Here is a 69,651-nt window from a genome sequence, read left to right on the forward strand (position 1 = left end):
TTATTTTTCACAATCTCGGCGGATGGCGAATTTTTCCTAATACTAACACGAAGTGTCAAGCATTTAGGCTCAGACGATCCTACTTACTTAAATTATAAAGGGACACTGGTGGTGGTGGTGGCTTGTAGTAGATTAGTGAGAAAATCCGTCGAGAATTCCCCGCAACATCGAAAACGTATGAAGAATGGTGTATTTGTGGCGCGGTAGGATTCGCAGCATTCGAAATTTATTTCGAATGTTGCGAGTGCGAGCGAATAGATGGCGCGGATCTATCCACTTTGCGTAGCACGCCACGGGAGTGGAAGATCGCAGAAAAGTGTGCCATGAGTTGTTGTCTAAAACGTAGTAGACACACAAAAAATTAATCTAATGCAGTAATTATGTTTTTCGTAAATGTCTTTGATTTGTAATATTAAGTTCGAATATATGAATAAATACTGAAGTCCTTTGAATTAAAAATAGGAAAACGGAAGTTGAGTCCGCCGACTAAGATTAGGTCAAATAACATGTATAACTAATTTAATAATAAATGTTAACTTAAATATTATAATAAATATAAGTAATGATAAATACTTAATTGGTGACCCCGTTATTTAAAAAACGACAAATTATCCGACATCGCCGCCATTGGTGAAGCTCTATTGACGACAAAATTCGTCCAAGCAACACGGCAGAAATAGAACTTCCAAACACCGAGAAATCTATCAAAAACATCAGTAGACCGTACGGCAAGTGATTTTCACGCGTTCGCATCTACAGTTGAGTGTGGAGTGCCGTTGTAAACATCACGAAAACGTGTCGCATCTCCACATCCCGAGTCGGAGCAGAGGCAAGAAAAAAACGCGAGAAAACCTTCTCTACACAGTGTACTGCGCGACACACGTCGGACCCTCTCCAGAAGTAGATTTTCACGCGACTTCCCGTACGCACGCCCTCCTGCACAACACCTTTCACGCACCGGACTAGTCATCATTGTCACAACGATCAACAACAGCAGCAAACGGCTGTCCCCGTCGCCGCCACCGCTGCCGTCCACAGTCGCCGCAACCACCACCGCTGCCATCACAGACGCAGCAGCTGTCACCGGTGCTGCCACAGACGCAGCAGCTGCCACCGCTGTCGCTACAGACGCCATCAACGCAGCCCCAGCCACCATCATTGCCGCAGCCACTTCCGCCGCCGGAATCGTCTCCACCATCGCCGCAGAGGTCGAAGCCGCCGCCGTCACTGCAGCCCTCGCCGTCAAGATCAGCGCAGCTGACCGACACCAGCATCACCGCTATCAGGCAGACACCGAAGACCCCGCCACCATCGCTGCAGCAGAAGCCGCCACCACCGCCGCCGCCTTCACATCAACGCCGTCTTCACCAAAGAGGCCGCAGCAGCGAAGCATTATTGTAATTTATTATTGTTCAATACATTAGAAGTTTTAAAAAAAATAGTAATAAAAGATTGAAATCGCTGCAAGAGACGGCGAAGAGGTGTTTAGCATCGCGAGTTCACCATTTTCATTGGTGGTGTTTTCGGTCTGCGCTGGAGAGCGTCCGCTTCGCTCATCATTTTTTTTTCTCGTTTCGTGCGTGCATTTGTGGGTGCGGCCTGCCGTGTCGGTGTAAAGTTCAACGCGTTTCAGTATAAACTCACCGCGTTTACATCTCAATCTCGTACTTCTCTGTAAGAAAAATGTCTTTTGACAATAAAGACGCGGCAGGCCCATCGGACCCGCAAGTGACCGCCCTCGCCGTACGCGTTCCTCCGTTTTGGCGGCGGAACCCCGAGCTGTGGTTCGTGCATTTGGAAGCACAATTCCAAATGTCCGGCATCACATCGGACGCGACCCGCTTCAACTACGCGGTGGTCGGCCTGGACGAAGAATCCATACTTCTGGTGTCCGACGTGGTGAAGTCGACATCGTACGTGCAGCTCAAGAGCGAGTTGATCAGGCGCCTGTCGGCAAGCGAGTCGGCAAAATTAGACCACTTGCTGGCGGGTTTAACGTTGGGTGATCGAACTCCCAGCCAATTGCTTCGTGAAATGAGGCAATTGGGTGGGAGCAAGATCGGCGACGACCTCATCAAGTCGCTCTGGCTGCGTCGGCTCCCGGAGGGCACCCAGGCGATCCTCGCTTGCGTCTCCGGTTCCTTGGAGGAACTGGCAGCGACGGCCGACCAGGTCCAGGAGGTGTACGTACGCCCAACCTTGGCGGCCGTTCAACCACCGTCGGATGAGGTGGGTGAATTGAGGCGCGAGATTGCTGCTTTAACAGCCAGTATGGCCGAGATGCGGGCGACGTTGGACGCTCAGCGTTCGGGCGCCAGATCGCGAGCACGCTCACGGTCTGCCACCCGAAAAGGGCGATCAGGTAGCAGGTCGTCAAGACAGTCCACGGACCAAGGGATTTGCTGGTACCACCGCAGATTCGGGGATAAAGCGACAAGATGTACGCTACCGTGTAGATTCTCTCCTACCGCAAAAAACTAGGTCCGCGGGGGGTCTTGGCGGCGGCCACCCAGAACGCAGCGCCACGTCGCCTAACTATTTTCGACCCCCTCAGCGGGCGCAGCTACCTCATCGATACTGGTGCGGAGGTTTCGGTTCTTCCCGTACCTCGGCAACATCAACTTTTCCCTCAACCGCTCAAACTTGCGGCAGCAAATTCCTCCCGCATAAACACGTACGGGTATAGGCAAGTGGACGTGAGTCTTGGCTTGCGTAGGACGTTTTCGTGGCGTTTCATCCTGGCGGATGTCAGCTTCCCCATACTAGGCGCAGACTTCCTGTGTCACTATGGATTGCTGGTGGACTTGCAAAACAAGTCTCTTATAGATTCCACGACCAACCTTAATTCGTCGGGACATATTGTATCTCACCCAGGCAATAATCTTTCCGTTCTTTTAGAAGACATTACCGACTCTCGTGTTCGGGCACTTCTCCAAAAGTTCAGCCAGATTACTACCAACTGTGGTCTCTCCAAACCAGTGAAGCACAATGTGCAGCACCACATTATCACTACTGGTTCCCCGATCTTCTCGAAGGTGCGTCCTCTACCATCTCAGAAACTGGCAATTGCACGGAAAGAGTTTGGACAACTCGTTCAACAGGGTATCTGCAGGCCCTCAAACAGCTGTTGGTCTTCCCCACTGCATATGGTCCCTAAGCCAAACGGCGAATGGCGCCCATGTGGGGATTACAGAAGGCTAAATGCACAGACTGTTCCTGACCGATATCCAATTCCACTCATCCACGACTTTGCGCATCACCTCGCGAATTGCCGCATCTTTTCGACCTTGGACTTAACCAAGGCTTATCACCAAATCCCAGTAGCTCCTGAAGACATTCCAAAGACGGCAATATGCACACCCTTTGGACTCTTCGAGTTCACCCGGATGACTTTCGGATTGTGCAATGCGGCGCAAACCTTTCAAAGGTTCATTCACTCAGTCCTGCGAAACCTCGAATTCTGTTTCGTATATTTGGATGATGTTTTGGTCGCTTCTTCCACTGAGTCTGAGCACTTAGCCCATCTCGAGTGCATTTTTCAACGTCTCCTTGAGGCCGGTTTAGTCCTAAACGTTGAGAAATGCAAATTCCTTCAACAACAGGTGAGATTCCTCGGCCATTTCATTTCCCCTGAAGGAATACAGCCCGACCCAGACAAGGTGCAAGCGATAACAAGCTTCCCGCGTCCAAAGACAGTGAGGGAGTTGAGGAGGTTCTTGGGCATGCTAAACTTCTACCGTCGTTTCCTGCCCAAGGCCGCCCATCTCCAGTCCATTTTGAACGCGTACTTGTCTGGCCCCAAAACTAAGGACACACGAGAGATCGTGTGGTCTGAAGAGGCTATCTGCGCGTTTGACAAATCCCGTCAACAACTGGCTGACGCTACACTCTTGGCATTCCCTCTGCAAGATGCACCCCTAGCCGTTTTTGTTGATGCCTCTGACATCGCAGTAGGTGCTGCCCTTCACCAAAAGGTGGACCAAGTTTGGCAGCCGTTGAGCTTCTTCTCGAAGCAGTTGAATCCCGCTCAACGGAACTACAGCACCTACGATCGCGAACTGCTCGCCGCATACCTGTCCATCAAATACTTCCGTTTCTCCCTAGAAGGCCGGCCGTTCACAGTGTTCACGGACCATAAGCCTCTCACGTTCGCTTTGAAACAGAAGCCCGACAAAGCGTCCCCTCGTCAGCTTCGACACCTGAGCTTCATAAGCCAGTTCACGTCAGACATCCAGCACGTGTCCGGGAAGGACAACATTGTTGCTGACGCTTTGTCTCGTGTCTCCGAAGTTAACATCCCCGCCTCACTCGATTTCTCGGCTATTGCCAAGGCGCAAGTGGATGACTCAGCACTTCAGAGCCTCAAGTCCAACCCCAAATACAAATTTCGGGAGTTGCCCATCTTCGGCTCAAACCTCTCGCTCTGCTGCGAAGACTCGGAAAAGGGACCTCGGCCATACATTCCGGCCACATTTCGCAAGGAAGTGTTCCACGCAGTTCACGACTTGGCGCACCCCGGCATCAGGACAACAAACCGGTTAGTCACCGGAAAATACTTCTGGCCCTCCATGAACAAGGATATCAATTCCTGGGCCAGAGAGTGCATCGCATGCCAAAAGTGTAAAGTCTCCAGACATGTAAGGAAAGAAGTGGGCTCATTCCCCCCCACTACCAAGCGTTTCCACACCATACACCTCGACATAATAGGGCCTTTGCGAGACTCGCACGGTTATAAGTATTGCCTCACAATCATCGACAGGTTCACGCGGTGGCCTGAGGCAATACCTCTGAAAGACATTACGGCGCAATCATGTGCTGAAGCCCTCTGTCGAGAGTGGATACCTCGCTTTGGCGTCCCTGCAGTGGTCATCACTGACCAGGGAATGCAATTTGAGTCCACCCTTTTCTCCGAGTTAGGCAAACTCCTTGGTTTTAAACGCCAGCGGACTACGGCATACCACCCACAATCCAATGGGATGCTGGAACGTTGGCACCGGACGCTGAAAGCCGCCATTATGGCACGCGACGACCCGTCCTGGACGCAAGTCTTGCCTCTCGTCCTACTCGGCCTTCGTACAACCCGCCGAGAGGAATTTGCTGCCAGCCCCGCGGAGCTGGTTTACGGGGAGAACCCAAGACTCCCAAGCGATCCGGTCTTCGACAAGAGATCGGGTCTCACGGAGTCGGGGTTGGTGCGTCTGCTGAGGGACAATCTCCGACGCATCAAGGCGCCACCACCCACTCGACACTCGTCCATACCTGCCAGTTCGCCCAAGGAGCTGGACACTTGCACGCACGTGCTGATCAGGACAGATGCCGTCCGGAAGCCGCTGCAGCCTCCATATGAGGGCCCGTACCGCGTTCTCGAGCGGGGAGAACATTTCTTCCAGCTCGAGATCGGTGGTCACAAAAAGGCGGTCTCTTTGTCCAGGCTGAAACCCGCGTGCGCCCCCAAGCAACGTCGTGTCCGCTTTGTGGATTAACGGCGAACGAAGTTCGAGGATCAGTCGCCGAAACCCCTAGGTTTCATCTGGGGGCGGAGTGATGTGGCGCGGTAGGATTCGCAGCATTCGAAATTTATTTCGAATGTTGCGAGTGCGAGCGAATAGATGGCGCGGATCTATCCACTTTGCGTAGCACGCCACGGGAGTGGAAGATCGCAGAAAAGTGTGCCATGAGTTGTTGTCTAAAACGTAGTAGACACACAAAAAATTAATCTAATGCAGTAATTATGTTTTTCGTAAATGTCTTTGATTTGTAATATTAAGTTCGAATATATGAATAAATACTGAAGTCCTTTGAATTAAAAATAGGAAAACGGAAGTTGAGTCCGCCGACTAAGATTAGGTCAAATAACATGTATAACTAATTTAATAATAAATGTTAACTTAAATATTATAATAAATATAAGTAATGATAAATACTTAATATTTCTGCATGATTTGAACTAAATTGTGTGAGAGTCCCAGGATATCAAGGCAAGCCGTGAGAGATTTAGGTAGAATACCTGTAACTGACAATATTGTGGGAAGTACAACCACCCTCTCGAGGCGTCAAATTCCTTTGATTTCCCCAGTGGCTCATACAGTTCACCTTGTTCTCCATGTAATTCCGTTCAATATTACGGGGGATAGCAACATCAATAACATACGCGGATCGACTCGTCTGGATAACTAACAGCACGTCAGGTATGTTGCCTGGAATATGGGGATCAGTTAATTGCCGGTCCCAATACATGCTGTAAGCAGAACTATCAAGTACTGCTCGCGACTCATATCGGTAAACCGGGCATGTTCCCGTACTCAGCTCATGCTTGTACGCAGGGTTTTGATTAATAACCTTACATACAGCATTATGCCTGCTGGTGTATTGCGCCGGTGCCATTACAGTGCAACCAGAAATGGCAGGGTCCAACTTCTCTAACGCTGAACTACACATTCGGCACTGGTCGCTCTCCACCCGCTCTTTCATGAAGAGTTTTTTATAAACTCGGGTGGCCACCACGCCATCGTGAATGGCACACATAAAGCCCTAGGTCTTAGCAACGAGCTCCCCAGCACACAGCCATCTTATCGACAAATGGCTGCCTTACTTTCGACTTCCATTCACCGGTAAGCTCTTTGTTTATCTCAACCCCATTCAGAGGATTGAAAGATCGATACTTCGAAAGTTGCATGCAAGGCACTCGCCTGCTCTTTGCTGTAAATTTAGACTTTGGAATTTGGAATTTTGACATAGTAGTCCATATCCGCCGCTGGATGTTTCCCAGATCAGTCTTCATCCACACGTTGCTGGAGTTCGGGAAGCAGAACATCTGAAGGATTACCAATTCGAAGAAAAGGACTTTGCAGAATTCCTGAGTATTTGTAGAAGTCTGTCTCGCTCATAGCTTGGGTGAGGAGGTCTATGGCCCGGCATGCGGTTCATGATGACCTTTGCGGGTGGATTGTACACTTGTCTAATCCAAATTCCATACGAATATCACGGCTGAACATGTCAAGTACATGGGTAGGCTCTGAGGTATTGGTACCCTCAGATGAGCGCACTTATGAAGTGGTATGCCATCCTTCCCTGACTATCGCCAAAACCTTATCAGCTTTGAATCAAGGCGATACACATGTAGGATATCGATTAGCCAGGTGTGCGGGACGCTATCGAAAGCCTTGGCATAATCGGGGTACAACTACAGAAGCTTCTTTGGTCTCTAGTTTCTTGTCCTAAAACTGCCGACTCGGTAGCCCTTCTGCTTCTCGGACGGAACGTTATTGGTCTTGTGCAATACACCACGAACGAATTGCACCGTGTCCTTTTTAGGAACATTTCCAAATTCACTCCTTGGTTACACTATTGCAACGTGCGTGTAGAATTAAATACTACGTCAAAAGTTACTGTTTGGTGCAGTGTATGTTCGGTTAGAGTCATTCCGCCATACCTTTTCGAAGATGATAATAGAGCCATCTAAGCTGGAAAACGACATGGATGATTAATAATTTCCCAGGATGGCAAAACATGCCTTACAGCTCGTGAAACAATGGATTTATTGAAGGGAATGTTCCCTAGTCGATTCATTTCGGAATAAGGCGACATTATCTAGGTTCCCCGCTCAAGGTTTATTTCAACAAACCAGAGGCTCTCGAACAGCTTCAAAACGTCGAAAAAAATACTGATATTTACTTGGCTGCAGGTTGTGCAGATTCACTAGATGTAATTATTGTAAAATGATCAAACAAACTGTAAAGTTCCTAATTTAAATAAAATAAACAATAAAAAAATTATGGTGCCTTATTTTATTTTATTAAATTTAAACTCCGTGCCCTACAAAAGAAAAACCCTGTAAAACAAGTAGCGAAACTTGCGGCCAAGAAACGATTGGTAGTTCAAGGAAACACGCACACCTTTTTCCTCATATGTTCCGCAGTCTTGCACTTCTGGCATGCCTGAATTTCTGGTCTAAAAATTAATGTCGTTGTTCATGGACGGCCAGAAATACTTTGCAGTGACTTACCGATTCAGTGTCCGGATGCCTGGGTGTGCTAGATGATAAATGACTTGAAATACTTCATTACGGAAATTGGCCGGAATATTCGTCGTTGGTCTCTTGTCTGAAGTTTCGCGGTATCCACTGGACATTGACTCTCATGAAAACTTCCAAAGTCTTTATTTGGAGTTGATCCTGAGGCTCTGAAGAACTGCTTTGTCCTTCTACGCTTCTGTAATTCCCAGAAACTCAAAGGTGACGGGAATCTGATCTGAGTTCTGCAATACATGATAAAGCCTCGGCAACTGCGTTATCTTTTCCAAACATTTGTTAAATGTCATAAGCTGGTAAAGTTCAAGTGCTGGGCTTCTACTTCAAAGCAAACGTTAGTGACTTATAGTCCGTGAACACTGAACAGCCTCCCTTGAAGTGAACACCAAAAGTATTTAATTGTGGGGTAATAGGCTAATAACTCACGATCGTAACTGTTGTAATTCCGTATAACGAGGTTCAGCTACTTGGAAAAGGTTGCCAGATTTTGGTGAAAAACAGCATCCTCATCGATGTCCGAGGCATCGACGAATACGGAGAGGGATGCATCTTGCCAAGGAAACGCCAGAAGTGTAGCTTCCACCAGCTGTTACATGGAGACTTCAAACACCTAGACAGCCTCTGGGGACCAGGAAATCAGGCAGGACTCTCTTATTTTCAGCCCAGATAAGAAGGCGTTAAGGATCGATTGATGGTTGGCGGTCATAGGCAATAAAAGAGGGTAGAAGTTTAATAGACCTTAACTGTTTTCGGAAGCGGGAAGCTCGAAATCGCTTGCACCGGACTCGGTCCGGTTGGATTCCTTCGGGGCTTATCAGATGGTCGAGGAACCTCAACCGCGTTTGTATGAATTTCCATTTCTCAATGTTGAGTACTAAACTAGTCACAAAGAGACGTTGAAAATTGTGCTCGAGGTGCTCTATATGCTTGGACTCAGAGAAACAGGAAACTAGAACATCATACAAATAAACAAAAAAAGGAAAGGTTGAAAGTTGTGCATATTGCCGTTTTCGGTAGTTCTTGGGAAGCTCCAGGGATTTAGAGCTTGACATGACTTGACTAAGTCCAAGATTCTGAAAATATGGCAGTTTGCCATAGGGATTAGGAACCATGCGAAGAGGCGAAGATCTCTCTGAAGTTCTATAAATACCCTGCATAATGACTCTTTCCGCGAAACTGCGAGAATCTTCGTTTGCAGTCGACGCACCAGAGAAAAGATATGTGAGCCAGTAGTGTTGATGTGCTTCTTTCAAATGACCTAAGGGAGGTTGTAGGGTTGTGTAGATCAACTAGTTCGCCTAAGACGAGAGTGCTGATATCCGTGATAATGAAGCGCCAAGTAAACGCTCGTCGAAGTCCTAGACTGTATATTTGCCTGTAGCAATACGTGCGGATCGAGGAATTTGCTGCCGCGAGTTTTATCGACTCCGGTGGTATTTTTTATGATTCGAGAAAGCGGCTAGAATTAAAACATTTGAGTGCCTGTATCGACAAGGTAGTGTCACTGGCTCAAGGTGCCATAAATTGTTAGGCGACGTGGTTCTGAATTTCTCCCAGGAAGTATACTTCTTTGTCGAGAATATCCTGGGGTTTGTGGATTTTTTGGCCGGGGAGTTCTCTCCAAATAACCTAGTCAAAGGAATGTAGTGCAATGCAGGCAGATGGAGTCGTGTGGGGCTTTACGTTACGAAACAGATGGTAAGAGGTTTTCTATACTAACAGCTCCCTTCGTTGCCTCTTTTCTCATTCGTGGAAGTAATTCTCTGACTTGAAGATTCCTAATCCGGGAGAGTGAAAGAGCAAGCCCAAAATAATGTACCAAATGTCAATGCGGGAGTTCAACACTATGTGTGTAAATGCATTCATATGAAATTATTTCGGCCAACAAATCCCTCTAACGGAGTAAAAGCTGAACGTTTGTCGAACGAAATAAAAGCTGAACGTTTTTTCCGCAGAGCTATAATACGTATCGCTACTCCTGCAGTTTCTGCAAAGCAACTACTTCAAGGTCTGCAAATGGAACTATTTCAACACAAACATCAAGTCGAGACTGCTATGTGCTATGAAGTAGAATATGGAAAGCGGCCGTCACCGTTATTAGAAAATTCGAAGGCTTTGTCAATACCTGTCTACGTCGTGTCATTGAAGTACTTTCGCCTCAAACTTGACGAACAAAGAATTCTGGAACACTGTGGGAGGTAGAAGGGGGGGGAAGAAAATTTACAGAGAACAGCCATTCAGTAGAGAAACAATTGAAGTTTCCACAACGGCACATCAAAATTTCCTTCGCTAGAGAACCCGGAGAAACAAGGAAAATAAACACAGGAATTAATTAGCAGGGCCCAACAGGAACATTCAGTTTCCTAGCAACTAGAACCTTTCCACCTATGTTTACCCAAAATCCACGCATTGTGATCGCAATGAAGGATTATATACCCAACCATAAACTCTAAATTAAAAACGTTACTGTCAAGCCACGTATCAGTGAGGCAAATTATATAATGCGTTGTGGATGCCCGTCTTTCAAATTTGGTACACTCATATAATGTAAACCGAATTAAGTGCGTTGAGAGTGGAGATCTCTTCTTTGTGACATTTAAAATTTGGCAGCAAACTGGGGTCCTTTTTCTAAATGACACTATAACTCGGCCCGGATTGTTCGTCTTAATAAGTTTGTTGCAAACAAGGGGAGACGGTAAGTATCCCAGTCTATGATATATCCTTCGAAATATCCACATTCGATGTAGTTATCTCAAATTTCGACAGAAAAAACGTTTGAGTGCCATGACAACGCATAAATTTGTGATAGCTGAGGGATTAGCTGAACTAACACCTCTTTGGAGGTATGATACCATCGCGAAGAATCTGATGGAGCTACCTTACTGTCAGTGAGAAACCTAATATTTCTGTTCAATGCTGCGAGCAATGATCTATGAGTGGATCTATTCATAGGCAACTCTCTACGTGGTAACCTACGAGGTCGGTACACCAGCAGAAGTTATATTATTTGATGTAAAAGGGTTGAAGATTCAGAAAGTTTAAAGAACAGGCGCATGTTGTTTTTAATAGGTTTCTAATGAAGTGGAAGTTTCTAGTGGAAAATGGTTCCAAGTTCAACCACAAAAAAATAGATGTGCACACCATTCTACACAGAAGGGTAGCGAATACTTGAAAAAAGGAGTCTGAAATGACCCTTTCGATTGGATGAATAAATACTTTGTTCTGAAAAATGCTTTCATTCGTGGTGCAGTCATAGTTCTTGCCTAAAATTAAGGCGGACACTAATGGTGGAGCTCTAAAAGGACTAGATTGCGAGCTCTGCTTATTAAGACAACGGAAAGTAAGACTTTGCGGAAGTCCTCAGTGAGGTCCGTCATAACATCAAGCCCGAAGGCAATGGAACAGAAGTGTATTTCATTCGAAAAACGAATTATGGTGGAGTCTTTGTCAAATTAGGCCGAAGGGCACAAACAACGGTACGCTCTGTGAAGTACTTAAGGAGCGATTCGGAGAGAAGCTTTGATTTCTACGCTAGAGGCCACATGCTCTTTCGAAATCCGAGATCTTGACTGCCTCACCGAAAAGGGAGAGTAAAAGAGGTCATCAAATACGAATGTCCGGAAGTAGGCAATGCTCGGACTGGTATTGTTGTTGCGAACGCCCGAGGCAAAAACACGGTGTGGTGACACTTGCCGTGCACTATACGAAGATACTTCTTAACAGCTGGAAAATCAGGTTTGGTTGGGTAATATATAGGATTCGAATACGAACACCCATCAAGTGTTACACGCACACGTTTAAATCCTGCCGGGGGACTAACAGTTTTGTCTAAGGCAGAGGCAACTTATCAGATGCTACCTCACCTCCGCCCTGGGAGAAGCGTGTGGCAACAGGTGGAAATCGATAATTAACATAAACGCAAAAATACGACAAGGGTGTTCCAACTTCAAACCGCCAATATTTTGAGCTCAAGCTTGGCTAATGCTAGATTTTTGTTTGGCATATAAAGGATCCTAAGTCTACATCCACTTGATGTGGGAGCGGAGCGTTTTCCACCTGTTTCCACTTTCGATCACGCTGCTCCCAGGGCAAAGGTGGGGGAGCGTCTGATGAGTTGCCTCTATCCTGGGCGAAATCGTTAGTCTTTCTCCTTTTTGTATACTTGCGGGCTATGCCCTAAACGAGGGATCCGTGCCTAAAAAAGTGGGAGAATTTTTGGCCCCTTGCATGAGGATGGACGATTCCGTAGCCTACATAACAACGAAATCTATGAGCGATACCATGACCGTCCAGTTGTGAATAAAATCCGGCTCAATAGGTTACGTTAGGCGGGTCAGTTAATCCGTATATCAATGGTAGAAAAAGAAAACGAGGCAGACCCTGCCTGAGATGGAGCGATGACGTAGGTCAGGACGCCAAACAGCTTTGAGGCATTCGAATTGGTGGACCTCGACGCAAAACCGAGATGTCTGCAGTTCCTCATTAAGGCAGGCCTAGACCGGATACCGGTTGTTGCGCCGTTGATGATGATGAAGTTGCTCATCATTTGATCCATTCCAACAATAAGTGCATGTGAACTTCAGATCCCTCATATCCCAAACAAAATCCTCCCTTGAGTTCACTTTGGAATGATAAAATTTTGCTATACTTCTAGTGTGATACTACTAAGTTTGGTGAAAATCGCAATATTGCTAACAAAATTATAATACAGGGTGCAGCGGCATAACTTCCTTTTTTCAAAACTCAATAAAAACTATTGTATGCATCGGAAAATATTTATTTATTTTTTATAATGTAGGTACATGTCTAAAGTTTTTATTTACATTGTTTTGAAAATCAAATCTGTTAGGTCCGTCCCCCATTCTCCATACATTGCGTAAACCGATTTCTAGCGTTTTTTCATGACTCTTGTTAGCATAGCAGGTGTTATGTTGACAATTTCTTCTTGGATGTTGGTCTTCAAATCTTGTAGGGTTCTTGGACGGTTCACATAAACACGGGATTTCAAAAAAGCCCATAGAAAAAAATCACAAGGGGACAGATCGGGAGAGCGTGCCGGCCATTGCAAATCGCCTCTAATTGAGATAAGGCGCTCTGGAAAGTGTTCCCTCAAAACAGCCATCGATGCTCTTGAAGTGTGTGCTGTTGCACCGTCTTGTTGGAACCAAGTGTCCCCCAAATCCAAATTTTCTAGCCGTGCGAAAAAAAAATTCTGTAGCATGTTTACATACCGGTTCGAATTCACTGTCACTGTAACCTGATTTTCCTCAAAAAACCAGGGACCAATAATTCCAGCTGAGGAAATTGCACACCACACTGTGACTTTGGGTGAATGCAAAGGCTTTTGATGCAATTCTCAAGGGTTGGTGTCAGCCCAGTAGCGCATGTTTTGTTTGTTAACCGACCCACACAAATGAAAATGAGCTTCATCGCTAGAAAAAACAATAGCACCCTCGGGAACGACATCAAGAAGAAACTCACACGCGTTCATCCGAGAATTGAAGTCACGTTCTGGAAGTTCCTGCACTATCGCCATTTTATAGGAATGAAAATGAAGATTATCACGAAGAATTCTTCTCACAAAACGATCGGATAGTCCAAGGGCAGATGCGTGTTTGCGGGCAGAACGCGTGGCGATCGCAACATTGACGCTCTCACTGCTTCAATGTTCTCAGGTGATCTAACGGGCCGAGGGACTCCAGTTCTTCCTTTTGTCGCACTTGCAGTTTGTTTGAATGTAGTGACCCATGTAACAATTGATTTGCGGTCTGGGACGGGAGCCAACGGCGCTAAATTAAAGCGATTCCGAAATGCACGCTGTGTTGCAATAACCGAACATCCGTTTGAAAAGTAAACCTCAACGGCAAAGGCACGCTCCTCACTATTCCAACGCATGATGGCGACTGAAACGTGTCGGGACAAAACTTTACAGTATCCCCTCTTGAACGACACCACTAGCGCTCCGCTATGACATCAACTAACTTAGTGGCGCGCATTTTAAAAAAGGAAGTTATGCTGCCGCACCCTGTATAAAAGCTCAAAATTGTGGCTTTTGTGGAAATTTACTGCAGTCCAACATTTTGACTGTCAGTATTACACAAAAGCGAATAGTCTGACATAGCATATGGATATATAGGTGGGATGGTATTTGTCAACTACCTTATTTAAAGACAGGGGAATGCAGCACTGACATTTGGTTTTTCTTGTTGTAAAAAGGAGTTCGTTCGGTGGAGTGGCTGCATAGCAAGTTCCTTGAATCAAAAGTTTCGAATCCTATTTTCCCCTCACGTTGGTGAAAGGAATTCCCTGATTTGAATGCTTCCTAAGACGTGAGATTGGGAAGTCTAGCTAATATGGCAAACGGTTCCAGGTTGATTCTTTTATGATAAGGAGATGCTTTCTTGGTAGTCCGATGGCGTACCGTTGCGGAAGTCCAACACTCTGTGCCTAAACACATTCATCTAACCTGTCTTCCCCTCCCAAAAAGGGCAGTGCCTGAAAAGAAGGAGTCTAAAACGACAGTCTCGTGTGTATGAATGAACAATTTATTATCGAAACTGCTCTCCTCCGCGGTGTAACTCAATCTGTTAGTCATATTTCCCACCTTCGCAGGGTTTATTACCAAAAAATATATGTATATATGAACACATGATAGGAAAACACAACTTTGAGACCGTTGATAATTTCTCCTATCTTGGGTCGAAAATCACAACCGATAACAGCTACGATGATGAAATCCGCGCACGGTTATTGGCAGCCAAGAGAGCCTATTTCAGCTTACAAAAACTGTTCCGCTCGAAATGTCTCACCATAGTGTCAAAGCTCTTACTGTACAAGACTATGATCTTGCCAGTCCTCATGTATTCCTCGGAAACTTGGGTTCTTAGCAAGAAAAATTGCGAACTCTTGGCCGCGTTCGAGAGAAGAATCTTCTGAAGAATTTTTGGCCCCTTACATAAGGATGGACTATTCCGTAGCCTACACAATGACGAAATCTATGAGCGATACCATGACCGCCCGGCTGTGGATAAAATCCGGCTCAATAGGTTAAGGTGGGCGGGTGACTTAATCCGTATGGATGAAGATGATCCCACCCGGAAAGTCTATAAGGGCAATATCTATGGTAGAAAAAGAAGACGGGGCAGACCCTGCCTAAGATGGAGCTATGGCGTAGGCCAGGACGCCAGACAGCTTTTAGGGATATCGAAATGGTGGACCTGGGCGCAAAACCGGAATGTCTGGAGTTGCTTATTAAGGCAGGCCTAGACCGGCTACCGGTTGTTGCGCCGTTGATGATGATGATGATATATGAACACACATCTTCCTAAGTGTATTCTACCTCGTCTAACGCGAATCATCTAAAACATAAAAGTTATGGAAGGATGACTGCACATATACGGTTAATTCGAGTTACAACCGCGTTACGTTTAAAAATAAATATAATATGTACATTGTCTTAATCTTTCAGCTTTTGATCGCATGTGTCATTCTTAATATCTCTGCCATGTATGTTGCTATACCTCTTCACAAGTATGTATATTAATATGACAGTTAAATTTTTGGGGCGAATAGATAGGATAGATACTCTTACGGCAAAAGTACATTGTAATTGCTGGAAGTAGAGCAAGTTGATCAAATGTAAATCAAAGCCATGTCATATCTAAGAAAACAGCAATATTGTTTTATTGGCCCTGGATGACTAGACACAATCTCATTATTCATCAGATTATCTGTATTTTCTATAGAAAACATTTTACAAGATACAAATCTAATCATACCTCGAATAACGATCTCTTCTTGGAATTACTTTGTAAATTGAATCCAGTCTAAAGTAAAGCCGTAGCATGGTAACAAGTGGTTAATCCTCCTGTCAAAGAATCTATAATAAAAAAATACTGCGAGTTCCAGAAGTCTTCTAGACCCAAATCGCTTTGTCAGGATATTCCTTCTGTGTATCCAAATGGATAATAACAGTGTAAACTATCAAGTTTTAAAAAAGTATAAAAATCAAATATTCGCAACAATAGCAGGTTTGTACTACATATTTTCTACGGCAGGATCTATTCAGATTGATTTTCGTGGAAATGTTCGATTTCAGTAAACATAATTACATTTTCGCAAGGACATGCCATTGCATGGTGTGCACCTTCACTCCCACTTCTACAATCCGAAAATTTGCCTCTGGCCTCTGGACCCATTACTATTGAAGAAGTATCATGGATTGGATCGATGGTCTGCATTGGACGTATCCTCGGGAGTTTTTTATTTGGTGTAATAGCTAATCAAGTTGGTCGAAAAAAGGCTCTCTACATACTGACAATACCCCACGTAGTAAGTAGGATTATATATTTTTGATATTACCTCGATTATATTATTAGGTTGTTGCATATGAATTGTCCGATTTGGCAATCAAGTGAAGTTCGTTGCGATTTTGCTGTATCAAACCACCACCAGTTGGCGCTGTTGGTGTCGGATAATGAAGTGTAAATACTCCTACATTCAATCAAGGGGTCATTTCAGTTTTGACCATCGTTGTGATAACAGTGAATAGAAAAGAAAAAAAGATAGAAAAGAGCCAAGAACGTATACTTTTTCTGTATGAGTTCAAACTCGATCATAAAGCAGCGGAGGCGACCAAGAACATTAACAGCGCATTTGGAGTTGATACGGTAAGCGAACGAACCACACGGCGGTGGTTCGAAAAATTCCGGTCAGGCGACATAAACCTTCAAATTGAACCACGTGGACATCCAGGACCATCGATTGACAAGGACGAGCTGCGTTTGCTAGTCGAATCCGACACAAGTCAGTCTGTGAGATACATTGCAGAGAAACTGGCCGTACACTATTCGACAGTTTCCCGGCACTTGCAACAACTTGGAAAGGTAGAAAACTTCGACCAATGGGTTCCGCATGTCCTTACAGAGCAAAACATGGCGCTTCGAATGGAAATTTGCAGTTCTTTACTCACTTGCAACAGAAGCGATCCCTTTTTGCACAGAATAGTGACATGTGATGAAAAGTGGATATTATACGACAATCGTCGCCGATCAGCACAATGGCTAGATGCAGATGAAGCATATACCGAAACCGAGCCTCCATCCGAAGAAGGTAATGGTGACTGTTTGGTGGTATACAGCTGGAGTTATCCACTATTCTTTCTTGGCACCTGGAGAGATGATAAACGCACAAAAATACTGTGCCAAACACGAATGCACCAAAAATTGAGTATTCAACGGCCGAGATTGGTCAACAGAGATGGTGTGATACTCCTTCACAACAATGCACGACCCCATGTATCCAGAACAACGGTTCAAAAGTTGAACGAATTGCAGTAGGAGACTCTGCCTCATCCACCATATTCACCGGACCTTTTGCCAACCGACTACCACTTTTTTAAGCATTTGGATCATTTTTTGGCGGAAACACAATTTAGGAATGAAGAGGCTGTCAAAATTGCCTCCGATGAATTTATCAACACCCGACAGTTGACACTTCTACGAAACTGGCATACATGCTCTTGAATCTCGTTGGGAAAAGTATTTTGAATCGACTGGCACCTATTTAGATTAAATAAATAAATTTTTGTAAGCTTTACACTCGTTTCAAATTTTAGTACAAACACGGCCATTTCATTTGCAACAACCTAATAAATAAATTAGGCAATTCGAATAAACTTGAAAAGCGGCTTTCAATTTTTTTAGGGTTTTTGGCTACTTGTGATGTTTGGCGCAACAGCGATGCATTTATATGTTGCCCGCTTTCTTAGCGGAATATCAGGAGGTGGTGCTTTTATTGTTATCCCAACATTTGTTGCTGATATATCTGATAACAAGTAAGAAATCCCATGTGTTTTTCTAATTATATTTTCCTTTAAAATCGGAAGCCTGTATACAGATCAGTCAGAAAAGTGCACTATATTCCATCCGGGATTGATCTGAGTTCTTTGATTATTATTAAATAAAACGGTAACGTTATGTAGCCCAAAAGAATCTGTGTAAAGAAAATTTAGGAACATCAAAACTGTCCAAATTTTTAGTTTCGAGAATTTTCATCCCTCTCCTAGGTTGCTACTTTGTCATCGGTAATGTACATATGTACATTTAGCTGGTCTCATCTGCTCCTTTTCCCACAGTATATCATTTTCCGGATTCCATTTACTCCAAATTCGAAAAATTGTATTTGGCTTTGACGGTTTCGATCGCAGGGCAGAGGTGATTTCATCAGACGCTGCCTCAGCGCCTCTACCCTGCGGAGCAGCGTCACCGAAAGCGGCAACGGGTGGCATTTAGTTCTTTTTAAGGTTTTGTGTAAACACAAAATCAGTTTACTATCTGTCTGTCTGTCTGTCCGTCACACGCATTTTTCTCGGAGACGGTTGTAGCGAATGACACCAAATTTGGTAGAAAGGTGGAAACTGTGGTCACCCATATAGTGAGTTACATCCTTTTACGTCGAATTTAAGGGGGGGGGCCCATACATGCAAAAGGAGGGTGTACATTTTTTTTCCACCAAATATAGTCATGTGGGTTATCAAATTAAAGGTCGCGGTTAGTACTTTTCGAAGCCCGTCTTAGTTTTGACATTTATTGGAAAAGTGGGGAGTGCAGGGAGTTGAAAGTGATCATTTTTTAACAGACCCATTCTCAGAGACCACTTAACCGAAAAATCTGAAAAAAAGTCAAGACGCTGCCACTGTATGGTGCCTAAGCCCCAAAATACCCTTCATATCGATACCTGTTTAAATAAAGTTAATAATAGTACATTACTATAATTTTTAGTAATTGACAGGAAAACCTCCCTTAAGTTCCTCCTAGAATCATCATGTAGGCTGCAGCATAGAGCATGATCCTACCAAATTTGGTGAAAATCGCACTATTACTAACAAAGTTATAATAGGTCAAAGCTGTCGCTTCTGTGAAAATTCCAGACTTTGAATGTCAATATCACTTGAAAGTGGATATTCTCACATAATATATGCATATATCATATTACGTGCTACATACTAATGGGACAAATACACACTCGAATCTCTTTACAAAAGAAATACACAAAACCTGAAGCGGATAGCTTCCGGTTTCCCGACTTGTTTATTGAATTCAAAACCCGACAAGGGTATAAATTTTATCGACCGAAATCGCCTGATTTGAACCTCAACTGGTTTAAGCTAGTGAAATGAAAATGTTGTTTGGAAATGTGTTGTCCTGAGCCCACCATCCACTTAATGGCGGGCTGCACTTGTTTGAGAAGCAACTTACTCCTTCTGTTAAGCGCACGGACTACTCTTTTTTGTGGGCGAGCGCCCAGTACTTTCAAAAATTGTATTTGGCTTTGACGGTTTCTCTCAGGACAACTCCTTTCCAAACAAAATTTACAAATTTCAATCTACAAAAGGGGACTAACATAAATTATGATTCTTCGACATTGTTGTTGCGCTATTGATCACATAATGATCAACTGGATGAACAACATCCATTGTGATTCACAATTGGTCTTACACGATATAACGGAAGGAAAGAAAGAAAAAGACGAAGAAAGACGAAGAAAGACGAAGATGACAAGACAATCAATCACGCCCGACAAGATCAGGTTTTCGTTGTGACTTTTAATGGAGAACCAACTTTTTAGGGAAGCCGGAAAGAAACAACGAGGGGGGATATGAACAGCCCCCCTCAAAATTGCACACCCTAGTCAGCGAGATTTCACATATTCTTCAGTTTTACTTGTCTTTCCTTCTGCCTGCAAGATCGGCAGCGGACCATGTTGATTTGGTACTCAAGTATGCTTCGGTGAATTTCAACGGTATTTTAGGAGAGATGGGAATCGTATGCATATGCCGAAACCAATTATTATGGTCTTTGCCTTTGACCGAGGCCTTTATCCCAATATTTACCTCGAAGCTCCTAACAACCTTCCCCAAACCATAGACTTCTTTAACATTTTGTAACTTCCTTTCATGGTCTCTATGAAGGGATTTTAGAATGATTTTTAGCCTACATCTCTCCTTCGAGATCATCACTTCCAGATACTTAATCATCGATTTTGAGACAAACTCATTTTGATTAACTCAGATATTGAAAATGTTATTTTACTTGCAATTGGTGGTAAGGACTACCTCTATCTTTTTCTTCATCATTGACCATTCGCAACCACGATTTAATGATAAGAAAATTTCTCCTTCAGTATAGCTATTTCACAATTGCCTTGCGTCAAACCGGCAAAATACAGCAACCTCGACCGGATGACAGCTTTTTCCTCCTTTCTGGCGTGGAGGTACATTCGCCAAACGATATAAGCGCGCTAATTCGTAAGTAAACTTCACTACAACCCGTTTGCTTAACTGATCAATGTATCTAGCTCCGTATTCATTGTCCGCCTATTTTATCAAAAGTATTAGAGGTTTAAGAACTAAACTGTAACTCAATTTATCCGCATTGGCTTGGCAACATCATTCCAACTGCTTTACGATAAAATATTGAACTCGGAGCTCTCAGAAGGGTATTCCACTTTTCGCTACAAAAGGGAGCGGGCTGCATCACGTAAATTTTCTGGCGATGAGGTTCTATGTGCAACTAAACATGTACTCTGCACCAAATTCCTCTTCTTCTCCTTTGGCTTGTCCAACGACCTTCTGTTCACTGTGTTTTGTACATATTGTATATACGTCTGCTCTGCTTTTCCCCTTAGCTGTATGAAGATTTCTTTGATAGTTCCTCCACTTGAATTTGAACAGGAACTTTTCCCTTCAAACTCCAAAACCGGGCGTAAATCAGCTAATTTTAACTTACTCCTTAGGATCCATCGTCTGGGATCATTTATTATCTAACTCCACCTGTTATCAAACTCTTAACAAGATTTACAATATACTTTCCGATCTCCCCTCCTGCTATGTGCCTTCTTCTCCTACTTAACTGCATTCTTACCTGGCTTAGTTCACCCCAGAGATCCATCCAAAAAAGTTGGTGGCTTCTAAGAATGACACTTATTATCATGATTCAGAAACCTTACGTTAGCTGTAAACTATCCCAATGCTCTTCTATCCTGCAGCTGTAAAATCCTCGCAAGATACTCCAACGATTGGCCCACGCACACTTTGGTGTGAAAGAAGTTTGGTGAAACATCGACCTACAGCTTCAAAATTGATGGGCTTTATCAACCTCTTTGCTAAATAACTTAATTCGCGAAGTACACGATAATTACACCAATTTCTCCAAGTGTTTAATTCCACTGACCACAATATTCTCCCGCTCAAAATCTACTTAATTTCCCTCTCCTCAATCATTTCATTGCTCTCTCCCTGCCTATTAGACGTTCTTTCTTTTCATTGCAACTCATCCCGTTCCTTCTCTTCTTTTACTAGTGTTCTCCCACGGCTTTATACTTAGCCCCCATTATTTCTACTTTTTTATTAATGATTTCCATTTCATCCTCACCTGCCTGTGTTTGCTTTGCGCAGACGTACTTAAATTATCTGTCTCTATTTCGTCTCCGCTGGACTGTGCTCTCTCGCAGTCAAACCTATATAATTTGATCCGTTGATTCACGGTTAAGGCGCTGTTACTAAACGTTAACAAATGCCACTTAATGTACTACTCGCTTAAACCCTCCACTCAATCTCACTTACAAATTTTTTTATTTTATCCTACGTTCCTCCTCCAAGTTTATCTCAATCTGGTCCTCCGTAACACTTTTCAACTCCCTTTTCAGAGACACACTTGAATATTGCTGCGTAGTCTGGTCTCCCTTTCTGGAACTCTGACTGTCATGCTGTTGAAGTTGTACAATGAAAATTCACCCGACCCCTATTTTTCAAAAACAACTTTCTCCCCTTTCCCTGCAATAATACCGCATCCTCGTTGATATTTGTACCCTCTGTAATACACGTAGTGCGGCCATTTTTGAAGTGATCTCCACATCTACTTTCACTCCTCGATCCTGTGATACAATGCCTTACAGTTTGGGCCTTTGGTTGTGTCGCCTTCCTTAGCTTTAATCGTAAGTTTTGCCACTTAGTTGCTTCTACTTCTGAAGACAATATGTAATTAGGAACTTATTTTCCGGTGAATTCGTTATAAAATAAGTAAATAAAATAGCTCTATAACTTCAAGAGGACTACATTCTTCATTATGTTCCATTTAGAGGGTCCCAATAGAAAACCATGAGGAACTGTTGCCCCAAAAAATTGGTCATTGGGCGTGCCTTTTAGTACCTCTCCTTGAGAGGTAATTTCCTTTTAATTTAGCTCGGTAGCTAGGACATCCAGTTGCCGTGCTCTTAAAGTAGCCCTGGTTGATTGAATCAAACGCACTTTAGACGTCCAATAGCACTATCGCTCAGCGAATTCTTTGATAAACGGCAAGGTAAGGTGATATAAAGAAACCATTTCGAACGTTGTTTAGGAGTGATGATAAAATCAACTTTTGATTCCCCCATTGGACAAAAATCACACTTTTCATCATCATCAACGCGCAACAACCGGTATAAGGACATCTCGGATTTGCGCCGAGGTCCACCAGTTCGATATCTCTAAAAGCCGTTTGGCGTTCTAGCCTACTCCATCGCTCCATCTCAAGCAGGGTCTGCCTCGTCTTCTTTCCAGGCTGGATCATCCCCATCCCTACGGATTAAGTAACCGGCTCACTGCAACCTATTGCGCCGGATTTTATCCACGATCAGACGGACATGGTATCACTGACCATCTGATAGATTTCATTGTTATGTAAGCTAGGGAATTGTCCATCCTTATGTAAGGAGCCAAAAACTCTTCGAAGGATTCTTCTCTTGAACGAAGCCAAGAGTTCCTCTCCGAGGAATGCATAAAGACTGGCAAGATCATTGTCTTGTACAGTCATAGCTTTGACCTTACGGTGAGATGTTTCGAGCGGAACATATTTTGGAAGCTGAAATAGGCTCTGTTGACAGCCAACAACCGTGCGCGTTATCAGTTATCAGCGTGTTATCAGTTGTGATTTTTGACCCTAGAATAGAGAAATGTTTAACGGTCTCAAAGTTGTAATCTTCTATCCTTATTCTGCTCGTTTGATCAGGGCGATTTGATGTTCTTAGTTGAGTGGTTTTTGGTGCTGACATCGCCACCATATACTTTACTTTGCCTTTATTGATGTGCAGCCCAGGATCTCGCGCCGGTTGTCCGACCTGGATGATAGCAGTCTGTACGTCTTGGGTTCTTTTTCTCATGATGTCGATATCATCGGGATCGTGCCTCTCATATTTACATCAACATCTCGGATCACTTTCTGCAGAGCCAGATTAAAGAGGACGCATGATAAGGCACCCCCTTGTCGTAGACCGTTGTTGATGTCGAATGGTCTTGAGAGTGGTCCTGCTGCTTTTATCTGGTCTCGCACATTGGTCCTATTTAGCCCGGTCTGTCTTACCAATTTCGTTGGGATACCGAATTCTCTAATGGCCGTGTACAGTTTTACCCTGGCTCTGGTATCATAGGTGGCCTTAAAGTCAATGAAAAATGGTGCAACTAATGTTATTATATTCCAACAGTTTTCCATCACTTGCCGCGGAGAGGAAATCTAATCTGTTGCTGATTTGCCTGGAGTGAAGCCTCTTTGGTACGGTTCAATAATGTTCTGGGCTTGTGGGGCTCCCCACCTAGCAAGACAGTGGACAATATCTTATATCAGCGACGTGGTACCTATAACCGCTGCACTGTGTGATATTTCCCTTTTTATGTATGGGACAGATAATGCCTCATTGATTCTCTGTCCCACACCTTGAGTAAAAGTTGATGAACCACTTGGTGTAATTGGTCGCCTCCATATTTAACCAATTGGGCTATAATTCCATCGGCTCCTGGCGACTTGGCAGTGCACCAAAATATTCCACCCATTATCGCTCCAATATTCCCATTCTGTCGGAAATCAGATATCGACAGGATTAGCATCGAGGTGTATAAGGCTTCATCCTGTTGATTTGTTGACCGTTGCTCCCTGTACTTTTTGAGGTCATAGACCTGCTGGTTCTTCCAGGCTTCCTTTTTCCGTCTGTGTCGCTTCTCCACTCGACGGAGTTCCTGGTAAGTATCCCCGTGTGCGTGCGTTCTTTGAGAATGCAACATTACTCGGTATACCGCATTCTTTCGTTCCGTTGCTAACTTACTTTCATCGTCGAGCCAGTGCTTCAAATTTTTTGGCGGCTGGGGACAAGTATGTTTGTGGCCGTATCAATGATAATGTTCTTCAGGTGATTGTGAAGATCATGTGATGATGCTTCATCTCTAGGATCTAAGTTGACTGTGGTTATTGTGGCAACCATTTCCCCCTTTTTGGTGTTACGGAGAGCTGTGCTGTGGATAGCTTCAGTGTTGACTCTCACCTAATTGTCAGAGGAGATTCTAGGTGGTGTTGTTATTCAAACCAGGAGCACTATGCTAACGAGGTAGTGATCCGACTTAACGTTTGAATGCCGGGTTCGTCCCTACTTGGCTGTTAAAATCACTAAGTATGATTTTAATATCATACTAGGGACAAACTTCAAGGATTCGTTCTGCTGCCTCGTAGAAGGTATCCTTCTCCGACTCTGCAGTCTCCTCTGTAGGAACGGAAACATCAATGAAGCTTATATTTTTAAATCTGCCTCGCAAACGCGGAGTGCATAGCCGTTCGCTAATGTTCCCAAAGCCGATAATATCAGGTTTCATTTTTTGGCTGACTAAGAAACCTACTCCGAGCACATGATTCATTGGATGGCCACTATAATATATGGTTTAGCAACTCTTCTCCAGAAAACTGGTCCCTGCCCAATGCATCTCCCGCAACACTGTTACGATAAGCCCTATATTGAGACAGGGTATCGGCTGGCTGGCAGCTCCACCTCTGTGCAAGGAGCGCCCGTTCTATGAGAAAATGCGCAAATCGTTATTCCGTTTTCGGTGCGGGTTCACCGTTTTGTTATCAGTATGTGTCTCCTTTTATGGCTTCGTAACAAGTTGTTTTCCGTGTCAGCCCCATTCCCAACCTGGAGGACCTTTTGGCATAATTTGTGCCGTTTTAGGCACGGGACACTCTCCTTTATCCTTCTGCGTCTGCATATTTTCGTTAAAGGACTCCCAGCGACCATCACTTGGAGGTAGAAAGTGTACATTATAATCGTGGAAAAAAGGTTGTTCTTATTTTGGATAGCGACCGTGGACAAATCAGTTCAGTTGAATTTCGCTTGGGTGCTAAATTTCGTATGTGAACGACACAGTGCCTCTAACTTTTCCACAACCTTCTTCGAATATCTCACTTATGATCACTTTGAAAATCCCATCATTTATAATTCCAGCTTCTAATCTTTCCTTTAACAAACTCTTGTTGTTCGGAGGGAGGTTGACATAAACATTTCGATTTCCTTGTTCCATCAGCAATTCCTCCAGCAAAGCAACCGTCTTTTCGGTATGATAGCATCACATTTCTATGGTTATGGATTAAAAACTATTCCTCCATTTCCATTGCCGTTTCCCCTTGTGTCATTTATGAAAACCCCACCGCACTAGTCAAGTACCCCGCCTGAGTCTTCCGTGTCAAAGAAGTATAGCCTGATGGTTACTGTGGGTGTATTGCTCACTAATCCCGCAGACCATCTTCTGGGAGGCGTTACGTGCAGGTGGACAGACGAGTTTTATTCTTCCAACGTCAGCTGACACCATGTCTAGTCCTAAGTCTATCCTACAACCATTGGGCTTGATTCGCATCAGCTTCATTTACTTGGCTACATTAATGCGTTTCTCAAGAACTAATAACATTTCCCGTGCCGTTACTTGACATATCTTTCAATGCACGGGATCAATATGAATATGGGTCCAGCGGCCTTTTTCAAACACAGTTGCTTAGATCTCCGGTACAGCTTGTTCCTAGTGGTTTTTAGGAAGCCCGCAGTCACTCCGGATGGTTTCGCCCTGATCCTTGGATATAAACATTGCTAGAAGATCTAAAGAGATCCCCCTCGATGAGGAAAAGCTGCTTCACCCGAAGCTATCGTACATGGGCTGATAACCCTAAGTGGTATTGGGCAGTATGCTGAAATGTCGATCTTGCTGTTGGCAGTGGTGTTTCATGCTCCCACCCAAGCAGGAACCTCCCCTGCTATATGTCGCGATATTAGGCATCATCTCTACTAGAGACAAACTAGCTTTTACTGCCTTTTCCGAGAACCACACAAAGCTAGTCACAGGAGTAGACAAAGTAGATAGCCTTTGCTGAAAAACCAAATGGATTCCCAAATACTATTATTTTTAACAAAGTCAACCCATTTCCCTTTTAAATTTACAAATTTTTTTTTTACAATTTCAAAATCTCTATCATCCTTTTTTTCTTCAGAATTCGTGGAACACTTGGATCAGTCGTCACTATAGGTTTCAACGGCGGATTGCTTTCAGGATTTATTCTGACATCATTTTTCAGTTACAGCTTCTATCCACGCGTCATAATTACATTAACAGCCATTTATATCCTTGCAATTTATCCTCTGCCTGAAACTCCGCAGTTTCTCGCTAAAATCAAAAGGAACGAAGATGCAGAAAATGCGTTAAGATTCTATCGAAAATCAGAAGCAGCAACTAACGAAGAACGCCAAAAGTTTAACGAAGAACTAGCAAACAGGAAAGATATGGAACATGGAGATGCAGAAAATGGGAAAGCGGAACTATCTTACCGGGATTTCTGTGAGTATTTCAATCATATATAGGAAAATTCGTAAGTTCTAATATAGATTTGATAGGGATGCTAGCAAGTTCTTCTAAAACAATATTTGCTTCTCAAATGTCGAATGAGAATGCTCTAAATAATGTTTTTCGTCCATAAGCACATGACAGGAGAACGTTTGATGGAGCGTGTAGTGTAGGCTGTCTGTATAATATAAAACCTTATTAAAACGATTTATTGTCTGGTTATCTCTATGCTTTTTCCTGCAATGAATATTTTCGAAAGACACTGGTATGTACGTTACTAACGTGTGAGGATTTTACCCACTCAAGCCACAATTCCTCTCTCAGTGGAACTACCGCAAAGTATCATATCGCGGGGCAGATTATAGATGGAGCTAGCCTTACCTCAACTTCACCGATAACGTTTCTAGTTAAGATTTCCACGTCCTACATTGAATATGTCCCACCTGACCATTGGTCAACTGGATTTCAGTTTTCCTGGTACGCAAGCATTTCCTTATGTACCTCTAGAATTTTCGGAGCTATTGCCCTACCTAACTTCCCCTCACTTACAAATCTAGGATTATCAAAAATTGCGTCACTATCCTTTTTAGGGATACCGTTGTAGCTAGGACCATTATATGAAATATACAGTTTGAACCTACGTTCCGGGGGAAATGGGATGAGAGTACAATTGATCTATACGTGCCTTCTCTGCATCCAGAGCTCACTATTGATCCATCGATCCCTTTCGCGCAGTCATGACTCCTGTTCGACAGCTATTCCAGATGGAATCAGATCACTGTTCCACGTATGCATGTATTTCAATACCCCTTTTTTCATTGGACCTCGCGTGGAAAAATTCAACTCACCGCAGGTATGTTCATTCACAGTTTCCACAGACAAAGCGCGCGGAGTTGCCGAATCTCCCATCAAGTTCGTCCCTTCGTGTGGATAAGGGAATGCTCACCGGATGCGTATGAACATGCCCTTGTACGCATTTGGAGTTGTGCATATATGGGCATGTTTATGCGTAAGCCGGATAGGTGGAGGCAAGCAGGTTGTCAGTTGTCGATATTTCGCGATTGAGGCACTTCGGTGATGGATTATTGACCACCGTTGCATCTAATACTGCAAGTATCCTGGAGAAAGAAGCATTTAAAGGGTGTACATCACTCCGGAGGACGTCTTTTGCAAAAACATCGAAAGATGGTTTTCTGACTGGTAATCCCGCAGCTCACAGTGGAGTGACTACACAGATCGTCCTGCCCAGGAGATGTCGCAGGAATTAGTGCTTGATCCATTTAACAGAAGTCAAAGAAGGAAGAAAATCAGGGAAGTTCCCAGGAGACTTATAAATGAGGAAGTGCACAGTGGGCATACAGAGGGTCAGTGTCATTAGCTCTACCCGGGAGAAAAAAATTGTGTTATCCGAATTCATAAAGGACAAACACAATATGCACCAGGCAATCCAAAACATGTTAGAGCCATTGGCGTTCAGTTCAACAACGAAAAAAATGCCTCAAAGAAAGCGTAACTCAGGCAACAAAAGTGATATCCCTTCAAAATCTAAGTAGCGGTAAAGAAGGAGTGAACGATTCTTTTGAAGCACCGCAGGTGGCAAAAAACCAAAAAGGCTTCACACTGGTAAAGGGGAAGGGAGACAAAGAGACCAAAATTGTGGAAATGGCGTGACTGGTTTCAATCGACCCAAGGGAGGTAAAGCCCCAAGAAGGAACCAGGGAAGATTGGACCAAGGTTGACGGAAAGAAAAGTGCGACACGTAAAAGAAAAGTACTCTGATCCGATCTGAGGCTGATGGACCTAGAAAAATGAGTCAACCGAATTAGATGTTTCCAGAATAGGAATTTGATGCTGGAGCTGAAGAAGCCTAAGCAAGTTAGACAAGAAGGGACAACGCTACAAGGAATTTCGGGCAGAGGAACACCAAAACTCTTGGCGAGGAGCGTACAGGGTGGTTATGAAGAAGATGAGAGAGCGAATACCATAAATGACCTTGCCACATATTCCACTGTATATAGTGATGGCGCTCTTCACCCCGGGGAAGCGCAGAAAATATAAACAAACGTTGGACGTCCATACCGCGCTAATTGAGAAGGGACTAGCAGAGATTCGCCGGGGAATCGGTGATAAGAAAGCTCCCAGTTTAAATACTGTAACCAATAGAGGTCTCAAACTCGATGTTAAGAGCAGACCTAACCGAATTATCATTGTATTTGAAGCATGTATGATGGAAAGAGTTTTCCCCGCTCGGTAGAAGAGTTCTTTGACTAAAATGAGTGCCCCTAGTAATTTGATTAAGCTCCTTGCAAGTTACCGCTCCTGTGGAACGTGATGAACAAAGGAGTCCTTATCCTTCCCGTGCCAAAGGACCACGATAATTGGTTTCGCGAATGATCTAGCCATGGTTATGGCTGCGAAACCGACTGAAGATGTTGGGGTCAAGGGTGGGTGACCAAATATCTTGGAGTAATGATTGACCTGAAGATTAATTTCAAGGGACACCTGACTATGCCTGTGAGAAAGCACTAGCGTGTGAGAGCAACCGCAGGGGAGTAAATATGACTTCCCGCTTAGTGGCACCAATGGTGTAGAGCGTCTTCAAAACAATCTCAGGTGAGGCAGCGTGTAGTGTTCAGGGATTGGTCCCGATGGACATTTTTCCAAGTGAGGGACTCTATACAAGAAAAGGAGAATGAATCTACCTGAACGGATACAGAATACCGAAAGGCTTCAAGGCAGTAGCCACTTCAAAAGTTACAGCAGCAGTAGGATGACTTGCAGAGGGTTTGCTGGACCCACACTCTGATTCTCCGATTGAGGAGTGGATTCAGTGACGACACGGTGAGAATACTGACCACCTGATTCAATTCCTATCAGGGCATGGTGGTAACAGGAAGTATCTGCACCGATGCAACTTGGATGAATCACCGTTTTGCTCTGAATGTGATTGCACACCCGGGGCAAATCATTTTGTAGTATCCGTGACTTTGCTCAGAGAGGAGAAGTCTAGAAGACTTTCATAAAATCAACATAAGCCCTTAGAACATCTTCGGTGAAATGCAAAATTCGGAGGCAAACTGGTGTGCAATGAATTACGGATGCTGACGGAACTTAGAGAAACGTAGCACGTAAGGAAGGAAGGAGGCGTGAAGAACGGAAGGTCTGGTCGCTTAAAGCGCAGTCCACTCCGTGAAGTAATGTTTTGCAATGGCTTCCCGGAAGAAATAAGGAGAAAGTAGGGGTCGTTTTAGTGGGTGAGAATTCCAAACAGTGATGGAGCTGGCGCGGCGGTGTCTTTCTAAGTTTTTTACTTTCAGCCATAAAAAGAAGACAGATGGACACACAAACAGCCAGACAGACATTGAGTCAATTTTAATAAGGTTTTGTTTTAAACGAAATCTTAGAAAGAGAAAGGTAGACTCTTTTGCTTGGGCCCTCTTCCTGAAGAACTGCCCATCCTTTTGGTAAGAAAAGAGTTTGAAAATGTGTACACTAAATGAGCTTGGCTATATAAATATAAGTCATTCTAGCAAATTCAGGCGATAAGCCTCTTTCGACTCAAATCTTCCAAGGTTTCGCTGATCATACCGACGAACAAAGCCAATAAGTCATTCATTTCTAGAATGAATAAAATTGTGGAGCATGGTCCTGTGGTTCTTTTCAAGTGCGATCTAGTAAGTGGTTACTTCAGTAAAAGATCACGTGATATTGCCATGCCAGTTGCGGCTACGTGGGATGATAGATTTAACTTTATCTTCCTTATAGGTCCTGCCTCCTTTACTCGAAGTGGCAGCTTCCACACGGAAATGGCTGCACATAATTGATTGCTGTTAACTGTCGACCATCTCTTGGGCTCCACTGGTGCAACATTTTTATTACTTTGAGATGTTGTTGTGCTTTGATCGGAAAAGTGCGTGAATCTTAGGAAATCCGAGATTTCAGCGTAAAGGTGAAGGTGTCTTAATTATTTGGAGTTTACATACTACAAGTGGGGTACTTGGTCACGTATTCATCTTTAGTATCTCTCGTGAAGACAGGCAAAACCAACTCCGACCTGTTGGTTCAATTACCGCGTTAGTCACACTATTGAAATTAAAAGTACAATTTTTCAGAGTCGTGCCTTCTGTAACGTTTATGTAGTCCTAGCAATTTAAATTATAGAGAAGCCCTCTTCCCTCTTAGGAGCTTTGAAATTGTGATTAAATGTTTTTAATCCTGTCTTTTCTAGTGAAGCCTGCTGCCATACGGGGGTTACTGATTGGCCTTGGTGTACTATTTTTGAATCAAGCCTGCGGATTGTTTGCTTTGGTCAACTACGCGACCAACATATTCAAGATGTCCGGATCAAGTATGGATCCAAATACGTGTACCATCATAGTAGGAGCTACTCTACTAATAGGGACTTTGATTGAAATTAACTATGTCGACAGAATGGGCAGAAGGATTCTGCTGATCACATCCTGCTTAGGAGTAGCCCTGGGATGCTTTGTACTCAGGACTTGTCCTCCCTAAGTTGGATCGCAGTAACGAGTGTTTCATTTTCAATATTATTAGGATCGTTTGGACTTTCGCCACTTCCTTTTGTGATCGTAACAGAGATCATGCCAAAAAAGGTAAGTGTATATAAAAATGGCCTTAAAGAGATTATAAATTGATTAATAATTTTATAGATTAAAGCAACTGCCGTTACCTTTTGTATGTGCTTCAATGGTACCATTGCATTCATTGTTTTGAAGATTTACCCTATTTTGATGATAGATGTAGGGTTGTATGGTGTAATGGGAATATGTGGTGGAATTTGTATACTAGGCGCCGCCGGAATTTACCTTTTCATGCCTGAAACCAAAGGAAAAGATTTGAATGTGGACGAAGATGTTTAGATAAATTAAAATAAAAATCTTAGGAAAGAATTTATGTTAAAATTTTGTCATTTCTAGTTCAACAATTTTTTTTATTTGTTATTTTATCGGGATAATAAACGGAATATTGTAACATATTCCCAGTTTTTCTTCGATTTATACATGCCAAATGCTCAGCACCTATGTATACCTCTAGCCTTCCATTCAGCCTTTTTTGACCAGAGTCGAATCTGGGGTAATGATGCAGTATGTGTCCGATCTTCTGGGGTGGTATCAAATTTAAGACAATTGGATCAGCAGTACAGGCAACAACCCTCGTATCTTCTGGGGAGAGTAGGTAAGATGATAGTATGTTACTTATAGCGAAGTTTGATTGCATTCCATTATATTGGGGTTAAGTTTGTGCTTATACACCCCCCATTTTAAGAGTCGTCTCATCTCTGCCGCCAGGCATTATCCTCAGCCACTCATGTTCCACGAGTGCATTACCTCTCTCTTGTATGATCAATATATCTCTTCGGAGGATGCTTACAGTAGTATAGATAAGAGAGTCCAGCCATGCATAATCTCTGGGTAACCTCCCGGTAAGTGTTACTGACTGCCTCGGAACAGATATATTCTAGTCCAAATATTTAATAACCAGCTTGGAAATGACATACTAGCCATTGATTGTATATTGCCGGAAATACCCGACCTAATGTGTTATAAGTTCTTGATGATATCACAGATAAACTATCTGTACATCAAAGTGAAGGAATCTATGAATTTATGCGATGAATTGCACAGAGGTCACATTGTATTTCAGCTGCTATTCTCCAAATACCTTCTCTATTTTTAAAGATAACCATAGAACTATGCGACATTGGGACTCCGCTGTATGCATGACAGTTTCCTCGCTACTCTTAGGAAAGAAATTTACAGTATTAATGCCAATACTTGTTATGAAACCCCAAAAAAAAGAAAAATGGTATCCAAACAGGGTGAGAATCTCTCGATGATCTCAAAGTGGCTTACTGCCCTGGAACATTTAGGAAACGATACTGTCAAAACCAGAGAGAGAAGGGTTTGGAATCGCTTAGCATGGACGAATCAACTCAACTGTTATCAGAGAATTCCAAAGCTGCTATTAGAGATACATTCTATGTGACGTTCTGCATGGTGCCTTGGCTGGTGGATTTTAAGAACTTCAGCGGAGAAGGATATCTTTTCTCATACTCCTGGACTATGCTGACGACTGCTTGCTCTCTCACCGAACAAAATAGCTCTGGATTTAAAAAACCAAGCGAGTCTGACTAAAGATGAACACCCTTAGTATGGAAACATGAAATCCAGGCGAGAGAACAGATTCGCAACCAATAGTCGATGTCAGCACACAACAATCGCCTCGGCCGCTTGTGGTAGGAAATGGAACGTAGATCAACGCCATATATACATCAGCCAGTAGCGAACATTTGCTCCAAACTTTATATTACAGGATCACTTTTGTAATGCCGTAATGCATGTTATTTTTGTTATGCTGTTATGCTTGGTAATGCGGTAATATAATATAAGGTGATTTGATAATGTTAAGTGATGTAGTAATGTTGTAATGTTTGGATCGTACTCGGTGATGATAATGTGATATCATACTTTCAGCTGATATCGCTTTTGTAATATTACATACATCACCAATCCGTCGCTAGTTCTTATTATGACTGGTTATCTCATTCTTTCTAATGGTCAGTGGCCGCTATGTATTGTATTGTTCTGCCTCTCAAGGATTTACCATATAAACATGCGAATAGTCCTCTATGTGTGGCATATTGAGTCAGCCGCACGGGTCGCACGCGTCGTCGCTGCCGGTTCTCAACAATGTGCTCCAGCTGCCACCACCAGTATATTCCGAGAATGTCGCGCTACTTCACCTAATGCTAAGGCGACACACTATTGTCGGCTATCCTGGAATAGTATGTTCTATAATATGGAATAACCCGTAATGGAGTTGGCGCCCTTCCTTATTGCGTGACCAATTCATTGCCACCTCCGCTTTCTAGTCAACATGTCCACGGTTATTTCAGTAGTTATTGTCTTGAGCCAGGAACTCCGATAATAAAACATAGACATGAATTGATGAAAGCTTTGAACCTACAATCTAGCTCCAGCTAGGGCTGAACAATCATAAAGGGAGTGCCTGAACGTTTCATCTTCTCACCCTCGTCTCCGCAATATTGGTAATGTGAATTGTAAGATATGTCGACTCTGCCGCAATGACAAGTCTCTCGTGCAAACCGCCGCTTTTGCATGTATGTACATGAGTGTGATCTAAAAGCTCACGAGATCAGGCCTCATTGTTGGAGGGCTGAATCCTCCCCGAATTTGTCGAAGGTGGTGAGTCTTCGTCATATGAAGTCATCGGCTGCAAAGTAGTGCGAGTAGACTCCATCCTTAACAGTCGCCACTGGGTCGCCGACTGCACCCACCGAGGGACTGTCAAGCGTAGAGCCTTGCCAGTCTGTCGGTCCGCTGAATTCCCTCTATGTACCTATAAGGAGGGTGATTTAAAAGGTCCACTCAGATGGTTCAGCGGGTCTCAGCAGTACGCTACCAGCCTGGAGGTTGTCCGATTATACTTCAGCCATCGACAGGCTTCCATTATTGACAGCGCGTCCGATTGAAATATACTGCTAATCCTGCGAGACTGTACGACTCAACTACGCTATGCGTATCTGAGAAAGCTCCCGCACAGAGTCCAAAGTCCTTTTTCGTTCTGTCGGTTAAGAATACTAAAACACAACCTTACAATAACTGTTAACCCGCAGGAGGATTCCAGATCAGATACTCGGAAACTAAGATCCGGGCACAATGGCGTGCAGGTTTTTTTATGCTCTAGGTTTGCTCCAATCGGTGTTCTTGTGTTTTGTATAATAACTTCCCATATTTACTTTGGAATGCTTTGAAAGTTTAGCTTCCTGTGATCCGGAGTCCTGTATCAACGTAATGTCAATATCTTCCTCTTGGAGGAAGACCAACAGATTAGTTGAAATGCACTTCGAGTCCTACCATTTTAGATAACCTGGTCTGCTGGTAATCTTCGTTTAAGACAATCTTGAATTTTACACCCTCTCGGGCGTCACTGATCTTAGTGATTCATGTACTAAGACAATCCCAGGAAAATTGGTATGCAGTTCAAATTCCCCTGAGATTCTATTTTGGCTTTGTAGATGATATTTTGTATCGTCTTTGTAATATGTCGTTCTAATAATATTTATATATATTAGTTTCTCCAAAATGCCCCTCCTGTGTGGAACACTGCCCATTCACTCATTATGGAGCAGTGAATGATCCGAAGGGCGTTAATCTGGTCGGTACAGGTAATGGCAAAGACAAGTTCACTGCTATTTGGAAGAGCAGGCCATATCCATATGTTACGGTGGCTTATCATATCATCCACAAAAGGTGAAACTTCACCCGATATTTTTCGATTTGCAATCATGGTACAGTGTCTTCCATCTGCTTAGCTGCTCGTCATTATGGGTTTCTCATCTTTCAGTCAACGTCCGTTGCAGTTATACGGCCACGAGCAGGCTCCAAATGATGCGTATACAGTGGCGAAATCGTTACTATTTGCGGCAGTGTCCATTTTAATAATTATCGTTGGCACAACAATCCATATTGGATCAGGGCCTTGAAGTGTGTTAGAGCACTTCATTCAAGACCATAATGGTATACTACAGTACACTGTAGGAGGCAATGTGGTCAGTATTACGCTCGCCCGAGATTATTACCCTGATTTGACTCAGGTGCTGATTCACAGCTGAGACGACTTCAAAAGCTGTCTCGAGCCTTGTTACCAAAATCGAATCCCCTACTTATTTTCATTCGCATGCTCTTTTCCGATAGCCAGAAATAAACGTCAAAAATGCATTTAATAATATGCAGTATGAACGGGCCTATGTGAAAGCAACAATAAAAAGTTTAGTGATCATTTTCGAAATATACGAATATATGGAAATGTTTAAACTTATGAATTTGTTGATTTTGGGGGTTGGGAGTTAAAAGGTTGTAGGGGTTCATAAATAAAATCATGTACAATCATGAAGAGAAACATAAATAAGTTGGGAAACCAGAAGCAGGACCCTTCAGGTATGAAAGGTTTTGTGTATTTCTTATATAAAAATATTTGAGTGGACAAATCTTCCTAGCTAGTACGTAGTGTATATGTATATATTAAGACAGAATATTCACTTTAGCGTGATACTGACATTCAAAGCCTTAGAATTTGTATTGAACCGACAACTTTGACCTACCAAACTTGATGGGATCATGCTCCATGTTATAGCCTATGTTAAAAGATCGACTTTTTTGCCGATATTATTATTTTATTGACGTAAACGACAAATGAACCGTTATGCCACGTCGATTTAAAACTTCTACTTGGATATATAGTATACGGCGCTTGTAACCGTCTGTATCTTACGCAGTCGAACTACAACAGTTAGTGGAACAGAAAGGCTTTCAAGAGTCTACAGCAAACGAAACTCAGGAAAGTCTAGCAGAATGTGTCTTCATTCATATTTTTCTTTATTAAATACTGAACCTTACAACATTACACATTTTGAACAAAAAAAACAAAAACAAGATAGTTCCCACATAACGATTTGACATGTGCCTAATGGTTATACTTTCTCTTAGTCTATGCTGCTGATACATGAACTGAATATTATTTCTTACCTCTTATCTCTTTTTCTGCGAACTTTTGGCCGCGTTCGAAAGAAGAATCCTCCGAAGTATTTAGCCCCTACATGAGGATGGATGATTCCGTAGCCCACATAACGACGAAATCTATGAACGATACCATGGCCGTTCGGTTGTGGATAAAATACGATTCAACAGGTTACGGTGGGCGGGTCACCTAGTCCGTACGGAAGAGGAGGATCCAGTCCGGAAAGTCTATAAAGCCAATATCAATGGTAGAAAAAGAAGAAGAGGGAGACTCTGCCTGAGATGGAGCGCTGGCGTAGGTCAGGACGCCAGACAGCTTTTAGCAATATGGAATTGGTGGACTTTGGTGCAAAACCGGGGTGTCTGGAGTTTCTTACAAAGGCAGACCTAGACCGGATGCTGGTTACTAAAAATTACTATTATTAACATTATTTGAACCGATATCGATATGGAAGGTATTTCGGAGCCCGGGCACCGTATAGTGGCAGCTTAGTTTTTTTCTGATTATGCGGTTGAGTAATTACCAAGGTTAACTTTTTAGTACTAAAAGTACCAAAAGGTACTAAACCTTTTGATATTCACCAGTACCCTAGTACTTTTTATTGGCAGTCAACGTATGCGATATAAATAGGCATGACTCATAATGCAACAACAGCAGAGTTGAAAATCTTTTCTTTTTGCTTGAATCTAAGGAAGCTCATATAAAAGTATTACTTAGCACCTTTTTGTCCCAAAGGCTGAAGAAAAAGAAAAAGAATTTTTCTGTATTCGACAACACTAGTAGGTACTGAAAATCAGCCAGTTAAAAAACGACCACTTTCCATCCCTTCTCTCTTTTGCATTAAATGTCAAAACTGAGGCCTGAAAAGTACTAATCGAGGCCTTCCATTTGATACCCCACACGATTATATTTGGTGAAAAAACAGTCACATTCCTTTTTTGCATATATGGAGACCCCTCAGATTCCACATAGAACGATGTAACTAACTGTATGCGTGGCCGTTCAGAGTTTCTACCTTCTCACTAAGTTTAGTGTCAATCGGTACAACCGTTTCTGAGAAAAATGCGTGTGACAAACCACAGACAGGCAGACGAACAGCCCAGGCAGACAGGTGTTTACACAAAACCTTTAAAACGAATATTTTTAAATTGAAGTTTTAAAATAAGTAAATATCATTACCAGAAGCAGGAAATTGAAAGGAGGATAATGGAGATGTCGAAGGAAGTTAAGTAGGAGAAAAGGAAATATGCGGCATGAAAAAAAAATAATAAAATAATCAGCTTCGGTCAAAAGAAACCAACAGAACTCTAAAAAACTTGCACCGTAGTTGTTATGACCACCAACGCGATACCCTCATCACATGGCCGCGCACCGTGATGTCAGTGGCCACCTTGGCAATAGACCAGCCGTTACGATCGGAATGTCACTTTTAGGAAGCCTCTCCTGAACTCCAACCAGACTGAATTATTGTTTTGAAATTTTCAGAAACTGGCCTATAACATATGGTTAGTGTATACTAATTCAACTCTACAAATGCTATGCATAAAAACTAGAATTTTCACAAGGTTCACTAGAGCGAGCTTAGATCTTCCAGCACAGAGTAGTTCGACAAGGAGCAACTCTTTCACAAAAATTTGTTTTGAAGTGAAACGCATAATAGAAAGCCGATAAGGATGACATGTAGACTTTTGCTCTCATTTTGCGACAAATATGTACAGAAACATATATATTAAATTTAATTAATTCAATTTTAATATTTGAACTTCTAATCGCAAGTGCCACTCTTAAAACCTCCCCCAAATGCTTTAGTACACCTAAACCCAAGTACATTGATCTTGACAGTTTGGATTTTACCATGAACTTGGATACTTTATGTGCAAAGATACTTAGTAATTGTATGACGTAGAATAAGTTGACCCAACGTAAATCAAAATCAAGATGTTTATCTAATTATATAAAAGAAAGCGAAAAAGACATCTTCTTTACGTTTGATACCTAGACGCAATCTCATGTTGTCTTTAGATTATCTGATTATGAACTTTCAAAGAAAATATAATAAATCTGATCACACTTCTAGTAACAGTTCCTTTGTGAAATTACTTTCCGAATTCGAACCAGTCTAGTCTGGACCGTGGCATTAACCACGGTAACTCAAGAGTTGAGTCGGCCCCAATAAACCTATTTTACTGTGTATTTCTTGAACTAATTATTCACTTTAGATATTTGTGTTTCCAAATGGATACCAACAGTGTTAACTATCAAGCCTTAAAAAAGTATAAAAATCAGATATTTGCCACATTAGCAGGTTTGTGTCATTTATTTTGTATGGTACCATCCATTTTCCATTTTCCAATTTCAGTGAACATAATTACATTTTCGCAAGGACACGGAATTGCGTGGTGTGCCCCTTCTCTTCCGCTTCTACAATCTGAAAATTCTCCTCTCATCTCTGGGCCTATTACTGTTGAGGAGGCGTCATGGATTGGATCAATGGTCTGCATTGGGGGTGTCATTGGAAGCTTTTTATTTGGTGTATTAGCTGATCAAGTGGGCCGAAAAAAGGCTCTCTATTTACTCATCATACCGCACATAGTATGTAACTTTCTATGGCTTTGATATTTCCTCTTGTTGATCATATACATTATATATAAGTAGGTGTGACAATTACAGGCGACTTTCAACTTTTAGGGTTTCTGGTTACTCATAATGTTTGGTACCACACCAGTTCATTTATACATTGCCCGGCTACTTAGCGGAACATCGGGAGGTGGTGCTTTTATTGTTATCCCAATCTTTGTTGCCGACATATCCGATAACAAGTAAGAAATCGTATCAATTTTTTAGAAATAATTTTCTTTAAAATTAGAAATAACAACAAAAAGTAACCATTAAAATACTGCTGATGTCAAAGAAAGCGTACTTGGCTAGAAAGGAATCATTCTTCATCCGCTCATTTTCCCGTCACAACCATTATTCATCCGGTTTTTTTTTTAAGGTTTGGTGTAAAATGAAAGCTTGTTAAAAGCAGTTTACTGTATGTCTGTCTGCCTCACACACGTTGTTAGAAAGTGGTTTACCTATCGACACGAAATTTTGTACCGCTCGTAACATCTGCATTGACAGACATCGTGTAGTTCTATCATTGTCACATTGTTGCGCCTTTTCGTACTTCTTCCATGGTTAAGCATACCTATGTCTCTCACCAGAATATCGATTGGAATCATGCTGCTACCACCAGTAGTGCCTCATGTGATATTATTCTAACCGTAAGCGTCTTTGCCCACACGGGCAGCGTATTTAGGAGACGGGTTCATAGTGAATTCGGCACCTTTTTTGACAAGAATACTCTAGGTGTTCCCCAAAGCTTAGTTCGCTGTCAATCGGTCACCACCCCGCGCTTGAATTTGAAGCGGAGCTCCCTCGTTCTGAACCCAAAACCAATCGTCAATCCACTAAGTTTAACTTCCGCAAAGCCAATTTTGGCGGTCTGAACTCACCTTTAGCGTCTTTCAACTGGGTACATATATTAAGCAACTCATCCTGTGATCAAGCTGTAGACACCTTTTACATTATCCTGTCCGATCTCCTCTCCTGTTATGTCCCTCCTTCCGCTCCCTGTCTATGTTCGTACCCGACTTGGTACACAACGGAAATTCTTATTAACATTCGCTTGAAACATACACTGCGCACGAAGTTCCGTGCTTCTAAGAATGACGCCGACTTTGCTCACTTTAATACTATACGATCTACTATGAAGTCAATGGTCAGAAAAGTGCGTAAAAGGTACTTATTGAGCGTCGAAACCGCCGATGCCCCCGGTAACTTAAAACCCTTTTGGTCTCACGCTCGCAATTCCCGTCATCCCACTCAATCTCTTCCTTCTTCTACCAGTTTCGCTGATCCCACTGCGAGTCCCCACAACAATCCTGCGACCTACTCTGCGACCTACCCTCCACCCTCTACACCTCTCATAACTGCAGGCTGCTCAAAATCTCAGGCCATTCCTCTCCTTACGCCTTCCTTGGTTGAGTTCCTTGTTGGTAATCTTGACCCCAACGTCGGACCTGGCCCCGATGCGCTTCCTAACCTCTTCCTCCTTAACTGTAGAAAACACATTTCCCTCCCTCTGAGTATAATCTACAACACAAGTCTAGATGAATGCTACTTTCCCCGTCTCTTGAAAGGGGCCCTTATCATCACTATCATCAAGTGCGGAGACCCTTCTCTTGCTATGGACTACCGCCCCATTTCTCTTCTCTCCTCTTGCTCCAAAATCATCGAAAGATGCATCAACGACTGGTTGACCGCGCACTTCGATCATCCCCATTATCAAGGAGCAGCATGGTTTCGTAAAACATAGATCTACGGTTTCAAACCTTGGTCTTTACCAACTTTGTTGCTAAATACTTGAATTCAAAACAGGAGATACATGCTATTTATACCGATTTCTCCAAAGCCTTTGATACTGTTGACCATAACATTCTCCTCTCTAAACTTTCATTACTAGACTTCCCTCCTTCAGTCATCTCCCGGCTTGGTACTCCTATCTCTCATACCGTTCCTGCAAAGTTTCTTTTCATGGTTACTCATCTCCTTCCTTCTCTCCTCCTCTGGTGTTCCCCAAGGCTCTATACTTGGCCCGCTACTATTCCTATTTTTTATCAATGCCCTCGCCTCCATCCTCACCTGGCCGTATGTGCTTTACGCAGACGAGCTTAAATTGTTTGCCTCTGTTTTGTCTCCATTGGGCTGTGCTCTATTACAATCCAACCTTGATAATTTAGTTCGTTAGCGTTCGGTCAACAAGCTGACACTGAATGTCAACAAATGCCACTGGATGTGCTATTCGCTTAAACCCTTCCCACCATCCTTTTCCTATTCTCTCAGTGGACAACCCCTTTCAATACTGACCTCCTTCAAAGACCTGAGTGTAATATTCGACGACAAACTTCGTTTCAATTTCCACTTCGTCGACATCATCAATAGAGCTTCCAAAATGTCTGGTTTTATTCTACGTTCCTCCTACAACTTTACCTCATCCAGCCCTCCTTAACACTCTTCAATTCCCTTGTCCGAAACATCCTTGAATATTGCTGAGTAGTCTGTCCCCCCCCCCCCCTCCGCCGCATTCGGGGCTGCCGCGTTTTTGAAGTTGTACAACGAAAATCCAGCTGGACCCTCTTTTACAAAAACAACCTTCCACGGATTGATTATCCATCAGGACTCCGCACCCTCAATCTCCCTTCCCTACAGCAACGCCTTATCTTCTTTGATATGTGCTCTGCAATTGTCTGATGGACTACTCCGCCAACTCGGATATTACTTTTCGTATCGCCTCGTCTCATAACACACGCAGTGTGGACATTTATGATGCACCCTTCGCGGAGCTCGTGATTTACTTCCACTCTCCGATCCCGAGGCTATGCCGGTCCTACAACTCCCTACAGCTTGGGTCCTTCGACTCTATTTCCCTTTCTCGTTTTAAGCATAACATAAGCCATTCACTTGCTCCTCCCTCTGAGGACAATATATAATAAGGAAGTTGTTTTCTGTGTATTGGAAGGGTGCAATGACCAATTAGACGGTGAACCTTGGTTTTGTTATCTTTTGTTAACACCCAAACGATCTAATGGCAGGCTTGATGCTTGAACAAAGTGCCACCAATGACGAGGCGATGTATGCTGTAGAAAGCTGCAAACAACACACCGTTACTGTTACGGTCCCCATCTTAGCACTCAGATCTGTTGCCACGTTCGCAATGTCTCTTTAGGAAGCTTCACCTAGACGCACAGAAAGCGTTCGCTTCATATGCATCGGAAGTCTCCATTGGGGCGTAATACCGGCCTTATTTAAATGTTTCTCATCCTGGACTGAAATCTGCAGCTAGTATCCTGTCTGATACCGGTTGCTAGCACAAGAGGACGCGCCTGGCGGATGTAGTAAATATTAATCCGACCCCGAACTCACGTTTACTTCAGGCAGACTTGCCACATTATAAAATACTGCACCGCAGGAGGGAAATGAGTGCCCGCCAGAATCCCACCTCTTACCTAGCTCAACTCGAGAAAGTCCAGCCTGTACTGTTAAAATTCTTGCTGAAGAGAGAGAAAGCAAAGGAACATTATGGGGAACCTCGATAGCGCCATGGAAAAGTATCAATCAAATTATAAACCGTAAACTAAAAAAAAATGTCCTTGCCGAAAGGATATTGCCGAAGCTTGGTAGCCGATTCCGTAGCATAATTAATTTCGATATTTGCTAATTATTAGCCCACTTTCACTTTCATTGTCCTTTCACTCTCGTTGTAATGATCTGTTTAAGTAAGTCCTGCGCTACCTAGCACTGATTGAAGTTGGCTTGCATCAACCTTATCCTCGATTTGCAATGTAGGGTCTCCTGTCCTGTCTGCTGCTGCCTGAAATTTGCCGATGATCAACACAGTTCTTCCCTTTGAGAGTGTGGAATTTGGGTCAGCTCCACATTCCTTGCTGATATGTTCCCCGCCTCTCCTATCTCCAAGCCAAGGTAACTAAAGCATTTTCTTCTTTTTATTTCAGCGTCATCTGCTCCCTAGACAGTTCAAATGGTTGGCTTTTCGTAGCGCTTTTCTACTGTCTCTTCAAGTCCGATAATGTTCTTGGAGACTATATTGGTTGGCTCAAGAATCTGAGATAGTTATATCTCTAGATTTCTCGGACTCTAACACTCTCTACTCTCCACTCTACTCTACTTTCTAGGGCCGCCTAATAAGGCCAACGCGATATCCCAAATTAGTGAGCCTCCATTTACCTAGGGATGTTAGTGTATGATAACTGCCCTAGATTTAAGACGCGATCGTATCCTCCACCAATCTTTCGTTGTCCGAGGTACCAATATGCTACATATCCTCCTTGCATGGTCCACCCCTTTTTTGTGTAATTGTGACTACATACGCTTCGTCATCAGCTTCAGCTATCTTATTCACCTGGGCCACTTTCTTGAGGGTTAACCCCTTGTTCTTCTTGGGGGTTTGCTGTTCTGTTGATTCGTTGAACTATTCATGCAGGAACTTTTGCGGTTTTCCCTGTCCCGTCCTCTGAATGGGTCACTTATGTTGCCTGGCTCATTTTTCACCGATGCTTTCACTCCTCTTTCATCATGAACCTTACCCCTCATAAACGATAAGGTCAATAGAGTTGATGATGTAATATCTTTCCCCAAACTCGGGCCGCATACAACAAGATTAATTTTAAGATCACCACCACCGTCGGAAGCAGCCTGTAATTATAAGGTGGCCTTTCTGGATTATCGTTGCAGAGCTATATTTGCGAAGGATACTTTGTTGTAAGTAGACTGTACTGCTTATAACTGAGCTGCATGTCAATCCTCACTCCCAAGTATTTGATGGCCAGCTTATAAGTAATGACGCTATTGCTAGCTGTAAAGAGCATCCAGTCCAGCACTATCTAAGCAGCCATTACCACTGCTTAACTCGAGTGAGTGTAACTCAGCATTTTCCAGCTGCTATACGATTACAACCAATGCTATATCATGGGAAGAACCCACCACTGTGGCCGTGTTCTAAATTTTATCATGTGCTTATGAGCGAATCCGGTATTCCACGTAGACCCAAAACTTTATTGTCGCCTATTTTATTGCAAATCTCCAGCGATTCATTTGTAGTTACTGCAGTTACATATGACCGCCACACCCGTCAGGGATACCTAAAAGGTGTCAGCGTCCCTCTCTTGCCAGTGATGTACCGCTATGTGATTTGTACAGATGATCGACCTCTAATCTCTTCCATTACAATTTTATAGGTGAACTCACCCCCGCCTTTGTATGTGCCTCGGGGCAGAGCTAATTAAAACATTCCCACCTGCTCAGTGAATGGAGGATTTATGCGGCCTTCTTTATGGTATATGCATACTCTTTTTGCACCTGATTGATTCTGCCATTCCGGTGGGTTGACCCCAAGCTGTCAATTCACCATTCCACCAATCGTTGGACTTTCTACTAGGGAATATGTATCTCGTAGGTATGGGCGCGTCATATATCTTGGCGATGAATCGAGTGACCTGGAGAGCTTTTTTCCGTGGTTCGCTTGCCTTAGGAGGTTGGTTTTATGTAGATCAACCTGATATTCTTTTCCGCTTTGTATGACTCTCTCCCTAATTGAAAAGTCATTTTCTAGTGATCACTATGAGTGGTAGGAGATACTACACACGGATCCAAGGCTGACAAGGGTCGGATCTACAATCTTCATCATTGTCATGTCCGAACATGGGACACTTGAAGTACTCCTTTAATCTGATCTGTTCTTTGAGATGGCAGAGAAAACATCCAATTCGAACTTTTCCTGTTGTTAACAATTTTTGCGCTGTCTCTGTTGGTGTTGGCAGCACGCGTTATGGCCGTTTGAGACCATGTAGTTTTTTGAAGCTCACAGTTGATTCTTCTACTAGTTCCTCAACTTAATTTGTTCTTTCAATACAATGCAAACTTCATCTACGGATATCACTTTGTCGAAATCCTTGTATGTCGATCTTATGTTTTTGGGCACGTACTGTGACATTCTTCCCAAGTGTTCTTAGCTTGATTGCAGAAGCCGTTCGTTTTACCCGAGCTAGAATTTTTCATCTCAAATATGAGATCACCTTTCTGAGTCCTCCAGATCTTGCTGGTATTTCCACCTAGATCTATTAGGACGAGGTCAGCTTTGACTTTTTTTTGAAGACTTTCAAGCTTCCGCTTTTTCTTTGGACTGATGAGCTGCGATCGAGGGATATTGAGGGCGCAAGTCCAAGTGCATTCCCGCGGGTGACCAAGGACTCCCAAAAACAGCCGATACTGGGGTTCCTAGCCCCTACAGCGTAAGTTTCCCCCTTCCATCAAACTAATGTTTTGGATATACTTTCCATAGCCATTTTGATGCGCGCATGTTTACATGACTGTTCCCCTGTTTATCTGTCCGTCTATCACACGCTCGGAAGCGGCTACACTTATTGAGATAAAATTTCAGCGGACTATGAGATCGCATACGTACAGTGAATGTCCCGTTTTTGTGTAGAATTGATGTGGCGGCCAAGCAAGCTTAGAGTACATGCTTAAATAACCAAAGACCATATCACAAAGCTGGAGCAGGAATGGAAAACACTGAATTCTACGAAAGCAAGGTTAAGACAGATTATCTAAAGCTTCTCCCCATACAAGTCCTCTGGATTTGACGATTGGCTCATCATGCTGCAGAAGCAAATGCGGGCCGTAATCTCGTGGCAGAAAGAAATTGTTAGAGGCTACATCCAGCTGAAGTAAGTTCCTACTCCTATCCTGGAAATGAGTACTATTTGTCTTCAACCTTAAAGCTATAATAGAAGCATGAATACAAATTCGATCTTGCAAAAATGCTTCTATGCATGCATCTAAACTCCTATGTGAGGCATATTATCAACATAGTCGTGGTATTTTAAGAAACGTGGCATCTTTCATTAAACCTCTCCACATTTTCCAGCCAAGGCAAAATGAAGGAAGTCGAAAATAATGGGAGGAAAAATATCGGGATCAGAATCCATCCTTGGCGATATTTCCTCTGAGATTTTACCCTGATGCAGCACGTGACATTTTGTAACATCATATGTCATTTTGATTGTATTTATTAGTTCTTCCCGTCAAATTGGTGGTTCGGTCCTCTTATGAAAAGATTAACCAGCACTCAAAATATCGATATACTCCACATAACCCAAAAAATTTTTCCTTTTAAAAAATTTTGCTGAATTTCATGTGAAAATCAAAGTTTGTCTATATATTGATCTTCCATTTTTTCTCAGAATTCGTGGAGCTCTTGGATCAGTCATCACAATAAGTTTTAATACGGGATTGCTTTCAGGATTCATTCTTGCGTCACATCTTAGCTACAGCTTATATCCACGAATTATAATTGGATTTGCAGCATTTTATATCCTTGCAATATATTCTTTGCCTGAAACTCCTCAATATCTTATCAAAACTAAAAGAAACGATGAAGCGGAAAATGCGCTGAGGTTTTATCGAAATTTCGAAGCAGCAACTAAAGAGGAATGTCAGAAATTCAACGAACATCTCGCAAACTGGAAGGATACAATAAATGGTGGCGAAAAGAATAAGAAAGCGAGGATATCACACCGAGATTTCTGTGAGTATTTTGATTGTGCGTAATGGAGATGATTACTAAAATCACATTTTATATAAAGTCGCTCCTCAAATTCTAAATTAGGATATTTTAAGTATTAAGCCGGTCATCCCGTGTGAAGGCCGTTTTTTTCGCTTTTTTTAGAAATTTTTTGTCAAGAATTGGATAAAGGTGTTTTTCTGCTGCCACGCTAGAGGGCGCTGTGATCATCTTAAAGAAAAAAAGTAAACGGCATTTTAACATACAGACTTAACTACAGTCCGCAAACTAGGATTATGAAAAAATATTAAAAGCTAAATTTTTGGTGTTAAACTTTTTTTTGTGAATTTTGGTGTTTTTTCACGGCTTCTTCAATGAATAAAAAAAAACTACTAGGCAACTATCCTAGTTTGCGGACGTAGAAATATATTCTGAATAAGTCCTGAAAATTTCAAAGAATTTCAGCCGATTTTCAACATGCAGTTTCGAGAAAAACGTATTTAAAAAGTAGAATGCGATTTTCAGCCATAAACGTCTTAACTGACCATTAATCTGCGATGCCTAATCCATAAACATTAGGTTTCTTCAAGAAACACATGTACAGCCTTGGCTTCAATTGTTTTCCTTTTAGCGAAGTAATTCGAACGTCATTCGGACTGATAAATACGAGCTTTATTACGGCGATCGACATAAATCTGGCATGTGACTTTTCACGGATTTTTGCACCATATTGTTACTGGCGACGAAAAAGTACAAACCGTCCTAAGCATGAACATCGTCAGCAAAGCCTAATATCCACTAATCGGAGCACATGCCCTGCATTTTGTGGAATCACTTCAGTGTGGTAAACTATGATAATGTAAGGGTATATATATATGTAGGAACAACCAAACAATCTCTGAAAGACAGCTTTGTACAATATGACATGTACAATATTTATTGCCATATTAAAGACGATGTTGGACGAAGGAGGGCACACCCACAGCAGGATAGATAATCTGATTAATAATTAGAGCACCCCCAGACCCCACAGCAAAAAAACTCTGCCTTACTTAATTATTCTAGGTACCTGTAACTTGTGTAACTAACTTCGCTTATAAACACTAGGCTTAAATGTGCCTTCTTTGGTTTCTCTGTCTGCTGCTCTGCTCTGATGCCAACGGAAGTCGGCCTCGGCAGCATGGTTGCAGACAGAAGCTCAAGCAAGATTCGGTATCCTCCAAAATAGAAACTAATGTATGATATATATATATATATATATATATGGTTGCCATTCACCCCTAATTGGGTTTTAGCGCGTCAACCACACCTACACAACATCGTTTTTCGTTACTTGAATTCCACTTTCGTACCCCCCACGACTTCCCGATGCTCTCGTACTCCTCCTGTACTGTTCTGCCACGAGTGCCCTTGATATGACCCACTCGTCGTCCATCTTGGAAGAATGGATTCCACTGTATGGAGAAGTCCGCAATGCAATTATTGCTCCTTCTTATTACGTGACTGATCCACTGCTACTTTCGTCCTCCGATCACATCGCGTGCGAGTGTCAGGCCTGTGTGCCGACAAAGTTCCCCGTTTGAGACAATGTCCGACCATCCCACTCCGATGATACGACGCATATGCTACTACCATATGACAACATAAATAGGGGTAACGAAGATTTAAACTCTTAACTCCGCGAAAGGTTCAAAATGATATTCTCAGGCAGTTACCCAATGTATAGTATCTACCTTCTAATCGGCAAAATAGCTCTCCCTCAGTCGAGCGACAGCTGGGTCATACAAGCGGTCGATGTTTAGAGGATCGCAACTCTTTAACCCCGCAAGAAGTTAAACACGCAAGCGGTGGTGATTCGTTTCGAGGCGGATGTCAGCGCCTCTCTTGTTTCGCACATCCACGTCGCACAGTGCTTCGAATGTATGATGACAGTGGACAAAAATCCGAAACTTTGTAATCTTATAGGAAATTTTGAGCTGAACAAAAAAGTTCTTATAAACATGGGGTCGCAAATGCTTTCTTAGAGAGTTATAGTGTAATTTGTCTGAAAAACGCTTCTTTTTCCTGTAGGAAACGTCAATTGTTCATTTAACCTTTCTATCGTATCAATCTCCTCCAAGAAAAAAAGGGATTTATTGGCCACAAATTTTTAATTGATTCAGTACTGGTATTGCTGAAAATTAAAAAAAAAATGTTCAAGCATGAAGTTTTGGTAAATAAAAGTACCTAATTATTGGCAACAATATATTTTAAATTTTCAACTACATAATATAATTAAAAAAAACAAAACAAAGAATAAAAATTATCGAAAAAATCATTATTAAAAAAACAATATACCAAAGAAACAAAATCGGATAAATATATATATATATACATATCGGAATTCGATATAGAATCGGACGGAGAGTCAGATTTTTCAGACACAGATTAGTAACTAATCTGAGTCTGAAAAATTTTTGTCCGAGAAATCTGATTCTCCGTCCGATTCTAAATCAAATTCTGCAAGAGATCGATTTACTTCTGATTCTGTCAAATTCGGATTAACGGAAATAGGTACTAAATATTCCTCGATACATGAGTCAATTTCAGTGACTTTTTTTTTCTGTTTATGTCTTTCAGACGCGATATAAGGATCGGACATCAGCAATAAATTATTGATTAAATCAGTGCACATATTGATCCTTGAGGATTTTCGGGTGTGATGCAATCGATTGTGACGGACTATTTTGTGTAACGCTTCTAAAGCATCTTCCGACAAATGCCCTATTGGCATAACAAATGACTCTATTATGTCGGATCCGTGTATAAGAAGTTTGTGAAGGCTGCTGGGCATGTAGTACCATCCATATAGCGATAAATATAATTCATGGATAGACCTCAGCAATAGTCGGAACTTATCAATATTAATGAATCTACCTAGAGCAAGTACTCTTAATATTATGGATAAGTTCCTTACGAGTTCGACGTCAATTCCGGTGATTTGAGAAGTTAAGACTGGATTTGAAAAAAATCTCCTCGCAGGATCCCCATCATTTGATGAGCCATAACCTTGTTTAGGTGTATCCACTATAAGTCCCATTTTATCTTTGAACTCTTTCCTAATTCTTACCTTCTCAGCTTCTAAAAGCTTTTCTTTCTCCTCCCCTTTGGCTTGCCACTATTTAAATGACAACCTGTACGCTAGTGAAGAAGGCATTCCATTGATCTTATATATGCATGGAGAGATGACAACCCGAAACGAAAATGCTCTCTGTTAGGGGGTTTCTCATCTATGTTAATGGAATTCATATCTTTTGGTTTGGCCCCACAAATAAAACATCTCGCTGATGCATTAGTATCCGTTAAAACATTACAAACACTTCCGTCAACCATCGTCATTTCAAGAACAAAACTCACGTCCAGGGTATGGGTTTTAACAAACAATTTATGGTTGACGAGATTTTCTATTTGTGTCCTTATATGATTTTCTTCACATATTATTACAGATGAACATTCTTTCGTGAAAATAAATTTAATTGGCCTGCAATAAAATGTTGATCCCGGATGATCGTTTTGCCACAAAACTTCACTAGATTCAAAGTCAACTAGCTTCAAAGGGATGAGTGCTATTAAAAAGAGGTATTCATCGGTGCTCTCATTGTCGAGAAACCTTTGTTTGTACAAACTGTGCCCGCCACTGCCATCGAACCCCCATTTACATATTAAATTAGCACGTATATTTCTATCAAGGTCAAGTAATCTCGAAATAGAATCTACGGTGTTATTTAACAATTCTTGTAATGGTACACTTGCTGATACGTCTGTAATGTTAATGATCTTAGGCAAAAAATTTTTTTTCTCTTTTCGGAGTGAGTAGAGACTAGGGAATAAGTTTTCGTTGACATTATTCACAACACTTCTAAGGACATTATACTTCTTGTCAGAAAGGTCAAGGTCTAACTTTAATATTAGCGCTGCAGTCCCCGATAAAACTTCAGGGTTGCTCTTCTGTTCCCTTGTGTTCTGTGCAGTTGAAGCGAACTGAAGTTCCTCCGCAGAATAATTTTCTACCAAATGCTGCACTCGTCTCCTCTTCGTTCTGGCACAACACTCTTCAAATGACTTTTTCGGCCGACCACGCACTAAAGTGCTTGAACTTGCTTGCACACCGTATGTCGGCATACATTTGGTGACATACTCAGGAAAAGTGAGGGGAGTATCCAAAAACCCCTGATTCTTGGCTAAAAACAAGGTCCGATACCCTTTGCAGGAATCATACTTCTTTTGAAGCTCAAGGGAAGTTAATCGGGCCCATTTTGAGAGGTCATCGCAAGGTTCCAAATTCCACTTATCTCGAACCAAAGACAAAATTGCCATAGCTTTATCCTGTTTGGGAACGGAGACCCATTTTTCAAAAATGTCCCTCATCAGGATTCTTGAGTTTTTTTCTGAAAATGGGGGAAAAAATTCTTTAAGGAAAGTCTTGGAAAAATTTGATGTCACACAACGTTTCAGCATGAATCAAAGAAACTTTTTATGCTAAAATCCCAGAACCGTTTTTACCGTTTTTGAGAAAATGCGTTCTGAAGTTTAAAAAGCTTTGTCGTTTTAATGCTAGTTTATTATTACTTTGATTCGATCAAAAATGTATATACATACCTTCTGCTAGCTCGCACATAGTTTCCTGGCGCTTTTGTACCGAAAGAGAAGGAATAAAACTCACCACTGTTGTTAAACTGCTTCTTCATTAATTCGTTTCACCTTTGTTTACAAATATTAACATATATAGGCGAATATTTTCGGTTCAACCAATGTTGTTTTTCTCGCCTTTGAACCTCACAGAGTAATACCCCAAACAAAGAATCCGCAAAATAAAAAGTCGATTTTTTGATTTTTGTCCATTACTCGAAGCACTGTGCGTCGTCTAGATGGTATTTCTCGCTCGCTCGATTTTGTGATCTGCTCTTATTTGTATAATAACATTGCCCTGGATTTAAAACTCTTTTTAAGGTTTTGTTTGTAAAACAAAACCTTATTAAAATCGGTTTACTGTCTGTCTGTCTGTCCGTCTGTCCGTCTGTCTGTCTGTCTGTCTGTCTGTCTGTCTGTCCGTCACACGCATTTTTCTCGAAGACGGTTGTAGCGATTGGCACCAAATTTGGTAGAAAGGTGGGAACTGTGAACGCTCACGCATATAGTGAGTTACATCCTTTTACGACGAATTTAAGGGGGGGTCCCCATACATGCAAAGGGAGGGTGTAAATTTTTTTTTCATCAAATATAGTCATGTGGGGTATCAAATTAAAGGTCTCGATTAGTACTTTTCGAATCCGGTCTTAGTTTTGACATTTGTTGAAAAGGTGGGGGGTGCGGGAGATTGAAAGTGGTCATTTCTTTAATGAACCCATTCTCAGAAACTACTCAACCGAAAAATCTGAAAAAATCAAAGGGCTGTCACTATATGGTGCCTAGGCTCCGAAATACCCTCCATACCGATACCTGTTCAAATAAAGTTAATAATAGTACATTACTATAATTTTTAGTAATTGACAGGAAAACCCCCCTTAAGTTCATCCTAGAATCACAAAATTTTGCAACAATATAGGCTACAGCATAGAGCATGATCCTGGCAAATTTGGTGAAAACCACACTATTACTAACAAAGTAATACTAGGTCAAAACTATCGCTTCTCTGCAAATTCGAGACTATGAATGTCAATATCACTTGAAAGTGGAATTTTTCACATGATATATGCATATTTTACGTGCTACATGCTAATGGGACAAATGCACACCCAAATCTCTTTATAAAAGAAATACACAAAACCTTTCATACCTGAAGCGTCTAGCTTCCGGTTTCCCGACTTGTTTATCCTGTGATCAAAAAGTACCGGGAATAAATAAAACAACAAGTCGGGAATCCGAAAGCTAGACGCTTCAGGTATGAAAGGTTTTGTGTATTTCTTTTATAAAGAGAATTGGGTGTGCATTTGTCCCATTACCATGTAGCACGTAAAATATGCATATATTATGTGAAAATAGCCACTTTCAAGTGATATTGACATTCATAGTCTTGAATTTGCAGAGGAGCACAGATTTGACCTAGTATAACCTTGTTAGTAATAGTGCGATTTTCACCAAATTTGGCAGGATCATGATCTATACTGTGGCCTACATTGCTGCAAAATTTTGTGATTCTAGGGTGAACTTAAGGGGGGTTTTCCTGTCAATTACTAAAAATTATAGTAATATACTATTATTAACTTTATTTGAACAGGTATCGATATGGAGGGTATTTCGGAGCCTAGGCACCATATAGTGGCAGCCCCCTGATTTTTTCCAGATTTTTGGGTTTGGTAGTTCCTGAGAATGGGTTCGTTAAAAAAATGACCACTTTCAACCCCCCGCACCCCCCACCTTTTCAGCGAAAGTCAAAACTAATACCGGCTTCGAAAAGTACTAACCGAGACCTTTAATTTGATACCCCACATGACTATATTTGATGAAAAAAAAATTTTCCCCCCCTTTTGCATGTATGGGGACCCCCCCTTAAATTCGTCGTAAGAGGATGTAACTCACTATATGCGTGAGCGTTCACAGTTCCCACCTTTCTACCAAATTTTGTGTCAATCGCTGTAACCGTCTCCGAGAAAAATGCGTGTGACGGACAGACAGACAGACAGACAGACAGACAGACAGTAAACCGATTTTAATAAGGTTTTGTTTTACAAACAAAACCTTAAAAATGAATTGATTTTCAGCAAACTTATTTTATCATTTAGCATATGTTTCATCCACTCGTCTATGTATTGTTCGTAGGCCGACAAAGCTCTCTAGTTGCATTCTGCTTTTTTGGCTTGGTTTTGTCTTCGAAGCGCCGTCCGGCCGACTGTTGACTTGTCTCTATGTCAAACTCGTAGACCCACATCTTATCACTAGTAATTATGCGTTTTATGAAGGCTGAGTCATTATCCGCTTCCGAAATCATGTCCTCAACAACCGTTTTTCGATGTTGTTTCTGCATAAATTCAGGTCGGGGACGAGCAGGACTGCGATATGTCTCATACTTAAAATTTCCCTCAAAAAGTACTGGTCTGGCGAGACAGCAGCCTTGTTGGCCGAGTCAAGAGGGAGTCTGCACCGGACTCATCTAAAGTGCCTCTGAGGGTATGTGGTTCCATTGGAACCGGCATGGGGTTCCAAAGCTCAGGCTTATTCCTGGGGGATCTCACCTTGGCAATTTGCGGCTGGCCGTCTAGTGGGAGTTTCATGGGGATTATGGTTATCTCCAAATCACCGACTAAGCCCCTTGTGGGCTTAAGGGTGGAGTTGCGTTGGTCAATTCGAGTACCGTGCGCGTCTTGTATCCACCAGCATGAATAACGAGCCTGCATTGAGTATAAACTACGAGCTCTGATTCATCATCATCATCAACGGCACAACAACCGGTATCCGGTCTAGGCCTGCCTTAATAAGGTACTCCAGACATCCCGGTTTTGCGCCGAGGTCCACCAATTCGATATCTCTAAAAGCTGTCTGGCGTCCTGACCTACGCCATCGCTCCATCTTAGGCAGGTTCTGCCTAGTCTTTTTTTTTGCCATAGATATTGCCCTGATAGACTTTTCGGGCTGGGTCATCCCCATTCATACAGATTAAGTGACCCGCCCACCGTCACCTATTGAGCCGGATTTTATCCTGTTTGTGATCACTAAATCAATCCGTGTCTTAAGAAGTCCCTGGGATTAGGCCGACATGGCGAGAATTCACTTCAAACCATCAACAATTAACCACAATGCTATCAATCTCTCTTGGGCTGACATTTTCGGGTACCACTTCTTTCACACACTTCTCACACTGTAATATTATATTATTATTTTCCAGTGGGGAGCTTTGGTCTATACAAGCACCGCCAAACCACGCGCGTCTTGCACCTTCGGAGCTTGGTCCAGTTTATGAAGCTTGTTTGTATCGCGGTTATTGTGGAGCCGGATAGCTATGTTGAGGGTGTAGTTTAAGTTCCTTCTCTCATTCACGAATTCTGTATAGCGGAACATATCATGCTTCGGGTCTTCGGGTGTAACAGCCCATCGGGGGACAATGGGGGGCTCGTCTAATCCGAAGCGACGCAAATTTTCGCTATAACACCGGGCCCCGTCACAAACTATGTTAGGCGGGTAATTCGTTTCCCCTTATTTTCGCTCAGCCAATTTCCACGGGATTAACGTATGGGTACAGAGGCCTATCTCGGAATTATCCCACCGGTGTTGCATCTCCTGTGCAGTTCTTTCCTAGTCGCTTTTTAAAACCTTGGAATGGTCGTCTCGGATGGATTCGCCCTTCTACTCTAATTGAGACAGTGCCTTTACCAAAAGATCTAAGGGGATCATTCCCACTATGATACAAATTATACGCGATGTACACCCTGGGCACGATTGTCCGGTATACCTAGATAGAGCGACATATATTAGGATGCGTTTCACTAACCGTGCTATAAGTTGCCTAGGGGCCTAGGGCTATAATTTGGAATCATCCTGTTTATCGATGAACTAGCCTTTGTTGCCCTCTTCCGCGTTTAACCAAAATGTCCTCTGAAGCTCAACTTGGCATTGATAATTATCCCCACTTATCTAATAACCGACTTTGAAACGATTAGGTGATTACTAGCCCGGGTTTTCGATTTACTGCGATAGGTAATAACTACCGCTTCTAGCGACCAAGTCCAATTTAGCCATTCGTAACCATGCTTAGATGATATGAATTGTTTCACTTCCTTAAAGTTCTATGTCTTGAGTTTGTTTCGCAATTAGCACCGCCGCCAGATTGTCTGCAAAACCAATCCACGTTTTCTCCTTTGGCAAAGGCCAAGTACTCCATGATGCATTATCTTCTTCGAAAGAAGTTTCAATCCGGATTTTTGAGAACACTTGTTTTCAAAATGCAGCCTTCCGGCCCGCCGTCTTCCGTCTTGTACCAGAAAAGCCTTTTGGAGAGGTAACTCTCGATTAACCGAGCTAAGTTAATCAAATCTAGTTGGGGGCTTCGATGGCAGACAGGAAACTTTAAAGTATTTCACTGCGCGAAAAACACTTAGCAACCAACTTGAGGGTTTCTTTCGGGTTCCCGTCCAATCCAAACACTCTCCTATTACATGTACCAATTTCTCACAGTTATTCCTCGCTAACAGCAAGAATTGAGAAAATATCCTGTAGAATCTTACCCTGTGGTCCACTTTCTACCCATACGGACAGCAGCTCACACTTCCGTGTTTGTCTTAGGCCTAGGGAGTTGAAATAAAGACACACATAGCAATTCCGTTTTCTTTCCCGTATAACCCTTTTAAGGCTACTACAAAGATGTATATCCTGTGTGTCCAACTCCTGATGTTCTAGTTTCTCCCTTGCCCTTTGGCCAAGTTCCGTTGCTTCCGAAGAAGATAATCTTAGCGTCAAGATTTCCCGATTCTGCCAATAGCTTGGTCTTCTATACAGCTACGTCGGCAGAAATGACACTTCCTAGATATACGGAATCGATGAAGAGAAGCTGAAGGGAAGATCTAAACCCCGCGCACCGTTTCAAAATGATCTGCAGGGTGTTGATGTGGTCAGTACAGGAGGATCCGGAGTGAAAACCAGCGTGCCTTCGGTCGGTTAAGATACCGAGATCGAAGTTTAATGGGTCCTAGGATTATTTCAACTACTATCTTTGCTATGGTAGGGAGCACGCAGATACAACTCTAATTGTCACATTCAAAACGGGTGTTCTTATTTGGAATCTTGACAATCAAACCCTTCGTCCACTCTTTGGCATAGATCTCGAACGAGTGGATGCTGCAGATCTGTAAAAACTGCAGGTGCAATGATAAATAACTCAGCAGGGAGGCCATCGGGCGGCTTTACTCCATTTGAATATATTGATGGCCGGAATGATTTCTCTACTGGTTGAAGAAACAGCCTGTATCCACATGTTAAGGTGACTAGTTACTTATCCACATGTGATGCGGTTAAGAACCGTAGTGAACTGTACCTTGCACCTGTTCGCCATTGTGAATGATAACTGCACCGGTAACGTTCTTCACAAGACCATCAAAGGATTAGCGACCAAATGCAAGTTGTTCCGTAAAGCGGTATACACTTCAGAAATCATTGCGTTATGCGGGATCTTCTGCTTTCCTGACAGCGCAATAATAAATTTATTTTTATCAGGACTTACGGTACCTTGAACTGCCCCGGAGTTCGCGCGGTATTGGAGTCGGTGCGTCACACCTGTTACCACTTGCGCGGTCATTGGAGTCTTTGATTCCTTCCGTTTTTCAACAATAATCTGGTTGCTCGTACGATTTCGGCCCGTTGAAACTGACCTGATTTTATAGCAGGCGCTGAGTTCGGACAATGCACTGCGAAGCTGCATAAATCCACAAACCTGCCACCATTATCGTTACGGTTGCTAAGACCATGTTTCTCTATCGCATGTCCGAGCAAGGCCGTGTCAGAACACACTTTGGCATTTAGATTACCCATCACGATTACAATGTCACTTTTAGGAAGTCTGTCTTCAATTGAGTGTAATTGCACGTGGAAAGCATCCTTCTGCATTGGAAGTCTCCGCTGAGACATAGCACTGTTCAGTTGGGATCCTCCTCAACGTTGACCGGAATCTAGGCTCCTGTCAGAAACCGGCCGGGAATCGTCGACCGACGCCGAATTCGTGTTTACAATCACTCGGCTTTCCACAGTACAAAAACACTTCGCAGTAAGAGGGAGAAGAGTACCCTTCAGAGTCTAACCATCTTACTTCGCAATTCTCGCTCATTTTGGAGAAAGCGAGCATTTCTGAGGCGTATTAACTATAATAATCATTAGAGTCTAGATTGGTCACTATATAGATTACATGTAGGTAATCTAGATGTCTATATTGCCCTTGCTGTTCACATTTCTTTCAGGGAATCAACTACCAATTACAAATTTGTTATCTTTATCTTTTCAGTAAAGCCGGCTGCTGTTCGGGGTTTGCTAGTGAGCCTTGTCGTATTATTCTTGAATCAAGCCAGTGGATTGTTCGCCTTGATCAACTACACATCGAACATATTCGAAATGTCCGGATCAAGTATGGATCCAAATACATGTACCATCATCGTAGGAGCTATTCAACTATTGGGAACATTCTTTGCAACCAACTACGTCGACAAGATGGGTAGAAGGATCCTATTGATCATGTCCTGCTTAGGGGTTGCCTTAGGAAGCTTTGCGCTCTCCATTTTCTCATTCCTCAGCACCACTCACGACTTGTCCTCCTTAAGCTGGATCGCAGTAACAAGTGTCTCATTTTCAATATTATTAGGGTCGTTTGGACTAATACCACTGCCATCGGTAATAATAACGGAGATCATGCCACAAAAGGTAAGTTCACCTGGAATTCTATTAAAAGCGATAATAAATGAAGAAATTATTTTCACAGATAAGCGCAACTGCAGTTACCTTTTGCTTGTCCGTTCATAGCGTCATCGCATTCATAGTACTAAAAATCTACCCCATAATGATGGTAGATTTGGGATTGTACGGTGTAATGGGAATATGTGGTGTAATTTGTGTACTAGGAGCCATAGGAATTTACTTTTTTATGCCTGAGACGAAGGGGAAAGATCTGGATCCCACCGAGGCCGATTAAACGAATCACAACAAATATTTTAAGAAGGGACGCATAATCGAATTATGCCCAATTTATTTTTAGCTAAAATAAACCGGACAAAAACAACCAAAAAATTTTGCTCTACAGAATAAACGAAGTAAGTTGTTTGGTGTGCACTTCTATTCTTCTCCAAAAACTTTAAACGTTCGTATCTTCTTCGTTATTGAGAATTTCGAAAAGAGGAGCTTAATTCGTGATCACTTGGATAGAGCAGAATTAGACCTCCGAAATGGGAGGGAGGTGTGAGGCAACGTACTCTATACTATCCTCAGTAAAACAAAAATAAAATGCTGAGATCAGGGAAAGAGATAAAAAAAATATAGTTGGAATTATTCCACTACGCTTATTCCTGCCTGAGCTCTCTTGATGACAGGTCCCGCGACAGGCCGACCAATAAAATGCATACAATGTCGTTAGAAACAAGATGGTCGGATTGAGTCACAAGCCTCAGTCGACGCGGCAGGACGGGCCCCGATCCTGTCGAGAAATGGACAAGGGTTCCTGACGCACGGACGGTGTCAAGACGTAAGCAAGTTAGTCCGAACAAAACAAATACGTCAGTGCACGGTAAATGTTGGCACCCTAACTGCAAAAACCGAGGAACTCGCAAGGGCCTCTCGGAGAAGATGCATTGATACCTGCGCTTTGCAAGGAACCCAATGGTCTAGTGCCAAAAATTGCGACGTTGAACAAGAACGCGATAGAAATGGCGCGGACACCCATGACCTTGTACTCATGAATACATAGTTCTTCAAACAATTGTCTCATCTTCCTACATTTTATAGTGGGAACAGTAAAACACAAATCGACTATATTTTAATAAGACACCGACATTTTACCACTGACACTGATTGCAAAACCGTTCCTAATGAGATAATCGCACCTCAACATCGGCCGTTCATTGCCGTCCTACGAATTAAGCCACCGATAAAACAGCGTGAGCGCCGCGCTTTAAATGGAGGTGATTTCGCGAGAAGAAAGAAGAAACGATCTCACTTACGCTATTACCAACCATTACGAATATGGAAGAATCGTGGAACCAAATGAAAAGCTCGCAAAGCGGTCTCTGCAACCCTCGGGGTCACTAAGCCGGATAAGCGGTACTTCAACCGAGATACTGGGCTTTGGATTGATGATGTTCAAATTAAGGTCCTTGAAAAGAAACGCCTCTACCACAAATTTATCCACAATAAAACACTGTCCAATTGGCAAATTTATAAGAATGCCAACCGGGAAGCAAAGACAGCAGTCGCTGTCACCCGAGCGGAACAACACAAACATCTTTATAATGAACTGGACACTCAGGATGGCGAGAGAGATCTGTATCGACTTGCCAAAAGCCGTAACGAACGCACACAGGATATCGAAAAATTCTGTTGCGTTAATGACAAGAACGGTACTTTGCTTACCAACCGTCTAGCCGCAACGGATAGATGGCGAGAATACTTCGAGTAGACTTCTACTAAAGAATTTGCTAACCCTCCTCTTCCACAATTATTGCCGACATTTGGAGCAGTCCCACCTGTCAGCGCAACTGAAAACCAGGAGGCAATAAAACGAATAAAATCGGAGAAAGCCACAGGACCTGACGACATCGCCCCACACTGTGGCGCAGTATATTCTTTGATTGGGTTATTCAGGAAGGTAAAACACCATCTCACTGGCAAGAAAATACTACTCTTGACAACCGTATTCGCGAAATCGTTTAAATAACTGTGAATCAACACGGGTTTGTCAAAAACGGCGGAACTACTGACGCAATACACGCTGCGCGGTTACTCATGGAGAAACACCATGAGAAGCATCGCCCTCTTTACATTGCATTTCTCGATCTAGAGAAAGAGTCTGACCGTGTGCCGCACAAACTCATCTGATATGCTTTACGACAACACTTAGTGCCAGAAGAACTCGTGCGCTGGATTCAATTGCTCTACCACGATCAGAAAAGTAAAGTTCGACATGTGGCGGGTGTATCAAAACCGCTTCGTATCTCTTCTGGTGTTCATCAAAGAAACACCCTCTCACCAATTCTCTTTGTTCTTGCAATGGACACCGTCACACGGGACATCCAACACCCGGCGCCCTATACACTGCTTTATGCAGATGATGTTTTCCTAACATCTAATAGCAAAAATAATCTCGAGCAACTTGTCAAAAAATGGAATGATTGCCTCACGCAACACAGTCTCAGATTGAATCAAAACAAAACTGAATTTTTGAAGACCGATCCCCATGAAATAGGCACAATCATTGTCAGCGGCAGTGACCTGCCCAAAATTGAATGATTTAAATACCTCGGGTCAACGTTATCAGTCAATGGAGAACTGCGTTACGAAATTGCTTCATGCATTAACGCAACCTGGATGAAGTGGCGTTCCATAACTGGTGTTCTTTGTAATCAATGTATCAACGGACGTCTCAGATCTAAAATTTACCGCAATGTCATCCGTCCTGTCGCCCTCTATGGTTCTGAATGTTGGCCGACTATAACAGACAATGAACGGCGTCTTGCGGTAATGGAGACTGGTGGCGTGACACGTTTTGATCACATCCGAAATGAGGATATCCGCGATCATTATGGGGTTACACCGATCGTGGAAAAACTACGAGAGAGGCGTCTACGGTCGCTGGTATGGTCACGCAATTCGCGCTAAGGAGAATCCACTTGCCAAGATTGGTCTGAACATCGAAGTCGATAGTAAACGGCCAAAAAGCCGACCCCGCTTGTGAACGGGACAAAGGCTGAAGAAAAAGAAGATGGTTCACGTGCCGAAATAGGAATCTTTTGGAAAACCTTAAACGGTCGTATCTCCCTTAATATTGAGAATTTAGAGAAAGGGAGTTTAATTCGTGATCACCTGTATGGAGGAAAATTATACCTCTGAAATTATATATCAGTCCAGGTGCCGGGAGAATGACCGGAAATTGAAGCAATCTTTAGAAAAATTTTAAACGTTCGCATCTCCCTTAATATTGAAAGTTTCCAGAAAAGGAGTTTCATTTGTGATTAATTGTACAGAGGAGAATTAGATCTTTCAAATGGTATATTGGTTAGGGGTAAATCGACCGGGAAAATTGGCGGAAATTGGAAAAATCTTTTGAAAAACTTTAAACGTTCGTATCTCCGCTAATATTCAGATTTTCGAGAAAAGGAGCTTAACTCGTGATCACTTGTATCACAGTTAGACCTTTGAAATCGTGTATAGGTTCGGGGTTCTGGTTGCCGGAAAATGGCCGGATATTGGAGTAATTTCTGGAAAATGTTTAACCTTCCTATCTCCCTTAATATTGAGAATTTCGAAAAAAGGAGCTTAATTCTTTATCGCTGATATAAAGGAGAATTAGATCTTTGAAATGACATAAAGGTTGAGGGGTCCAGGTGCCGGGAAAATGACCGCGAATTGGACAAACCTTTAAACATTTTAAACGCCCGTATCTCCGTTAATATTCAGAATTTCTAGGAAAGGATCTTAATTCGTGATCACTTGTATAGAGGAAAATTAGAAGTTTGAAATGGCATATGAGGGGGTATTCTAGGTGCCAGCAAGATGACCGCAAATTAGAGGAATATTTTGAAAAATTTTAAACGCCGTATCTCCCTTAATATTGAGAATTTCGTGAAGAGAAGCTTAATTCGTGATCACCTGTATAAAGGCGAATTAGATCTTTGAAACGGTATATCGGTTGGTGAGTCCAGGTGCAAGGAAAAAATTTTAAACGCTTGTATCTCCCATAATATCGATAGCAGGAAAAAAACGGGGGTTGCAGCCCGAAGATACCACTTTGGATATATACTGCAATAGTAAGGCCAATGATTACCTATGGAGCGGTAATCTGGGCAGAAAGAACCCAACTCAGCACGCAAGCCAGGGAATTACATAAGCTCCAAAGGCTAGCTTGCGTGTGTATCAGTGGGGCAATGAGGACATGCCCAACGGCATCCCTGGAGGTCCTTCTGGGATTATCCCCTCTCCATCTGCACAGACAGATGCAGGCAAGGAGATCAATATTCAGGATGGCCGGTGGTATGAGTGAGGCGGGGAGCTGCCTAAATCGAAGGAAAATTGATATTCTTTCTAGGCGGTACCCCGAATTATTGATAACAAGGGATAACATGACAACGAGGTTTCATTTCGATAAGAAGTTTGAAACACGTTGGAGTAACAAGGCAAACTGGGAGAGCGTGGCTGCGACATACGGCTTAAACCAGCAACTGATTACTTGGTACACTGACGGATCCCGGGTGCCGGGAAAATGTATTTTGAGCCAATGGGCAAGTACACTAGCATATGCCAGGTGGAAATATACGCCATAGACAAATGTGCCTCTTTTAATCTGCAAAGGAACTACAGGGGGCAGAACATAGCTATTGTCACCGATAGCCAAGCAGCGACCAAGGCACTTAGGTCCAACCAGGTGAACTCTAAACTGGTATGGGAATGCCTTGAGAGACTGAATACACTCAGCTCGTCCAACAAGGTGTGGATACTTTGGGTTCCAGGCCATGCTGGGTTGGAAGGCAACGAGGCAGCGGACGTACAAATCAAGAAGGGAGCAGGGACACCTTTACACGGGCCAGAACCCTTCTGTGGAATCGGAAACGGTTTCATGGCTATGAATCTAATAATTGAAGAGGAACGGTTGAGGGAACTATACTGGGCGGGCCTATCAGGGATGGAGCAGTCCATCCTGCTTATTGGGGGTTACGAACCCATACGCACAAAGGATTGCTTAAACCTCATCAAAAAGAGCCTCCGAATCATAGTGGGAATTCTTACTGGTCATTGTCGGCTGAACTATCACCTAGGGAAGCTAGGGATATCTACGGACACTACCTGCAGGTTTTGTGAGGAGGATGACGAAACCTCTATACACGTCCTGGGACAGTGTCCGGCACTTGTGCAAAGTAGGTCGAGGCATCTGGGAGAACACTTAATACCAGATGCAAAGCTCACAGATCTGGAAGTAGGGAACATTCTAAAGTTCCTAACGGTTATAGGCCTGCTTGAGATACTATGATCAATAGGTACACTATAACCAGTAAAAGGGGCACAATAGTTCTTCAAGGACGCGGTGCGACTTTCCCTTAACAGAATAATAATCTCCCATAATATTGAGAATTTCGAAAAACAGAACTTAGTTCTAGTCACTTGCATAGAGCACAATTAGACGCTTGAAATGGTATACAGGTTGGAGGTCCCAAGTGCCGGAAAAATGGCTCCAAATTGGAGAAACATTTTAAAAATGTTGAACGCTCGTATCTCCGTTAATATTGAGAATTTCTAGGAAAGGATCTCAATTCGTGATCACTTGAATAGAGGAGAATTAGGCCCTTTAAATGGTGTTTAGGTTGGGGGTCTAGGTGCCGGGAAAATGGCCGAAAATTGAAGGAATGTTTTCAAAAACTTTAAACGTTCATATCTCTCTTAATTTTGAGAAGAGGAGCTTAATTCCTAATCACTTGTATAGAGGAGAATTAGACCTTGGAAATCGTATATAGGTTGGCGGAGTCTAGGTGCCGGGAGAATGGCCGGAAACCGTTCCTCCGATATTTTTGAAAGTTTTAAGCGCTCGTATCTCCGTTCATATTGAGAATTTCGAGAAAAGGAGCTTAATCCGTGAACACTGGTTAGAAGGGTAATGAGAACTGCAACTGTATAGGTTGGAGAGTCTGAGTATTGGGAAAATGGCCGAAAACTAGAGGAATCTTTAGAAAATCTTTAAAGGCTTGTATCTCCGCTAATATTGAGGATTTTGAGAAAAGGAGCTTAAAATTGAAAGACACGGGGTAGATTCCTCCAGACTACAATTTTTAATTTTCAATGTAAATATATATTTCGGGAGCAACTAATCCCCTTCATATGTACAAAGCTACAAAGCAAGAGGTATCTTTGCATTGATGTGATACAGTGCAGTGCCGTAATTCGTTCAGTAATTCTGAAAGCAGGTTGGGATTGTGCAGCTAGAGATTTCAATTTGTTGTTGCTTTATGCTTGCTTTTCGTATAAAGGAAGTGTATTTTGATCCACCTTATAATCATCAGATTGAAGATATTAATAACTTATTCCCCATAGCAAAGTTTAGCTAATTCAAGTTTCTTTTTACTACTAGTCGCCAATAACTATCCTTAAAGTTTACTCAAGTAAATCTGTATATGTATTGTCGAGCATATTGATCCAATAGTTTAATCTTTACTGCGCACTTAGTCAAAGACATTTCACCTGCCCTTGTAATTCAATTGCATATTGTCTTTGCATTATCTGAATGAATGTATATAATCTTTGGGAAAATATAATAAATTTAATCGCATTCCGAGTAAAGGCAATTTTTGAAGTCACTCTAAATATTGTATTTAGACCAGTCCAATATATATGAAAGTTCGTACGGTCAATCTTTTTATTAAAGAATTTAAAAAGACTAGTGCCAATCACTTTGCCGAAAAATTCTTCTGGGCTTGCAAATGGATCTTAACAGTGTAAACTATAAAATTTTAAAAAGGTATAAAAGTCAGATATTCGCCACATTAGCAGGTTCGTATCTTGTATCTTTTACGGTATCATCCCTTCAGGATAAGTTTCATTGGAATATTCAATTTCAGTGAACATTATTACGTTTTCCCAAGGACACGCAAGTGCATGGTGTGCACCGTCACTTCCTCTTTTGCAATCCGAAAATTCCCCCTTGTCTTCCGGACCTATTACAGTTGAAGAAGCTTCATGGATCGGATCGACGGTCTGTATCGGAGGTGTCCTCGGCACTTTAATATTTGGTATCCTAGTTGATCAAGTTGGCCGGAAAAAGGCTTTGTATTTGCTTACAATACCCCACACAGTGAGTGATTTTTGTTATCAAATTCGGTATTATTTTGTGACTACCAAATTGGAGGTAAACCTCATAAGACTTTCAACTTTTTAGGGTTTTTGGTTATTCATAATGTTTGGTACAACAGCCCTTCATTTGTGTACTGCCCGACTACTTAGCGGAATATCCGGAGGGGGTGCATTTATTGTGATGCCAATATTTGTTGCTGATATAGCTGACAGCAAGTAAGTAATCTTATTTTTGTATTGTTCTTTATTGTAAGATTACAATCTTCAATGGATAAGACGTGAATCAATGTCCCCAGGACCTTCACTTCAATCTATGTATGTGATTTGATTTAACTGGGTTGAGTTGAGATTATCCAGTTGTCGCTTCATAATGAGATACCCTGAGTAATCCGCCTGGGAATATAGATGTGCATTAGGTGCAAATCTTTCGATGGACCAGTGAAGGCCGTTAACAGTCAACCCCTCATGCACGACAACGAACAACTGACGAGGTGGAAATAATACTTCACTACGGTTCTGAACTGTATCACATCAGGTGACGTTCCGTCTCTTGCTGATAAAATAGCTGATCACCGTAATATGCGGATAGAGACTATTCTTCCTCTCAGAAGAGAAATCACCTCGGCCATCAATGTACTAAAACGAAGTCCAAATGCTTGGTTCGACGGCCTCTTCGCAGAGTTACATGTCACTGGACCTATAGTCTTTGCAGATTTACTATGAAGGTTCTGGGTATTCGGGACATTTCCCAGAGAGTGGAAGAAGGGGTTAATTGTTCAAATTCCAAAGAAGAAGAGTGTGGCAATTAGATGGATGTCTCCGTCCTCCCTACCGCCGAAAAGTAAAAGCTAAAATAATCCTGGAACGCATCAAGAAACATCTTGAAAACTTCATCGACAGAGAGCAGGCTGGTTATCCCTCCAGATCGTCCTGTATTGACCACATCAACAACCTGCAGATGATATCATATGTATATCTCTCCAACTTCATTAATGGATAGAGCATCGAAGATTTCGATCAGTTTGTATATCTAGGGAACGGTGTTTCTTCCGACGGTGTCACCGAATTGAATGTCTCTCGACACATTAACACCACTAAAATCTGGAAATATAGTTATCTAAACACCAAGATCAACTTTAGGCTATTCTGTGCTAGTGTTCTTTCTGTGTTACTATGGAAAGCCTCCAAGCCCTCGTCAGGAACTGTCTCCGACATATCAGCGGGGTACGCTGGCAGGACATTACTTCGAATTAAGAACATGGTCAGCGCACCCGTATGGTTTGTGAATAGGTCACAATTAAGGAGGATGACAGTTGCTTTGCGCGCTACGCCATGCCCACTCTCTCAAGATGCCCGACGAGTGGGATGCCTTTTTTTAGAAGTAACGATCGACACCTCGATCATGTTCGACACTTTGACAAATCGGATGGTGAGATGTTTTCCGAGTAATCCGGGTGACTTTCGGTTTAGAAAACTTGTTTGCGGATGAGCAGGGTATAATAGTACGCTTGGAGGAAGTGTTTTTCCAAGATGATAGCCATTTCAGGCTGGAAGATGGTCCAATTCGATGTTAAAGAGGCGCTTGTGAAACTCGTTCACGGATAAAACTGTGAAGGTTTTGGAGTTTTTCCAAAGAACTGAGAGGAGTACGAAAGTATCCATTTCCAAGTAGTCTCCATTGGTGGGTCTTCTTGTATTTGATATATTCGAGAATATAATTGGGTAGAGAAATAAAGTTACAGCAGTTGGGGAAACCAGCGGAAATCAGATCATTGCATACTTGCTGAATTGCTTGGATGTAGATACGAACTGATCGGTTGATAGTATCGTTCGATACCATGTTGTTAAATGGGAGCAAACGTGGATTAATTGTAGGTTTAAGGATCTGGTAAATGAGTTTCCAGTTCATCTTCTGGTAATCCAGAACTCAGGGTGGGGCGGGACGTATAACTCTTTCCGAAGTAGGATTACAGCATGCTGGTCACTGATGCCGGGAACGCTTTCCAGGAAAGAACAGAAGTCAGAATAGGGCCGCGATACAGGGGGATAGGTTTATGCTTGCATAAGCGTTTGTTAGAAAACGCTGAAGTCTTCCCCCATTCTGGTTCGGTTGTTCATCAAACCAACACTGATGCCTGACATTAAGGTGTTCACCTATTACCAGGTAACAGGCGATACTTTGTGCTCTTGGTTGGGAGTCACAGAAGGAATGACGCAGCAACGAAGGCCAAAGACGATCAAGTTTCAAGGGAATTGAGTACAACTTCGAGTGATTTGAAGCTATTGGCGTGTGGGAAGTATTGGTAAAACAGGAATTCCTTGACGGTAAAAACGGCTATACCGCCACCAATTGTGCGAGGATTATATTGTAGATGGTCAGTATGGAAAAGGTTAAAGTTGGGAAAGCTGGGTTGGTACTTCTAGTGCAAGTCAGTTTCGGGAACGTACACTATTTGGGGCTAGTGAGGAATAAGTCGAATTCGCCTCTGTACACTCCGGCCATGAAAGAATTGATGTTCTCAATGGTGGAATTCTTCGACCTAAAACGTGGGAATTTATTTGCGAAATCTCCGATGTACACTACAAGGGGGACGAACGAGATGAAAAGGGCAAAATGCATTATGCACTACATGTCTGGAGCTGATTCGATTTCTTCTGTCATGCTTGCTCCGAGAGCCAAGCTCGACCTCTAATGGTCATAAGATTACAAACACATGAAGCAGGCCACGGTGGAACTCACAAGGAACGTTGAGGCATGTAAATTTCCCTCCTCGTAGTAATTGCTCCATTTCTGTACTTGATCGCTTCGTCTCTTGCTTTTTTTTTATTACCATGAACTCCGCTGCTCAATTTTCTGGTTGTCGTTGAGTTCAAACGGAGGTAAACATACTTCATTGATTACTGCTTAAAAATGCTATGCTAAGTTCTGATTGTAATGATTCAATCTAAATAGCCTTCAACAACGTCTTCAGCTATCAAGAATTTGAAGATGCGTAAGCCCCTTCCCTTGATGTGTTCATTACATTACTAATTACGAGCAGGTCCCCTTTTAAATCAGGTGCATGTCGCACAATTATGTATACGTCAACACCTGCTGTCAATTTCAAATAATTCAGTATTTCACTCCGATATGGTGACAAATAAGTTGAGTTTCACCATGCATTACTTTTCCAGAACTTCTTTTATGATAAGGTAAATAATAGTAGGGTTTCATGGTAGGATAATGTTGTACTTCAGAACATGACACGGATTTGTTTGCTTCAAATGACCACCCCAGCACAAAATTCTGCAACCGCTGTAAAACAGGCCACACTTGCAGTCATCCCGATTTCATGTCACTCCAGCAGCACCCTACCCTCGTTGCCTTACATCCGAAACAACTATACGTGTCGAGACTAGCCTACTTCACCACTTGGGACGATATGCTGACCTATATCAGAATTAAGGCCAACTCAGCTCCGCCATCTCTCTCGTGTGTGAAACTAACGAAGGATGGCTATTCCACCCAAATCATAACTTCCTCCAAAACGACATTTCCCCAAGACTTTCACCCTATTGCCCAGCCCTGGTTTTGACCTCAAAGCGGCTTGACGATGCCTTTCACAGATACAAGCTTGGAGAAAACTTCCTATCTGCCCACCTGCCTCGCCGAACTTCAATGATCCCCTTTAAATCATTAGATGCTTTTGTCCAAACTCACTACTGTCAACGTTGCCAACCAATCCTGATGCGTCTTTCTCACAAGGCTCCATTCTGGGCTCTTTATTATTTTTATTCTTCATCAACGACCTCCCTCCTCCTCGTTTGTCCCTGTTTGCTCTATACCGACGACCTATAAACTGTGTCTCCCTGCAATCAATTCTAAACATCCTGCTCCGCTGGTGTTCTGCTAATGTTAAACATCAAAAAGTGTCACTACATGCGCTACATCCTCACCCACTTTCCTTTTCTACTCTATTGACAGATGATCCTTATTCATTAGATAACCCTCCTTAACTCTCTCTCTCTGGTCATGTATGTAAATTCACCTGTTCACCTCTTCCCCGTTTAAACTGAGGGTGGAGGGGTGCGTTCGCTCTCTTAACCTTCGCTTCCCCTTCCTGCAACAACGTACAACCGGTCTGAATTTATGTTTGTTTTTCAAAATTTCCCCGGTTCTGATGGACTGTCCCGCTTCTAGCAACATCACTTGCCGTGCCGCCTCTTACAATACACAAGCGTCCTTCGATGACCTCGAAATCTATTTCTATTCCTCGATTCCAAGATTTAGTCGATGTTTGAGCACACAACAGTTGGGTCCCCTAAACTCTTCTTCTTTCAGTAGTTCTAAACATAGGTTAAGGTTCTTGCTTTCTCCTCTTTCTGAGAACAATAAATAATTGGAGCTTTCTCTTTGTACTATCGGTCAATAAATAACTAAATAGATAATCCTAAAGAAGTGCATCATCATAAGTGCAACAATCAGCTTGCCCCTTGCTCCGTTTCACATCAAAAAACAACTCGAAAACTTTATCGGCAGAGATCAGGCTGGTTTCCGCTCTGGATCCTTCTGCATTGACCATCTAAACACCCTATCGGTCATTCAACACAAATGAGGCAACAGTCAATAGCACTTAGGCATTCTGAGTTTCCGAGGCTTTGTAATGATAGGATTGCTGCTAGAGCCTTTTTTACTCTTTAAAGCGAGTCTAGAAGAGGGCCATTCCTGATGATGTGAAACTTGCTTTCTTTTAATTATGAAACTAAACCGTAATC

At 42.5% G+C, this 69,651-nt stretch overlaps 2 protein-coding genes across 2 annotated transcripts; both read left to right on the forward strand.

Annotated features, from left to right (window-relative positions):
• The first annotated feature begins 15,874 nt into the window (after window positions 1-15,874).
• Window positions 15,875-31,658, forward strand: LOC119655541 (facilitated trehalose transporter Tret1-like). The gene is given in 7 exon segments (XM_038061457.1): window positions 15,875-16,059; window positions 16,128-16,360; window positions 17,734-17,864; window positions 26,365-26,708; window positions 30,943-31,208; window positions 31,211-31,327; window positions 31,385-31,658. Coding segments are annotated over 7 exon segments (1,371 nt in total). The 5' UTR covers window positions 15,875-15,989; the 3' UTR covers window positions 31,595-31,658.
• A 6,717-nt stretch (window positions 31,659-38,375) lies between these two features.
• LOC119656149 (facilitated trehalose transporter Tret1-like) lies at window positions 38,376-58,141 on the forward strand. Its single transcript, XM_038062485.1, has 6 exons — window positions 38,376-38,580; window positions 38,635-38,867; window positions 38,964-39,094; window positions 46,082-46,425; window positions 57,365-57,777; window positions 57,836-58,141. The coding sequence occupies exons 1-6, from the start codon at window positions 38,511-38,513 to the stop codon at window positions 58,043-58,045; spliced, it is 1,401 nt and encodes a 466-aa protein (XP_037918413.1). The 5' UTR covers window positions 38,376-38,510; the 3' UTR covers window positions 58,046-58,141.
• Window positions 58,142-69,651: the final 11,510 nt, after the last annotated feature.

The sequence above is a fragment of the Hermetia illucens genome, chromosome 4 (assembly GCF_905115235.1).
Source record: "Hermetia illucens chromosome 4, iHerIll2.2.curated.20191125, whole genome shotgun sequence".
NCBI lineage: Eukaryota > Metazoa > Arthropoda > Insecta > Diptera > Stratiomyidae > Hermetia > Hermetia illucens.

What these genes read in the sequence shown, in the direction of transcription:
- LOC119656149 (XM_038062485.1), top strand. Translation starts at nt 38,511, where the DNA reads ATGGATACCAACAGTGTTAACTATCAAGCCTTAAAAAAGTATAAAAAT. An exon ending in GATATCACACCGAGATTTCT is followed by an intron (nt 46,426 to 57,364) that starts GTGAGTATTTTG and finishes TTATCTTTTCAG; the next exon opens with TAAAGCCGGCTGCTGTTCGG. An exon ending in CGGAGATCATGCCACAAAAG is followed by an intron (nt 57,778 to 57,835) that starts GTAAGTTCACCT and finishes TTATTTTCACAG; the next exon opens with ATAAGCGCAACTGCAGTTAC.